The sequence below is a fragment of the Myxocyprinus asiaticus genome, chromosome 46, assembly GCF_019703515.2.
Source record: "Myxocyprinus asiaticus isolate MX2 ecotype Aquarium Trade chromosome 46, UBuf_Myxa_2, whole genome shotgun sequence".
Lineage (NCBI taxonomy): Eukaryota > Metazoa > Chordata > Actinopteri > Cypriniformes > Catostomidae > Myxocyprinus > Myxocyprinus asiaticus.
In genome coordinates, this window is record NC_059389.1 from 2,239,392 (window position 1) to 2,311,480 (window position 72,089).

The 72,089-nt window shown below is 36.5% G+C and overlaps 3 protein-coding genes across 6 annotated transcripts in view; 2 read left to right on the forward strand and 1 right to left on the reverse strand.

Moving 5' to 3' along the window:
• Positions 1-10,784: 10,784 nt before the first annotated feature.
• On the forward strand, positions 10,785-17,359 carry avpr1aa (arginine vasopressin receptor 1Aa). The gene is made up of 2 exons (XM_051690002.1): positions 10,785-12,032; positions 14,007-17,359. Exons 1-2 carry the CDS (start codon positions 11,150-11,152, stop codon positions 14,297-14,299), a joined length of 1,176 nt encoding a protein of 391 aa, XP_051545962.1. The 5' UTR covers positions 10,785-11,149; the 3' UTR covers positions 14,300-17,359.
• A 13,856-nt stretch (positions 17,360-31,215) lies between these two features.
• On the forward strand, positions 31,216-59,539 carry ppm1h (protein phosphatase, Mg2+/Mn2+ dependent, 1H). The gene is made up of 10 exons (XM_051689992.1): positions 31,216-32,240; positions 37,338-37,503; positions 39,196-39,558; positions 39,959-40,071; positions 42,574-42,658; positions 42,779-42,897; positions 43,140-43,203; positions 50,955-51,062; positions 54,120-54,271; positions 55,964-59,539. Exons 1-10 carry the CDS (start codon positions 32,005-32,007, stop codon positions 56,118-56,120), a joined length of 1,563 nt encoding a protein of 520 aa, XP_051545952.1. The 5' UTR covers positions 31,216-32,004; the 3' UTR covers positions 56,121-59,539.
• A 10,329-nt stretch (positions 59,540-69,868) lies between these two features.
• Positions 69,869-72,089, reverse strand: part of LOC127436054 (protein MON2 homolog) — a 44,215-nt gene continuing 41,994 nt past the window's right edge. For all 4 annotated transcript variants that reach the window (XM_051689970.1, XM_051689969.1, XM_051689968.1 and 1 more), the window contains one exon: positions 69,869-70,409. In XM_051689970.1, the coding sequence (XP_051545930.1) occupies positions 70,246-70,409 (164 nt within the window). In that variant the 3' untranslated portion in view covers positions 69,869-70,245. The remainder of the gene's footprint in view (positions 70,410-72,089) is intronic.

Below are 72,089 nucleotides of genomic sequence, written 5' to 3' on the forward strand. Positions count from 1 at the left end.
TGAGTCAATCCACTCACAAGAAAAACACCCAGTGGTTACTCACCCATTGTTTCAATAAAAGACATTGCCTGATTGGGACCTGTACTGTAAATACTTTGCTGCCGTCCTTGGTGTTTATTCTCAGTCTGGCCGGAAACATCAGAGCAAAAGTGATCTTGCATTCCTTAAACCGATCACGTTTCTCTCTTGTCGAGTTCACAAAGTCCGGGAACAAGAAAATATTGTAATTCTTCCAAGAAATCTTTCCTTTGCTCCTCGCCTGGCGCAACACGAGATCTTTATCGAATGATCTCAAAAATTTGGCCAGAATCGATTCCTTCTCCCGCCACACCATCCAAATCGAGTCCCTGGTCCACAGGCCTGTCTGGGCTTTCATCTTGAACCCGTAAGTGTCTTTTAATGTCTCCAGAGCCTGAGGATTTTTACTTCTTTGCCATGTTTACCACAAACAGCAAATGTGCAACTGGGTGTTATAAATTTCACCGGATTATATCATAAAAATAATTGAAAAAATTTGCAAAGTGCGCAGAGCTGTCTCTCACACGTCTGCCCTTCGCATGGCATCACGTCACTTCCCGAAATCAGTATCTTTGACGAGTTGATGCTCTCATGTAAATGGTTAACTTTAGCAACTTATTTCCATCCTGTTCATTTTCTTGCCATTATATAAATAATCAAGTGATATTTAATGAAGTTGAAGTGTCTGACCTTGACCAGAACACATTTCTTATAGTCTGCTATTTTCTTTTTTATAGAAATGCTTCTTTAAGTTACTATAAAAGCACATTTATTTACTTATTTTTTAATATATTGCATAACAGAAATTACCTAACTAGATTTAGAAAAATTGTATAGGGCCAAAACAGTGTATTTTAATTGGCCGATGATATGAGTTCAAGAGGTTTGTTATCGTAATATTTCTCTCCGGTCCAGACGAGGGTTTATATAAGGTCTGTCGCTCTCACAAACACTTATGAACACTCAGTGACCTGAGATAATACTCCAGCCAGTCTTCATGAGGTCATGCCGCTGTATTTATCTCCAATATCAGATGACAGTTAGTGAGGAATGTTTATTTACACTTTTCAAAGTCTGAAATTATAGAGGAACTAGTTTTGTATATTTTCTGAAAAAAATGTGAGGGGTATTTCTCTTTTGCAGAACTCACCATCATGATGTTAGGGTGTTGTAGGTGGTTGTAGTCACTAGGGCACACTGGGTGCTGCATACTGGCCCAAGTCTAAGGCCAATTCACACTGATCCAACACTGACCCGTTGTTGAATTTAGTTGGGTCAGAGTGTACATCCTGTTGGTGTTTGTAGGGGAATTTTGACAATGACAGTGACGTTTCCCAACGTTCTTCTTAATTGTATTATATTCATTCCATTTAAATCTGAAAAATGCAAGTTTACTCACGTAATCAATTTAGTTGGGACTATGTGAATGCTTTTTGTGGCATTAGTGCAAAAGTTTTGCCTGTTACAGCTTGGCTCATGCCATTTAAGAGTAAAATGGACTTAAATTCATAAGTATGAAATGGCAAAATACTGACTAAATTTAAATCGACATTTTCATCAAAAGCAAAAAAAGAAAAAGACTAAAACAGAAAATTGTGTTAAAATAAACACTGGATTTGCTAGTGTGTTGTTTAAAGCAGACAAGCGACCCTGTAGACCTGCAGAGCTGAATAAGAAGTTTGAAGATTTCTAACTCAAGTTCAGAATAAAAAAAACAGCTTCTGAATGGAGCGATACCAGGAGGTCTTGCGAAGCCTTTTCTGGGGGACTCCATGTGATCGTCACGCTCTGATTCCATGCACAGGGGCTTTCTTCCGCTAATTTGTCAGTGGAGTAGAGACCAGATGTTTGTAGTGCTTGACTGGTGTGTGTGTGAGCAAGTGTGCTTCTGTACATTCTAATGGGGGCCTAAATGTAAACAGAACTGGCTTCTATTATGGGTGAGTTGAGTGCTAAAATAGCTTACATCTGTCCTGGTTCACTGCGAGTGTTCAGAAAGAACTCATTACCCAGGAGAGAACAGGGTGACCTAGGGATGGAAAACAAGCCAAAATGTGCATGTGCAAAAGTCACCCTGGGTGCATTGTGCTCTACAAAGTGGACTTAATATACTCACCCTCTTATCGTTCCAAACTCTTATGACCATTAGCTCTTGTTTGGAGGAAACAGGTCTGTGATCTGCACAAAAGGTCAGTTTGATGGAGATATGAGATGTGGAATGGCAAGAAGAGATGCCTACAGTATCCCAGGAGATCTACTCAGACATGACTTTCACACGACACTCCGCATTCAAAAGTCATTTCTCCATTGAATTCAATCATTTTCCCGCCAACTGCCATCCTAGAGCTCGTAGGGGGGTTAAAGATTATTTTACTTGGATCTCGTTCACGGAAAACCTCCTTTTATGTACTTTTACTAAATTTGCTCCCAGAAACCTAGAATGATTTATATGGTCATTAAGTCTCATTGAACATGAAATGCTAGAATGATGATCATTTAAAATGGAATAAACAAAATAAAGCCAAAGTCAACATGAAATTAAAAATATTAAAATATTTAATTTTACTTTCTTAATGCAGATTGCTGGTCTTATTGTGAACAGTGTATGTTATTCCAAGTAAAAAAACAACACTTGGTTTTGCTTCAAAACAAAATAACTTGTTTTGCCTCTAAAACGACTTTCCTTTTTGGATGACATCAGGAGTCCCTCTAACTTTTCAGCCCCTCCCCTCTAACCACCTGTCAAATAGAGACCACATCAGTCCATTCAATTAATTCCTGATGGATAAAATCAAATCCTGGCCATTTAATGCTAGGTTTGTGATCATTTTGCACGTGCTCATTGTATTGTAATTTTAGCTATTTATATAGGCTTACTGCCATATTATTTCCCAATTTGCTGTATTTACTGCATACTCAATTCTCAATGTATTTAGTGTCACCTTTTGAAAGAAAAACTTTGCCATGTACTATAACTAATAGTGACATCATTACAGTATTGGCCACCACCATATTGACAATTTCAGCTTCTTGATTTGGGGTGAACAGGTGATTTTTCCAATATTTGATGGTCTTCTCTCAATTCTGTAGAGGTTGAAAAAGTTGGGTTTCCCATACATAGGAAAGGGACATATTGTGCAAATATAAAATACTGTAAGAAATATCTGAATCCAAAAACGTACCTGTTCTCAGTTCGAAATGTCCTATTATTCTAGCTACAGTATAACCATTTAGATGTGGCAGCACTCTCTATCCAGCTTCCCTAAAGCTCATATCACGGTTGATGACAATATCTTTCACAGTAGCTTTACTGTGTATCTCATCTGATATATTTATGCGTCCATGTCTTCCTCTACCTCCTCATGCTCTTTGTTGTTCCATGTTTTTGATGTTTCAATGAGCAATTGTTTGACATTGATAGATTTGAGACAGTGAAGTATTCAATTTTGGTTGAATGGGTGAGATGTGTTTGCTGCATTATCTCATTGAGTTTAGTTTGTTTGACTCCCTTGGTTTTAGATTTGGAGCAGGTGTATTCGCAGTGACAACTTTGCTTGAGAGTTGTGTGAAGTGTTTTGCAAACAGAATGCATGAGAACAGCTAAATGTGTGGAAGCAAGAATAAAGTGTTAACTGTTTTGCAGAATAGGTATATGTTTCTGGCACATTAACAAGAGAAACTGATGAATTTGTGAATTGTTTCAGTCACAGTGTGTATCCAATTGAAAAAAACAAAAAACTTTAACAACCGTTTCTGCATGATGTCTGTCTCAATAAAACTCAATTGGTATCTTTGGAGTGCAGGGTTTTGGAAGGAGGGTTGAGATTGTATCCTGGCCATTTAATGCTTGTTTTGTGTCGTTTCTGAATGGACGAGATCAAATACGGCCATTTAATGCTCGTTTTGTGTCGATTCTGAATGGACGAGATCAAATACGGCCATTTAATGCTCGTTTTGTGTCGTTTCTGAATGGACAAGATCGAATACGGCCATTTAATGCTCGTTTTGTGGCGTTTCTGAATGGATGAGATCGAATCCTGGCCATTTAATGCTCGTTTGGTGTCGTTTCTGAATGGACAAGATCGAATCCGGCCATTTAATGCTCGTTTTGTGTCGTTTCTGAATGGACGAGATCGAATCCAGCCATTTAATGCTCGTTTTGTGTCGTTTCTGAATGGACGAAATTGAATCCCGGCCATTTAATGCTCGTTTTGTGTCGTTTCTGAATGGACGAGATCGAATCCCGACCATTTAATGATCGTTTTGTGTCGTTTCTGAATGGACGAGATCAAATCCCGGCCATTCAGTGCTCGTTTTGTGGCATTTCTGAATGGACGAAATCATCCCGGCCATTAAATGCTTGTTTGGTGTCGTTTCTGAATGGACGAGATCGAATCCCGGCCATTTAATGCTCGTTTGGTGTCGTTTCTGAATGGACGAGTTCGAATCAGGCCATTTAATGCTCGTTTGGTGTCGTTTCTGAACGGACGAAATCATCCCGGCCATTTAATGATTGTTTGGTGTCGTTTCTGAATGGACGAGATCGAATCCAGGCCATTTAATGCTCGTTTTGTGTCGATTCTGAATGGACGAGATCGAATCCCGGCCATTTAATGCTCGTTTGGTGTCGTTTCTGAATGAACAAGATCGAATCCGGCCATTTAATGCTCGTTTTGTGTCATTTCTGAATGGACGAGATCAAATCCCGGCCATTTAATGCTCGTTTTGTGTCGTTTCTGAATGGACGAGATCGAATCCCGACCATTTAATGATCGTTTTGTGTCGTTTCTGAATGGATGAGCTCAAATCCCGACCATTTAATGATCGTTTTGTGTCATTTCTGAATGGACGAGATCGAATCCCGGCCATTTAATGCTCGTTTGGTGTCATTTCTGAATGGACGAGATCGAATCAGGCCATTTAATGCTCGTTTTGTGTCGATTCTGAATGGACGAGATCGAATCAGGCCATTTAATGCTCGTTTTGTGTCGTTTCTGAATGGACGAGATCAAATCCCGGCCATTTAATGATCGTTTTGTGTCGTTTCTGAATGGACGAGATCAAATCCGGCCATTTAATGCTCATTTGGTGTCGTTTCTGAATGGATGAGATCGAATCCCGGCCATTATGATCGTTTTGTGTCGTTTCTGAATGGATGAGATCGAATCTTGGCCATTTAATGATCGTTTTGTGTCGTTTCTGAATGGATGAGATCGAATCTTGGCCATTTAATGCTCGTTTTGTGTCGTTTCTGAATGGATGAGATCGAATCCCGGCCATTTAATGCTCGTTTTGTGTAGTTTCTGAATGGATGAGATCGAATCCCGGCCATTTAATGATCGTTTTGTGTCGTTTCTGAATGGATGAGATCGAATCTTGGCCATTTAATGCTCGTTTTGTGTCGTTTCTGAATGGATGAGATCGAATCCAGGCCATTTAATGCTCGTTTGGTGTCATTTTTTTAGATCAAATCCTGGTCATCTAATGCTCGTTTTGTGTCGTTTCTGTGGATAAGATCGAGTCCCTTCATTTTAATGCTCGTTTAGGGTCATTTCTGAATGGATAAGTTTGAAACCGGCCATTAAACACAATAAAAGTGTCATTTCTCACATGAAAACCCCAAACCAAATAACGTAGAAATCTGAGTAACGTTTTAGTGGTGTGCCAATAAACATCAGCAGAGTGACGTTTCTGAGCGTGAGTGCATTAGTTCATCAGATGGACTGAGTTTGTTCTTGTTCTACAGTCTTAGCGGAATGCTATGATCCCCCTGTGATTGGTTTGAAAAACAATGGAAGTCCATTAGAGGTTGCTCTGCTCTGAACTTTACAAGAAACACATGCTCTCAAGGAGTTCTGTATGCATCTGATGAGGTTAAAAAACGATGTCATAGTGTGTCAACATCAAAAAAAAAGTTTTTTGTTGGTTATGAGAGTTTTGGGAAGATTTCTGTGTGGAAACCTTCAACATGATGGGATAAAGAAACTATTTTCAGTCCTGGCTGGAATGTATTTTAAATCTAAATGTTCAAACAAATTTTGATTTGAACATAAAGAATTTGGTCAAGAAGTAGATCACAAGTTTACACAGGTGTTCAAGCAGAGTAACCACAAGTTATAGACATGTCTATATGTCTTGATATCAGTTTTTCAGGCATACTGTTATATAATTGTTTGCTACATAGACATATAGTGTATATTATATAAGGTCCATATCCGTTAAAGGCGCAGTAAAATCAGTGTCTGTGTTTGCAATAGGAGCCTATCTGTAACTGAGTCATTTCTAAATAGCAGTTTATGGGTCAGTCTTAATTATAACTTTCTTTATTTATCACACATTATACATTTGCACATATACAGTGAAATTCTTCTTTTTCACATATCCCAGCTAGGCTGGGGTCAGAGTGCAGGGTCAGCCATGATACAGCACCCCTGGAGCAGATAGGGTCAAGGGCCTTGCTCAAGGGCCCAACAGTGGTGCTGGGGCTTGAACCCCTGACCTTCTGATCAGTAACCCAGAGCCTTAACCACTGAGCCACCACTGCCCCAGTCTTTGTGTGTCATGTCTGACCTTGATTGGCAAAGTCTCATAAAATTGGAAACTTGATTTTGATTACATGTTAAATTAGACAGCCTGACCTTGGCCATTTTTATGATACAAGATAATTTACAAAAAGCAGTTTGACTAAAACTTCATACAGAGAACAAATGATTTACATTTTGAACTTAATATTTGATTGGTTATTTCATACCTGGCAAGTTGTATTTAAAAATAATGTTCCTTGCAATATAAACTATATTTGCATTTGCAGAAGGACATTGCAGTGCTTGTAGTGCAGCAAAGTGTTGAAGTTCGGATTAGGTAGTTTAGGTTTTAGTCTTCAGTTTTGTGTAAATAAAAATGCTGCATTAGAGCCGCTCTGCCATTGCCGTGACACTCAAAATGACATGGTTTCTTCATAAATTGTGTTTTTCATCTCACATTTGCTTTTTCTGACACTAACTGGTTAGGTTTAGGTTTAAGGTTTAGGGTAGGGAGGTCAGTTTTTTTTATTTAAAACTCAGTAGGGCATTAACCTCAAAAACCTTGTCTGTTTGTGGGAACATTTAACTTGCTTTTAGCGCCACACAGTGGACATTTCACCACAGAACTGCTGCTATACATGTAAGTAACAATGTATTGTAATATAATTTAGCATATTTGAATGAATAGTTGAATAGGCACATGATTGTATTGCCACAGTGGAAAGTATTGGAGGCAGTTTTAACTGTTCATAAGGTGAATGGCCTGAGGGAAGAAACTGTTCTTGTGCTTAGTGCTCTGTAGTGCCGGCCAGAAGGCAACAGTTCAAAAAGGTAATGGGCTGGGTGAGTGGGAGAGTGATTTTACCAGCCCTCTACCTCACTCTGGATGTGTGCAGTTCTTGGAGGGTGAGCAGGTGAGAACCAATAATCCATTCAGCAGTCCAGACTATCCATTGAAGTCTTCTGATGTCTGACTTGGTAGCTGAGCCAAACCAGACAGTTATTGAAGTGCAGAGAACAGACTCAATGACTGCTGAGTAGAACTGTATCAGCAGCGCCTGTGGCAGGGCGAACTTCCTCAGCTGGCGAAGGAAGTACAATCTCTGCTGGGCCTTTTTCACAATGGAGTCTATGTGTGTCTCCCACTTCAGGTCCTGTTAGATGGTAGTGCCCAGGAACTTTTATGACTCCACTGCTGCCACAGTGCTGTTTAGAATGGTGAGCGGGGTCAGTGTTGGGGTGTTCCTCCTAAAGTCCACTATCATCTCCACTGTTTTGACTGCACCAGAAAGACAGCCGTTCAACCTCCCTTCTGTAAGCAGACTCATCATCATCCTGGATGAGGCCGATGACAGTAGTGTCATCTGCAAACTTCAGGAGCTTGACAGAGGGGTCCTTGGCAGTGCAGTTGTTTTTGTAAAGGGAGAAGAGTAGTGGGGAGAGCACACATCCCTGGGGGGCACCATTGCTGATCGTACAGGTGCTGGAAGTGAATTCCCCCATTCTCACTAACTGCTGCCTATCTGTCAGAAAGCTTGTGATCCACTGACAGATAGAGGTTGAAACAGAGAGCTGGTTTAATTTAGTCTGGAGAATAGCTTAGATGATGGTGTTGAAAGCTGAACTGAAATCCACAAAAAGGATCCTTGCATATGTCCCTGGTCTGTCTAGATATTGCAGTATGTAATGTAGTCCCATATTGACTGCATTATCCACGGGCCTGTTAGCTCAATAGGCAAACTGCAGGGGATCCACAAAGGGTCCAGTGATGTCCTTCATGTTACACAACACCAGTCTCTCATATTACTTCATGACCACAGACGTCAGAGCGATGGGTCTGTAGTCATTAAGTCCTGCAATCTTGGGTTTCTTTGGGACAGGGATGATGGTGGAGCATTTGAAAGAGCAGGGAACTTCACACTGCTCCAGTGATCTGTTGAAGATCTGTGTGAAGATGGGGGCCAGCTGGTTAGCACAGGCTTTTAGACAAGTGAGTGAAACACCATCTTGGGCCCTGTGCTTTCCTTGTCTTCTGTTTCCAGATGACCCAGCACACATCATATTCACAGATCTTAAGTGCAGATTGAGTAGCGGGGGGGGGGGGGGGGGGGTTGCAGGAGTTGTTGGTGTTTGTGTGAAGTGAAGATCAGAGTGGGTGTGGGGTGTGAGACTGGGCTAATAATGGAAACGGTCTCATCATTTGGTTGTCAGAGATAACGAAATCTTTTATTTTTCAAAAAATGCAAACAAAATTCACAATAATCACTTAGCCAGGTGTCAGATAATTCGCACAAAGATTTAGATCTCTGTCTGGATTAAATTGTCCGGACCGGAGTTCGCCTATTGAGTACCCTTGTGCTAGAGTGTTCAGATTTGTTGCTAGGGTGTTCTGAGTGGTTGCTAGGGTGTTCAAAGTGGTTGCTAGGGTGCTCTGTGTGGTTGCTAGGTGGTTGTTTACTGGCTCAAGTCCAAAACATCTTGCACCCTCAAGTCTCTCTGATATTCTGTCATCTAGATGTGACTCTAGTCGCTCCTTCGGTGTAAGTATATGGGAGTTTTTCACCCATTTTATCGAACCCATGTGAAATCCGTAAGTGTGATCTCTTAGTAAAGTAACAGCACTCCTCTACTAAATAAGGCACAACCATTCATGTTTGTAGCACACACACTGCTGGATGAGTTACACACTGAATGTTTAATAAAATCAATAAAATTAAATATGAGTAATAGTGAGAGTGATACTTGCAAATGTATTTGTCCTCAAGTCAAACATAAGGAACTGATATCTTTGTCTATGTCTTGAAAAGGACACACACACACACACACACATACGCACTTCCCATCATCCAGACTCAAACCACAGAATGTTTTCTCTCTGGAAATTGATGGTTTGTTATCCTGAACTGTGTCTAGGTTTTGTGTCTTTGTTCTGATGGGAAGTTTGTTGAAAGATTCTTTAGTGCTTTGATGTGATTTATAGTCCAGAGTTACAGAGATCAGTGTGAGTTCTCAGTACCTCATTAACACATATGTCTCTTAGTTAGACATTATTAAGTCCACCTTATTGTTTGATTTTAATATTTCTCAGAGGGTGAATTTCTAAAAAATATTCATGGCTTCATTTTCTTTCTACAAAATGCTTGATTTGGGGGTGAAATGCAACCTGGACGTGTTTTTTTTTTTCATGAGATTCACCCTGGCACCGTTTCAAGACAAAATAGAAACTGTGAATGACTTTTCTGAGGTTTGCACAAACTAGGACACGGAACCAAAAAGGAACGGATACACTCGCAGGCAAACACTTGACTGTGAAAGGTCAGTATCCGTTTAAACTGTGTTTGTGTGTTTAAGTTCAGAGAGAGAGACTTAGTATCGCACAAAGTGGGTATAATGCACCCAAAATTTAAAGAAATAAACGGACCGATCTGGACAAATATTTGAAGAGAAGCAAACAGGACGGGATGGGTGTTAGCTTTATAACAACCTCTTCTCTGATCCCTCTTTACCTCTGAAAACAAGTGGAGAGGGTGAAGAAGTGACTAATGGATCCACTACAGCCAGTTCATTAAAAATCATTGAGCAAAAATAGCTGAGAATAGTGGTCAATTCTGAGAAAAGCTCCTGCAGCATTTGAGTGGAGATCAGTGACTTAAGTGTCTTAATAAGTGTTTTAATAGAAAGAAAGAAAGATTTTATATTTGATTTATGTCAATCATTCCCAAATGCAATTTATAAACCCAGTCCACTGAGTCTTTTCCATTCATTTACTGACTGCTTTCAAAATGTATCACAAACTCATTTCTTTTACACTCTGATCTTTAACCTCCTGTCAGTGTGTTTGTGTGCAGGATTTTGTCTTGAGCAGATGCAGCGATTTTTCCATTCAAAAGATGAATTAAAGAGCTGGATAGAAAATACATACATATATGACCCGGACAAGTTTCATAAGATTAACCAGCACAATTTATATGACCTTGTTCTACATGGGAACGTGTCAAAGTCTGAATCTGTACTTGCCAGTAACACTATGCAGACTTTGAAGGGGGTGGAGACGCCAGGGCCTTTCTTTCCTCCGTGGGGGCGGAGAGATTGCTTTAATGCAGGCTGGCTTAAGCTTATAGAACTGAATTCAGCTGTTAGCCACTGGTGGGTTTGGCTTTGCGCGCATTACGCACGGCGAGTGAAATCTGACGCGGGTTTAAAAGGCTCACTGATTTTAAGCAAAACCAGAGACACCACAAGTCGAGCGGGGACATTTGGAGATGTGCGCTCTTATAGGTGGCGCATGTTTCTATCCAATCAGACTTTGCCTACTGGTCATTTTGCTGACGTTTTTACAGTCGATTAAATACAGGTTTTACTGGAGTATAACTTGAAGTGTCTCGACCAAGGGCGCAGTGGTGATTATATGGATCATCCCGTGTGGGGTTTAAATCTACAATCTTTTGGTTACCAGCTCATATATATTTAATTACTAGGTCACACCATCCCTCATCGCTCCGGCTCAGGGTGTCTTTTGGAACAGGGAGCGCGCAACAGGACACCGGCGTTTCCATTTACGCACGAAGAACCGCACTTTTTAACGCGTTAGACTGCTATCGTTTTTGATGAATATAACAATGGGGCATTTGAGCAACTCATCTGCATCTATAAATTCCACCGACCCCTTCGGCCGAGACGAAGAAGTCGCCAAAATCGAGATCGCGGTCCTGAGCGTCACGTTCGTCGTGGCCGTGATCGGAAACTGCAGTGTCCTGGTGGCCATCCACAACACGAAGAAAAAGATTTCACGCATGCATCTGTTTATTAAACACCTCAGCCTGGCCGACCTGGTAGTCGCGTTTTTCCAGGTGTTACCACAGTTATGTTGGGAAATAACATTCCGTTTCTACGGACCGGACATTCTGTGCCGGATCGTGAAGCATCTCCAAGTGATGGGCATGTTCGCATCCGCCTATATGATGGTTATGATGACACTAGACCGCTATATTGCCATCTGTCACCCGCTGAAGACCCTCCAACAGTCCACGCGGAGGTCCCGCATCATGATCGGCGGCACTTGGATCAGCAGTCTGGTCCTCAGCACCCCTCAGTACTTCATCTTCTCCCTCAGTGAGATCCAGAACGGATCTAAGGTGTACGACTGCTGGGCGCACTTCATCCAGCCGTGGGGAGTCCAGACGTACATCACCTGGATCACAGTGGGGATATTCCTGTTCCCAGTGATCATATTGATGACCTGTTATGGATTCATATGTCACAGCATCAGGAAGAACATCAGATGTAAAACTAAAAAGATGCTGGCGGATGGCGTGTGTAAGAGCGGGTTGATGGGGAAGAACTCGGTCAGTAGTGTGAGCGTCATATCCAGAGCGAAACTGAGAACCGTCAAAATGACTTTTGTGATCGTTCTGGCTTATATCATCTGCTGGGCGCCGTTTTTCATCGTACAGATGTGGTCGGTGTGGGACAAGAACTTCAGCTGGGTTGGTGAGTCAGTTGCGTAAAAGTGTAAAGTAACGCTTTATAGTACCATTAGCATATAATGCTTAACATACGAGTTAATTTGCATTTAAATGGTTATATGAAATTATCATTAATTTATTTCATACATATTCAGATTTGAAGTATAAAATATATTGAGTTACAGTTTTTAATATATTTTATTAATAACATTAAAGGGATAGTTCATCCAAAAATGAAAATTCTCTCATCATTTACTCACCCTCATGCCATCCCAGATCTTCTGCAGAACACAGATGAAGATTTAAGAAGAATATTTAAGCTCTGTAGGTCCATACAGTGCAAGTGAATGGTGACCAGAACTATGAAGCTCCAAAAAGCACATAAAGGCATCTTAAAAGTAATCCATACGACTCCAGTGGTTTATAGTGATATGATAGATGTGGGTGAGAGACAGATCATTATTTAAGTCAATTTTTGCTAGAAATACTTCTCCCTGCCCAGTAGGGGGCGATATGCATGAATAATATGAAAGTGAAATTTAAAGTGAAGATTGACTGAGCAGGGAGGAGAATTTTATAGTAAAAAAGGACTTAAATATTGATCTGTTTCTCACCCACACCTATCATATCACTTCAGAAGACATGGATTAAACCACTGGAGTCGTATAGATTACTTTTAAGCTGCCTTTATGTGCTTTTTGGAGCTTCATAGTTCTGGTCACCATTCACTTGCATTGTATGGACCTACAGAGATTATATATTCTTCTAAAAATCTTCATTTGTGTTCTGCAGAAGAAAGAAAGTCATGCACATCTGGCATGGCATGAGGGTGAATAAATGATGAGAGAATTTTCATTTTTGGGTGAACTGTCCCTTTAATTGTATTAGATCATATAGTGCTTAACAGATGATCAGTTAATGTGCATTTCAATAGAAATATGAAAGTTTGATTCATGTATTTCATACAGATTCACATTTGAAGTACTGTATTTATATGTTGGGCTACACTTAACTGACATAGAAGCATTATTAAGAAAGAAATATTAGTTAGATATTAGTTAATGTATATTAAGAGAGAAATGTTGTGAAACTTAGATTCATATAATTTGATACATATTCATATTCTAAGTATAAAATTTACTGGATCACACTTTTTAACTTTTATATGATTACATCTAATATAAATAATTAATAAACAATATTGTACAATAATTATATATAACATATGAATGTTAGACATGTCAGTATTATACATAGAAAGCATTAGATGATGCTTGTTAATGCCTAATTAAAGTTATGTAGTGTTACCAATATGTTTGTGTGTGGTTTGCAACACTCGTTGGCCTGTGTCTTTTCAGTACCACTTTTATTTCATATAAATTCTATGGATCTATATATATATTAAAAATACATTCTAATAATGGAACATGAATCTATTGTTATGGGAGTGTAAAGTATTTAGGTCTTCAAAAGCACAACAGCATTACGAGATTTGTACATGCAACAACTAGTGTTAATGGAAAGAAGTGCTAATGTGATAAATATAGTTTGTCTGATATGCTTATAAAGATAATTTCAGAAATGAACTCATGTTTCCAGAATAGCTGCAAGAGGAAGACAGCTGCGGATGATTTTATGATGTGACAATTTAAATGTGTTATTTAAATTACACATATGGTTGTGGGATGTTTATTTCACCCAATTTCACACTCTTTTTCACCTGATAAATTGTAGATAAATTTCTACAAACTACACAAAAATGTAGTGAAATCTGTGTTAAATGTACAGACATTTGAAGGTAACTTTATCGCACTCTTGACTACTGAAGTTTGGTACTGCCACAGTGGCACAAGTGTGCGAGTTATACACTATGGGACTGCGTGCATGCATTGACCAAACATTGACCTTTTGTGGCCTATTGCTTTAGTAAAAAATGCTTTTGTATAATAAAGGATATCTTTCATGTCTCTGTACTCTCTCCCTCTCTGTGTGTCTCTAGATTCAGAGAATACGGCCGTCACTCTGTCGGCGCTCCTCGCCAGTCTGAACAGCTGCTGTAACCCGTGGATTTACATGATCTTTAGTGGGAATCTCCTGCATTATTTCACCCACTGCTTTCCCTGCTGTCACAACTTCCCCCAGAGTTTCAGGAAAGAAGTTTTGGACAGCAGTATACAGAGAAAGTCCCTATTCACTAAAATCACCAACCGTAGCCCGACCTGCAGCTCGGGCAACTGGAAAGAGTTTGACCATTCCCTGAAATCCGACAAGTCAACTTTAGCGGAAACGTGACACAGACGGCCCATCAATATGAGAATTTATTGCTTGCCACTTTGATGAGAATCATCTCACGGTAGCATGATGTGGGATGCGGGTTTAAAGTGTTTTATAAAACGGATCGTTCCAGAACTGGACGCTGATTGGGCATTGATTGGAACTCCTCCTAGAGCTTTGAAGCCACATTCACCAAACTTGGCACAGATCTTCAGATTGTTTTGACTTAGCATGCTGTGACTTTTCTAACTGACCGGATTAATGGTTTTCACACAACGGAGCATCAAAATCTGAAAAATATCTCATTGACTTACATTGACGGAATGTTCAAATCCAAAAAAATCATGCACCAAAAAAGTTTAAAAGTTGACAAGTCTGTTTATTCACCCATCCTAACTGTGCACAATTATATGGTTAGTTATGCTGGCTTGAAAAAGCCAAAAAGCCAACAAACACTTTAGGCTTATACAGGTTTTTCCAAAATCCCTTAACAAAGACCAAAATTATTAAATGGAACTCCTTCCAGAACTTTCAAGCTACACCCACCAAATTAGGTACAAACCTTCAGACTGTTCTAACTTAGCATGCTGTGACTTTTGTAACTGATCTGAGTTATGGTTTTCACACAGCGGATGATCATATATCCAACAAATCTCATTGACTTATATTGACGGAATGTTCGAATGCGAAAAAATCCCATTGATTTGCATTTAAACTTGAAATCCGGCATTCAGATCTGACTTGCATGCAAATCTGAAAAATCCCACTGACCTACATTGACAGAATTGCTCCAAAAAATCCTTAAGAGAAATTAAAATAGAAACATATCAAATTAATGTGAATAGCACGGCTCAGATCGTTTGCTCTAGGGAGAATTTGATGAGAAAGTTCATTTTGAGATCTCTGACTTTAGTATCTTGGCAAATCAGAGAACAGTTTGAGGCATTGTTGATGTCTCTTTTGAAACTCAAGAGGAGACACATGTGAGATTACTGGGGTCTTTTTTCCAGGACGTCATTGTTATTAACTTCATTGCTGTCTAGGCTGGCATACTGTAGAGTGTTTCGCAAAAGAAAGAAAAAGTCATACAGCTTTGGAACGACATGACGTTGAGTAAATGATGAAAGAATTACAATTTTGGAGAGAGTTGTTCTTTTAAGTATAGACAGTCCGTTGGGGAAGCCGAGGGAAAACGCAGTAAATCTCAAAGGCACAATGGTCCATAAGGCATTTCCTCTGATAAGTGTCTACTTAAGCCTGAGGATAGATTTACTTTGTCCCCAATTATGGCCTTCTAGGGCCAAAACAAACCAGACACCTGCTGTCTGGGACAAAGCCCATACCATGCATATATAATTCACACAGGCTCAGTCACTGTAACCAAAATATATCCGTTTCCAAAGAATAAATGAATGTTGCACTAAATAAAACATAGGAAATGGTCTGCTTTTTCATATATTATTGCAATGTTGGTCATTTACAGGCCGCACTGAGCATTCTGGACATTCTTCTCTTTTGTGGCAACATATTTGTCATATTAAGCAGTGGTTCTCAACTGGTTTTGCCCCAGGATGCAGATTTTACGTTGGACATCAGTTGGAGACTTGACAAAGTACCAGAATTGTTTGTTACAAAAGTAAACAAAAATTCATTATAAACAAACAATTTATAAATATGTATTTCATTTCACATAGTTTTGCTCATTTTCAAGTTGACATCAGTTTAATTTGACAAGCTTCTACCAACTGACTGATTAATTATGTAGCGTTTGATTAGATGAACGGCCTTTGACATCAACAATAAAAGATATATAAAGTGATTTTTATTCCATTTTAAAGCTATCCTAACTATGAACATATATGTGGTTAGTTATGTTGGCTTGAAAAAGCCAAAAAAGCCAATGTACTGTTCTACACTTCAGGCTTATTAAGGTTTTTCCAAAATCCCTTAACCAAGACCAAAATTATTAAATGGATCTTATCCTAGAGCTTCCAGCCTACATCCACCAATCTTGGCACAGACCTTCGGATTGTTCTGACTTAGCGTTCATTGAATTTTTTAACTGATCGGAGGTATGGTTTTCACACAGCGGACGATCAAAAAAATAAATAAATAAAAAAATCCCATTGATTTACATTGTTAAAATCCAAAAGAATCATGCACAGAAAAAGTTTAAGTTGATAAGTTTATTTATTTAGCTATTCTAACATTGCACAATTATATGGTTAGTTATGTTGGCTTAAAAAATCCAAAAAGCCAACACACACTTTAGGCTAATTAGGAAGTTTCCAAAATCCCTAAACCAAGACCAAAAATATTAAATGAACCTTATCCTAGAGCTTTCAAGCTACAACCACCAAACTTGGCACAACTCTTCAGATTGTTCTGACTTGGCGTGCTGTGACTTTTTTTAACTGATCGGACTTATGGTATCACACAGCCGACAAGCAAAAATTCAAAAAATCCCATTACCTTACACTGATGGAATCTGTAAGGTCTGTTAAACCTTAAAACCTCAAGCATTCATTTTTATTTATTTTTTTTTACTTTCAGACCAAGCTTTGTCAAGCCAACATCAACGTATGTCCTAACAAACTTCACCTACTGTCGTTACAATACATTATACTGTTTAGCATTGTTTTCCCATGCTGTCCGTGACCATGTCAGAACAGATCTGCAACCTATTTTTGGATTGTGACCCTCCAGTTGAGAACCACTGGAATAAATGAATGTTTTCAATGGACCAAGCATGTATCTACTGGCCTTTTGTCAGGTTTGCATTTTTCCAGGTGTGTTAATGTTATTTTTGTACATATATTGAGATATTATAGCAGAAAAGGGTGTTTTGTTGTACATATTGACATTTGTAAATGCATGCACAACTATAAAAGATGATAATAGTTGTCTTTATAATATCAGAGGGTGTATGTTTGTCTTGTATTTGTTCATTAAAGTAAATATTACTGAGAGTCTAAAATGTTCAGCATTGTTGTGCCAATTTTACTGCCAACCTTAAATATGTTGCACCGCTCACGAATGTCTCCATGTATTCATGTGCCAAATCTAATAAATCAAACTTTCAAGAAATATTAGTTCTGGATCTGTGGTGATACATGTGTGTTTAGCAACAGAGCCGTATCTATGATTCATTATAACCGTTTGTCAAATGCAATGTTTCTATTTTTTATTTTTTTTCTAATATTGTCTTGCCTAACTTTAATTCTTAGGGTTAAGGGTTTGTTCAAATTACTAACCCTAAATATGCACAATAATAATAGTGATTCTTGCCTTGGCAACCTTCAGTAATAACTGATAACCATGATACATTTTAAAGGGAAGTGGACTAATACTAGTATTTCTTCTCTAAGGAGTTTCCTGCCAGTGATTGACTTTACCACAAAACATGCTGATACAAAATTCAAATGCCTGACATATTAATCAAAATATTGTTGCGCTCATGAGTTACACAATACAAACTGCCAACTAGAGTCCTTTCCAAACATCCCATAATAGCTTGAGTTTCCTGTTTATCTGACACACACACACATCCTTTATACTGTACTAACCAACCTTCTCTTTTGTAGTCCGTGACTGCTTTAATACGATGTGTGAACCCAGACAAAAGACGGCTGCAGTCTGTTTACATGTGTGTTTGCAAGTTATAGACTCCATGGTTTCGCACATCAGAGTTACAAATATATTAACATTCTCTATGGCGACCTTTGAGTTTAATGTATTCTAGACGCACATCAGTTTGGTCTGATTTGATGGATTTGAGTGGTTTTGGACACTTGTAAGTCGACACGTGAGCCGAAAGTGTCATAAAAGCACCATAAAATGACGTGGTTGTGTTTTTCATCTCACATTTGCTTTTTCTGACACTATCGGTTAGGATTAGGTTAAAGGTTTAACCTCTTAAACTCTGGTGCATTTTTGGGCTGCCACCAGCAATTCTTCTCAAATTTGAAAGCTCACCATTCATACATACTTTCGACTAATTGCAAATAATCGGTCTCATTTTTCAGTGAACAGCCTAAATAAAAAGTGGCTCAAATTATTCATAAATAATATTGTGTTTATATCTCATGATAAACAGAATTAAAAAAAATAAATAAAAATTATGTAATTCTGGTTCTGTTCATTCTACCTCCCTATGAAAATCTCATTTTATTCCACTAGTTTGCAGAAAGAATTTGTTCTCTGTCACATTCCATCACAATATACAGATCTGGAATCGTCCATAGACATTCAGTCTAATTTTCAGTTCAAGCACCACTCTCGTTGTGTCATTGAATATCTCGGCCTCTGAGTGGATTAGAAGCTCAATCTAGGTATCATTAGAAAGCTGAGATCCTCCCCTTTGATATAAAACATTTTAGCATCAATAGTCAAAAACATATTTTTCTGATGATTTGTTTTGCATGATATTTTGTTCTGGACATCTAAGATACAACATTGGATTATTCACACAAGCAAGCTCACAGACAAGTAAACAATGGCTCATTCTTAGAGAACTTCCTAAGGTAAAAGCAGATACAAGTTTTTAGCTATTTGTGGCTTACAGCAGCAGTTATCGGAGCATAATGAGATGTTTGTATTTGATGACTTACAGAAATCATATTTCACTTTGTGATTCTTTTGAAAATCTTTAACTTATAAAGTCACATTGCTGAGAATGAGAGCTTTCATTTGATATATGACTTGTCCATTTATGTGCTATGTGAAGGGATTTTATTTTTATATAAATATTTCTACCCCGTTACCTGTAGGGGGCGCTAATTTTCAACGCGAATGTTTTCAGGCCTTATTGTGTTATTTTTCGTAACATAAATGCAGAAGAGATTGTTATCTCTGAAAAGTACAAATTCTAAGCTTTCAAATGATACCTCATATGCCCGACTTATGTATATGGAGACTTTTTACGTTTACGTTTTAAGCGTAAACTTTTTCACGATAAAGCGCCCCCCTTTGGACCCGCCGGCGTGTCCCATAGGGAGGTCGCATTTGTTGATTTAAAAGTCCATAGAGCATTAACCTCATCTGTTTGGGAGAACGTTTAACAATAAGCAGGCATCTTGTAAACCGTTTACTCTTTCAGGTTAACTGGCGGAGCAGAAGTTTGAGAATCTTGCTAATCATGTTACTTCAAGTCTGTTTATGTTTATAGCTATTTACCAGGATAATAACAGTAACTCTGTCACACCCTTGAGAACTTATGTTTATTACCGCCACAGTAACTCAAAAACACAGTTGAGTATTTTTCAATGGGACAGTACACTTGCAGTGTTGGCCAAGCATTCCTGTCCACATATTTGAATGTTTTTGAGGCCTAAAACTCTGAAACAAAACTTTACTAGTAGCTCTAGGAGGATTTTTCCTCCCAAAGTTTCTCTAAATTAAATTTGTCAAATTTGTAAAGTTCAAGATCAATTTTCAGACATGAATCATGATAATTTTAAAAAGGTCGAAATATTAACAAGAATTAAAAATTCCCCAAGAATTTGATCAATAGCAAAATCGATATTGGTTTTCGAGAATTTGTCGGTGACAATCATAACTCCACTATCCAGGCTCACCAGAGCAAAAGAAAGCTCTTTAAACGCACATCTGGATTTTAAATACAGAGTTTCTGTCTTGGAGATTAATTATGTGTTTTATTCAGAAGTAAAGACACTTTCCATTTGATCTGTCCAGATGAAATCATCTGATCCAGCTGTTTTGGTACAGTAAGTGGTCTGTAACTCAACTGCTAGAGCACAGTGCTGGCATCACCAAGATCATGAGTTTGAATCTCAGAGAACACGTATGTGTTGGAGAAGGTACTTTAAAACTGTAGCTTCCTAGCTACAAGCTAATAATAACTTAAAGTAGTTAAAACTACAGTCAAGCTACTCTTTTAAAAATGTAGTTAGCTACACTACAAACTACTAACAAAAAGTATCTTACATTGAAGCTATTTAACCCTTGTGCATCAATAAAAAAAGTTACTCAGAGTTCCTTAGAGGATAAAAATGTCAGTGTCAAAAAAACTGCCATAAAAATATTATATATTAATATTATTTTCCACTTTCAATGAGTAAATTTTTTTTAACCAGCATCAGTCCTGATCATAACTACCAAATATTTGTTAATTTTCAAGATTTTAACCCTTTAAATGCCAGTTTGTTTATATAATGCCACTGTTGTTTTCCACACACACACACACTTCTCAATACACACATACAAAACACACTCCGACATCCATACCAACACACACACACAATTTTAGCTGCATCATTTATTCAGTTGTCCTGCAGTGCTCTATAATACAGCAAACAGAAAATAGGGGAAAAGCATGTATTTGCTCCATAGGCTAAACATGGGGAAAATGGCGCCATCTGGTGGAAAATATTAAACATTTAAATTTTGAAGCCAGGGCTCCGGAATGAAAGCATAATATCATAGAATTCATGATTTTATACTTTAATGGCACTGGGATCAAATATTGCAGTTTTAATGGGTTTCAATGAGGACATTTTTGTCCTGAAGGTCCTGAGTGTAACTATTTTGTGTACACAGTGTATTATAGATGTATTATAGGCTATAAATTCCCCCAAAAATACACACCTTTGGCAAAATTTATGCCGTTGGCATTAACACAGCCAAAATGATCGAAAAAACTCAAATAAAAAAGACAAAAATGTCCCGAAGGTTGCACAAGGGTTAAAGAAGTTCTGATTGCAGAATTCAATAATGTCACTTTATAGTTATATATATATATATTAAAGGTGACATTCCCTTAATGAACCTCCTCTAGAACCGCCACTGCTACAGTCATGTGGTTACTACAAAAATAATTAGTTCATTTCAAAAAAGGTTAAACAAATTGTGTGACTGCATTCAATTTAACATAAATGTATACTTAATATACACTAATAAACTAGAAAACACCCCATTTTATATAACTGAATCGCAATATAGTGATAAACAGCAACAATGCACAAAATATAAAATAAAATAAAAGGGCAGCCTTTAAGGCTGCACGGGTCTCAGGTGAATCAGTGAATCATATGCACTAGTTCATTTACATAAACTGTCCGAAAGAACCGATTCACTTCAATGATTTTTATGTTTTTCCAGCGCTACAATAGAAAGAGAAAACGGTTTACCTCGGTGTGTTTGTTTTATCCCTCAGCTCTTTTGCCGCGTGACAAAAGTAGCGTTTTGTGACACTACAGTGCCACTCGTTGGAAATTGTAGCTCGTTACTGGAAACGCTACACTTTTGTGAAAATAGTCACGCTGCTGAAAAATTTTAAGTTAGCCGCGTCGCTACTTTTAGTTAAATACTCCCCAACACTGCAACACACATACCGTTATAATGTATAAGTTAAAAGCACGTCACTTTGGATAAAATTAAGTGCTAAATGCTTTAAAATGTAAAGTGTATAACAGAGTACAGCATCTTTAAAGCAATATTTCATTGTCCTTCAAAGATTTCGACCTGAGGGCTATGATTCACTACAGTAGGGGATTATTTGTTCGTTTCATTCTATAATTGGGGGTAAATGTCATCAACAAAAAAGTACAAAAACAAAGTGCTTTCTCAATAAAACAACTATTGGTTTTAGTTAATTAATTTCTTCAATGTAACTTATCTACTAGTTGCAAAGCTTAAGCATTAAACACCTTTTTGATTTTATAAGGAAAAGGATGTTTTGTTTGTCAACTATGTTACGGACAAACTGTATGTCGTTACAGACACTGATTAAATGCTACACTTCAAGTAACACACATAATTAAGGGCTGTTTTGTCTATTCTGACACATGTGCAGTAATGCAATAAAATAATTTTAAGAATTGTATGTTTTTGCAAATATTCATGTGATATTTTCAGCACGGTCACTAGTGACAGTAACATATATTTTTCTGCCTTAAATGTAATTTTGGTCATTTTAAGAGATGTTATGCAAAGCTCTAACCTTTGTGAATGTAAAATATACCTTGAAGGATATCAGGAGCAGTATTCTTTTTATTTGAAATGTAAAAAATAAAATAAAAAAAACAATCAGCTGTAACATAGTTGACAGTGAAAGTAACATAGTTGAAAAAGCAAACATTTACATATGAAGATCTCTGTTTAAACTTGAAAAAGAACAATATCTATTTAATTTTGTAAAAGCAATTAAATGTCCTTTAATCCCTAATCATCATGATTCACACGCATGCACGCACACACATGCACATGGTCACACTCAGTGTCCTCTGACACATACAGGCTTAAATTATGACATAAAAACTGATCTATGGAAAATAATTCATTATCATCAGCGGACACAGTAGGATCACGTCAAGTATGTTACCTAAGAGTTGGCCCTGGGGTAACTTAGTTGACAGGTAACATAGTTGACCCTATATGGTAACTTAGTTGACATTCCCTCATTTTGCCTCATAATTTCAATATTAGGCCTAGCCTGGCCAACCACACGTCTTTTTCTTGATCAGGTTAACTTCAAATTTGAATATATATTTTAGTTAACATCATAAAAATATTGGAAACCATAACAATGTACCCAACATAGTTGACGGTCAATTAATATACTCCTTGACAATATGCTATTGTAGTTAAAATATTGGAGGGGGAAATTAAAGGATGCACCATTATGTGTTCAAAATGTCCCCCACAGAGGGAAATGACATCACATGATGCTGGTCACATGGTTTTGGGATACGTAATTTTTTAGCTGCAGGGGGGTGTTTGTTTAGTAACATAGTTGACGGGACTTTTGTGGACATGAGTAAAATAAGATATTTTCTTTATTGAAATGTCAAACTCAATCTAAAAAATAAACTTTTTCTGAAGTGTTTAGAATTTAAAAATAAATAAAATATAGATAATGTTGACTTTAACATGTTTTATTCATTATTTTGAACTTAAGACCCACTCGCTTCAAAAAAACAGACAATGCAAAAACTGTCAATTAAGAAACATCATGGCAATTTCAAGCAAAATGAAACATGGGGTGCACAAAATATTAGTGTGATATTATAACATGCTTTCCCTTAATGGATAAAATGGGATATTTCTGAAGGAAATGATTATGAAATGGACATTGAATATAGCCTAAATTATAGAATGAACAACCAAAGGCTTCAATATACTGTTATGAATCTAAATCTGCAGGCGAAGATTTTCTTCAAGATGCTAACTGTATGTGACAAGTAGCGTGAAGTCTCAAAACAAAGTCCAACCAGCATAATTTAATAACAATCCCACTAACTGACCCAAACACAGGTCACTAAATTCTCATAATATGACCTCATAGTGTAATTATAGATCAACCATGCACTAGACAAGATGAATTTCATTATCTTTATAGCGTGCGAACACAAACAAACATGTACAATGTGTTGCGAAAGACCGCTTACGCAACAATCGAAGCTTTCAAAACAATCAACAACATTTGGTGCCAGTTGTTTTGGAAAATAGCTCTATACCTCTTAAAGTGGTTTTAAGATGAGCTCAAAAGTGCATTTGGGACACTGACCTTTTGATTTTACCTTGAGTATAACACACATTTAAAAATCGCTAAGTATTTAACGTTGGCACGCAACTCAAAATCTATTTTTTGTCTTGTTTTTCAGGACAAATATCTAAACATGCATTTACTTGAGAAGCAAAATGACAAGATATTAAGTCTTGTTTTCAGAGCAATCTTAACACAATGAGGTTCATTTTTAAAACAAGAAAAAAACGGGAAACGAAAAAGGAGTTTTGCACAGTAGAGCTGTGTTTGTTGTGCAATAGAAATGTATGTTTTGTCCAAAACCAGCAGATTGTTTGCGTTTTATCACCAGGAGGTCAATTGTGTTCTGTACGTTTTTCGCCTAAACAATCACAAACCTTTAGAAAAGCTGCTCTCAGATCAGTTCAGAAGATGGGAAGGGTTCCTTTGTTGTCAAACAGAAGCTGAACCTCGTTTGAATCATGATGTAAGTGTTTCCTAAAGTTCCTTCCTGTTTGACGTTCAATATGAACTCCCATTCCATACCATCAGCCCTCCTCTGGAATTGTTATTCTTCTCCTGCTGTGTCCTCGGCGATATGATTTGTCATTGTAAACCTTCATTAACCCGTCTCGTTTGGAACGATAAGTTGAGAAGGTCGTTACAGTCCAAGAGTGATTGACTGAGTGTTGAGTTTCATGGCTGGGCCGTTCTCACAACATCTATTCTTTCTATACGTTGAACGGATGTCTAGAGCGGGTCATGGTCGATAAAGGAGCGTTAACAAGAAGTCTGTGTCGACCACAATTCCTTATAGTCTTATAGTGTGGGACACAAACATGTTGGCCTTGTATATATTTACATATTACAACATGTACAATGTAGTCATACAGTTCTATAAAATCCACTCCAGTACAGAAAGGCAGATAAGAATGAGTTCTGACTGGCCTTTATGCTAGTATTAATACCACATATTTGGTTCAGGTCCCTACTTTAATGTAAATCTGTGTTGTTTTGGCCTTTTTATCGTCTGCCAGACAGTTAAGAAAGAGTCAGTACACGGAGTGTTTGCTGTAATACTGTTATGACCGTTGAGAGGTCTGTGATTTATGTTTTTGTTATGCCATTGTTTAATTCACAGGCTTTGGTTTATACCAGCTCTCTAAAGATTAAACTTGGTGTTGTCAGACATTTGGCAGCTATTGAAAGTAAAACCTTTACTTTCCTTTTACTAGTAAAAAGTTTAATCGTCATAAAAGCTTTTGCAGCATGGATAGAAAAATTGACATAAAAGTTTCTCTCAAGTATGCGAGTGGATTGGAGCGAAAACCTTTTCCTCTCCTCACTTTGCCATTCAGATTCACTGAAGGTTTTTCGTTTACGTTCCTTGATTACTTTCTGCTCACTGGTGAAATTTGTATTTTTTTTTTTTTTTTTTTATATATATATATATATATATATATATATATATATATATATATATATATATATATACACTATATTGCCAAAAGTATTCGCTCATCTGCCTTTAGACGCATATGAACTTAAATGACATCCCATTCTTAATCCATAGGGTTTAATATGACGTTGGCCCACCCTTTGCAGCTATAACAGCTTCAACTCTTCTGGGAAAGCTTTCCACAAGGTTTAGGAGTGTGTTTATGGGAATTTTTGACCATTCTTCCAGAAGTGCATTTGTGAGGTCAGACACTGATGTTGGATGAGAAGTCCTGGCTCACAGTCTTCGCTCTAATTCAACCCAAAGGTGCTCTATCGGGTTGAGGTCAGGACTCTGTGCAGGCCAGTCAAGTTCTTCCACACCAAACTCGCTCATCCATGTCTTTATGGACCTTGCTTTGTGCACTGGTGCGCAGTCATGTTGGAACAGCTCTGCGCACTATGCGCCTCAGCATCCGCTGACCCCGCTCTGTCATTTTACGTGGCCTACCACTTCGTGGCTGAGTTGCTGTCATTCCCAATCGCTTCCACTTTGTTATAATACCACTGACAGTTGACTGTGGAATATTTAGTAGTGAGGAAATTTCACGACTGGACTTGTTGCACAGGTGGCATCCTATCACAGTACCACACTGGAATTCACTGAGCTCCTGAGAGCGGCCCATTCTTTCACAAATGTTTGTAGAAGCAGTCTGCATGCCTAGGTGCTTCATTTTATACACCTGTGGCCATGGAAGTGATTGGAACACCTGAATTCAATTATTTGGATGTGTGAGCGAATACTTTTGGCAATATAGTGTATATATATATATATATATATATATATAGATAAGGCTCTTTATTTAAGGCTGTGTTAATTCAGTGCCATTAATTATATAAAAAATAATGCATTATGTTTTTTTTTAACAAAATTGCTCATGCCCCCTGACCGTGCATAAATACCATAATAAGGCATTTTCCTACATATACCATACCATATATATTAAATAGATTTTTTATTAACTTATAAATATATTTTAATTGCATACTGAATATTTTTGTTTGTAGGGTTTCTCAGCAAATATTGATAATGATTCAATGATTAAGTGTGATTAAATCAGCACATCATGTAGTTAATTCGATTAAACATTGCAATAGATTTTCAGCCCTAAAAATTGTATAGCGTGTATTTAACATGATTAATTAGATAAAAATTATGCCATAAAAAATTAAGAAAATAATCAAGCCCGCTGACCGTGCATAAATTCCATAATTTTCCATTTTTTTATATATTATATATTCAATATATTTTAAGTGTATAGTAAATATTTTTATTTGAGTGTTTTCTCAGCAAATATTGATATATGCAATTAAGTATGATTAATTAGATGAATTAATCAGCACATCATGTAGTTAATCCGATTAGAAATTTTAATTGATTTGCAGCCCTAAAAAAGTTAATCATGCCCCCTGACTGTGCATAAATTCCATAATAAGGAATTTTCTAACCATCAGAGCAATTTCTTAAATATATTGAATATTAAATATATAATTTGTTGATAATAAATATATTTTAATTGTGTACTGAATATCATTATTTAAGGGGTTTCTTAGCAAATGTTGATATATGTGATGAATAGCGATTCATTTTATGAATTCATTGGCATATCATTAAAAAATGTATTGATTGGCAGCCCTAAAAAATGTATAGCAATAATTCAGTGCGATTAATTATATCAAAATAATGCATTAAAAAAATTATGAAATTAATCTTACCCCCTGACAGTGCATAAATTCCATAATAAGGAATTTTCTAACCATCAGAGCAATTTCTTAAATATACTGCATATTAAATATGTTTTTTATTAATTATAAATATATTTTAATTTCATATTAAATATCTTTATTTAAGGGGTTTCTTGGCAAATGTTGATATATGTGACAAATTGTGATTAATTTGATGAATTATCAGCACATCATGTAGTTAATTAGATAAAACATTTGAATCAGTTAGGGTTAGGGGCCACAAACATTTTAGAGCATTAATTTAGTGTGATTATACCGATCATATATTGATATATGTGATAAATTGTGATTAAATCAGTGAATTAATCGGCATATCATGTAATTAGCTTCATTAAAAAAATTATTGATTGGCAGCACTAAAAGATTTAGAGCAGTAATTCAATGTGATTATTAAATATAAAAATATAAATATATTATATATTAAATATTTTTTATTACATATATTATATCATATTTATAATTTGATTATAAATATATTTTAATTCTATATTGAATATCTTTTGGGTCTGGTGGGATCTATGCGATTAAATGTGATTCGATAAATTTATTGGCACATCATGTAATTAAATAAATATTTTTATTTTTTATTTTTTATTGCATGTTTGAACAATTTTCAATTTGAGCAATTTGAGTGCCCAAAAAAAGAAAATTCTGTCATTGTTTTCTCAGCATCATGTTGTTCCAAACCTGAACACAAAACAAGATAGGCAGAGTGTTCAGTCTCAAAAACTATTGACTTTTAATGTATTGAAATAAGATGCAATGAAAGTGAATGTTGACTGAGACTCACTTTTTTTGTTTCACAGAAGAAAGTGTGACAAACAGGTTTGAAACAACATGAGAGTGAGAAAAGTATGACACAACTCATTTTAGGTGAACTATCAAGGAAATGGTACACTCAAAAAAGCATTTCAATTCAATTTGATGGAATTTTGTTGTAAAATTGAAATGTGTAAATCTAATGAATAGTCTCAAATATTAATGTGAGGTGCTTGTTTCTCACAAACAAAACCGTGGGATGCACGTGGGTTGTCTTCAGATTTTGGAATGTTCCGGATGAGCAATAAATATACTAAATCACGCCATCTTTTATATGACATCACCATCAACTGGCTGTTCACATGGTAAAAACCCTTTAATTCTTCCCAGATGGAGTGCAGAAGACCTCAATTTATCCCATAGACATAGAGACCAGCCTACCGAAGCCAAATCCACATCCAAACCACTGTACCGTAAAAAAATGATTTAAGATCAGAAAATGAAATTCCATCAGTGAGAACTAATCACTGGCCTTGGGTCATACTGCAGAAAGCACTGAGAATCAAAGGATGACATTTCTCCAACATAATTGGTTTGGAAATGTCAGGTGGGGGCGTGTGTTTTGGCAACCTGCTTGTTGTTGGGAGATGTTTTAATGTCATTCCCACTGTACTCAAGGATGCTGTCTACACTGGATGTGACCGCAATGTTCGCTATAGTGCAGCGTTGAGAATGCAATGCATACTTATGTTAAGGTATGAATTGCGGTCTGATGCATTTTGGAATGTTGCGCATATAATCAATATAATTCACGTACTTGTGAAGAGCATAATCTAAAATTGTTTCTTTAGACAATGTAGTTTTATATATGTTCTGGAATCAATATCTCACAATTGAGCTGAATATCCACTCAAATAGACCATTTTTGGATTAACAGAGGCCAAAAATACACAATACACACACTATACCAGCAGCAGCTGATCCCGAGACAGTCGAAACACTACTCATGCAATCCAAGCAGCAGTGAATGCACACTGTCCAAAACATCTCACCGGTGTCTCAGTGGGAGAACACACTTTTCCAGATGAAAGAGTGAGCCAGAAAGCAATAAAAGTTACAAATGACCCAAGCCAAACCCCAAATCCTGCTTGCAGTCTATCCGTAAAGTCATTATCGAGGGGTCACAGATGCATTTGGCTCTGCTGAGTTCATCATCAGCACCTGAACGGCAAAACAGCCCCTGCATTAAGCTACTGGGAAAATGAAGCAATGTTTTGATTCAGTAACCAACGTTTACCAATGGCATTTGTAGTAAAACGACAGTAAGCACAAAACAAAAAAAGCAAAGTTCACCAAGACCAACTCTGAATGTTGAATACTGTAAGATCAGGCGGACAGCGATATCTGGTGGCCCCTATGAAATATAACAACGCTTTAATTCTATGAACTGCTTTGACTGTTGACATGGATTAAAGGATGATCTGTGATCAACCATGACTGTCTGTAAAAACAGATAACATCAATAACAGTTTCTACACTGATTCTGCACATGCAACTCTTGTAATCCTTGAGATTATTTAAACAGTTGTACAGAATATAAAACCAAATCTATTAAAAATGAGGTCTAAAGTTTGTTATGAGCAACTGCCAACAGCTAAGGCTTGATGCACACCTGTCACTTGAAGTGACAAAAATGTCTGGGATATTCAAAACATCAAGGTGTTTTTTACTTAAAGGGACAGTACACCCAAAAATGAAAACTCTCTCATTATTTACTCACCTTCATGCCATCCCAGATGTGAATGACTTTCTTTCTTCAGCAGAACACAAATGAAGATTTTTAGAACAATGTTTCAGCTCTGTAGGTCCTCACGGTGGCCAGAACTTTGAAGCTCCAAAAAGCACACGAAGGCAGCATAAAAGTACTCCATACTAGTGATGGGTGCTTTCGAAATGCGCTTCACGAAGCTTCGAAAACTTTACGAATCCTTTGTTTCGAACCAATGCTTCGGAGCGTGTATCAAACTGGCCACGCCATGTGATTTCAGCAATCAAGGCTTCATTACGTCATAAAATAAGACTGATTCAAATAAGAATTTCTGGTTTGAATTTAGTCATTTTTATTTCCCTGTATTTTATTACAATCTTTCAAAGCAAAAATATTTGTAATAACATTTTATACAAAACAAAGTGTTTTTTTTTTGTTTTTTTTTGAGTATATAAAATAAAATAAAAATATTGTATTTAAATTCATTTTAAAACAGAAATCATAAAAGTCCAACTTATATATGAAGGTGTACATATTCTCCAAATATTCAGATCTGTTTATTCAGTACATAATTTCCCATTGTAGCTGCTTTTGACTCGATTCTTCTCACTGCATTTGCACGCATGTGACCAGCAGATGTCCTCAGCATTTCAAGCGCTTCGAAACATTGAATCATTTTCCGAAGCAATTGGTTCAATTGACTCGAACAATCTGAAAGCTTCGTTTCAGTCACTAGTAATCCATATGACTCAAGTGGTTTAATCCATGTCTTCTGAAGCAATATGATATGTGTGGGTTAGAAACAGATCAATATTTAAGTCCTTTTTTACTATAAATCTCCACTTTCACTTTCACATTCTTCTTCTTTCTCACATTTTTCATGCATATCGACAAACTACTGGGCAAGGAGGCATAAAAGTAATCAACTCAACTCCAATCAATCAATGAATGTCTTTTCTTGTATAGGTTTATGTAAGAAACAAGTCGATAATTAGAACATTACTAACTTTTAAAAAGCGCTTCCTGCCAGCAGCTGACGCGAAGCGTGACATAAGCACGTCGGCGAGTTCACGCGAGAATTCGGAAGCGGCGCTTATTTACAGCAGAAGAACGAACTTCACGCGAGAGTTCGGCCATTTCAGACCGCATCAGAGCCCTGGATGGAAGCGCCAATTTAAAGTTAAAAACGTTTTAATTACCGAATTGTTTCTTATATAAACCTATCGATTCACTTCAGAAGACATTCATTGATCGACTGGATTACTTTTATGCGGCCTAAATGTGACTTTTGGAACGTCAAAGTGCTGGCACCCGTTCACTTGCATTATAAGGACCTGACAGAGCTCTATCTTCTTCTAAAAATCTTCATTTGTGTTCTGTTGAAGAAAAACAGTCATACACATCTGAGACTGCATCAGGGTAAGTGAAAAATGAGAGAATTTTCCTTTTTGGGTGAACTGTTCCTTTAAGTCCATTTTTACTATAAATTCTCCCCCCTGGCAGTAGGTGGCGATATGCATGAAGAATGTGACTCGCTAAAAACACAAGAAGAAGAAGAAGAATGTGAAAGCGGGAGTGGAGATTTATAGTAAAAAAGGACTTAAATATTGACCTGTTTCTCACCCACATCTATCATATCATTTCTGAAGACATGGATTAAACCACTGGAGTCGTATGGATTACTTTTAAGATGCCTTTATGTGCTTTTTAGAGCTTCAAAGTTCTGGTCACCATTCACTTGCATTGAATAAACCTACAGAGCTGAAATATTCTGCTATGTGTTCTGCACAAGAAAGAAAGTCATACACATCTGGGATGGCATGAGGGTGAGTAAATGATGACAGAATTTACATTTTTGGGTGAACTGTCCCTTTAACATTAAGTATATTTCATTTTATATTCTATATATAATTGTATACATTTTCTGTAGCAGTGGTTGTGGAGGTTACCCTATTAAATTAGAAAACTGTTTGTGAATTTTATCCTCCAAACTAAAAATGTCAAATTCGTAATATTTGTGTAATAGCAGTTGAATAAACAGTTGAATTCAAGTGTGACAACTTGCCCCGGTCTCTCTTACATATATGGTACTGAATGATTAACATATTCCTTTGCTGTGGTATTTAAATGGTACTCCATGAAAGGTTATACTTCAAAGAATATTGGTTATTTGAAAGGTTAGTTTTGATATTATAACGAGGAAGTAAAATCAATGAAAACGCATCATGAGGGTTCAAGTCACCAAGTGTCCCGCATTGACCCGCAGGAGTCACATGACAGCATCCAGTGGGACTTTAGTTCCGTGTTCTCCCGGTGTGTGGTGCGTGTGTCCGTGAACTGATTGAAGGGTGCGTTAGAAACGGACTGTGTTGCGTTTTAACGCTTGCGTTCCCTGCGCGTCTCCGCGCAGCCTGGAAAAGCGCGTTTACAGAGACACACACATACACACACCCCACCACCATCATCATCATGATCACACGCGTGCGATCCGCCGTCTCCAGCTTCATCGGCGGCATCATGGCCTCGGGTCCCAACGGGGAGCAGAATCACCCTGACCGACCGGATCCACCGCTCCGGTTCTCGTACAGCAGGCCGGATTTCCTCGCGCTGTCCACGGATGAGGTGGAGTGCTCGGCGGATCACATCTCCAGACCCATCCTCATCCTCAAGGAGATGAAGCTGCCCTGGAGCACCGGATACGCCGAGTGAGTACCGAAGGGTTCGGTTCGTGAACGCGCACTGATTTGAGCTGCGCGTCACAGACGCGGACGCTGCAGATATGTTTACTGTAGGTTTCTTATAATAAACACATGCATGTTGTCATGAGGAACAGAGATTATAAATAGATCTGTGCGCTGGAATGAAACGTCCTTGTTTGCATTTTAACGAAGCGTCAATATTTTTGCGCATTATATTGTGATTCATGTGACACCGAATCATTTGAAGGATTTTTTCGGGTTCAGTAAAGTAATAAAAGACACTCAAAACGTAGAATGTATTGGACATTTATCAGCATTTTACCAGGGGTTGTTAAATTCCTCATTTTATTTATTTATTTATTTATTTATTTATTGAGTCGATTCCAGGTTTTCGGAATCGATTCGGAGTCGATTCTTCACACAAAATGAGTCATAGTGAGATTGTATGGTAAGCAGTGCACTATAAAGTAAATTTATTAACACTTTAATGATTGACAGATGAATAACAACCACGTACATAACTAGTGTTGGGTGTAATGAATTACTAAGTAATGAATTACTCTAATTAAATTACTTTTTCCATTGGAAAAGTAAAGTAAGGGATTACTCAGTAATTTAATTACAGTTACTTCTGATGTAACTGCGTTAAATACTGTATAGACTCTATATAAAACAATAGTGAATTTAAAATCGAAATTTAACGTCTACCGTTAAAATGTACGTTTTCTAATTTAACGCCGCCCCTTTAAATTCTTTGAATAATTTGAACGATTTTGGCATTTGAAAGTATTTAAGGTCAGTTCTGTTTTTGCTTGATAACACATGCACTGTACATCTCCCAGACGTCTATTTAATGTGTCTGTTTACATCTGGAAGAGGTATTTTTTACGTTTGTTTGCTCATCTGAAAATTTCGGATGTCAATGAGACATTCAACGGACTGACGCCTCCGGCACAGACAGTAGCGTTGATTAGTTAAGACCAAGGGCGTAGCATTACTTTTGGGTGGGCCTCAGTAAAAATGGATGGGCCAAGTTTTCACCCAACTTTTATTTTTTACCACACTTTCCTTAACAACAGAGAAGAGACACATTCAAACAGTTCTTCACACTTTCAGAAATCAGAATGTATGTATTTTTTTTACTATTCCATAAATATATATTTGAAGTCAAAATATATCTCTGATATTCTGGGTGGGCCTGGGTGTAATTTGGATGGGCCCAGGCCCACCTCGGCCCACCCTTGGTTACACCACTGCTCAAGATGAGTATTTATAATCATTTAGTTGCCATCATTTAAAATCTGTATTTCAAATAAGTGCAGTTAAGGCTTTCTAGATGTATAGTAGTTTGGTAATCGAAGAAATGTACACAGTCGGACATGTCGGTCACGCAACTGAACTTTTGGAGGCGACTCTCGATTCCCTGGGCTACTGTACATCTGTTTTGTAATACAGATTGTGCTATATCTTTGGCATGCTGTCGATGATCACAGAAACTAATTTTGACTTGTCATTAATTTTGTAAAAACAAACAAAATTTTTACGGCGTGTTCCGGATGGTTTAACGCAGAAAAGTGTGTAGATTTAAAGGGACAGTTCACCCCAAAATAACTCCACCTCAATATTTACTCACCCTCATGCTATCCCAGATGTGAATGACTTTCTCTCTTCTGCAGAACACATAGGACGATTTTAAGAAGAAGATCTCAGCTCTGTAGGTCCATACAATGCAAGTGAATGTGGTCTAAAACTTTGAAGCTCCAAAAAGCACATAAAGGCAGCATAAAAGTAATCTGAATGACTCCAGTGGTTTAATCCATGCCTTCTGAAACATTCCAGTCAGTTTTGGGTGTGAACAAACCGAAATATAACTCCTTTTTCACTGTAAAGGTCAAGCACTAGGAAGTGTAATCGAGCTTGAAATCATGATCATGCATATAGAGTGCAATAGCAAGATTTAAGTAAATATCAGTAAAAAAACGGTGATATTTTGGTCTGTTCTCACCCAAAACCGATTAGAATTCTTCAGAAGACATGGATTAAACCACTGGAGTCGTATGGGTTACTTCTATGCTGCCTTTATGTGCTTTTTTGAGCTTCAAAGTTCCTTATTTCCGAACGTACCAACTTGTGTAGCATAATACAATTCTAAATCAAAATTTAAACCTTGAAGCCCAAAACATGTATCTGCCAGGATATATGGATACCGGACATTGTTTTCATTTTGTTCTAATGCCTAAGAATTAGCACAAGATGGAGAATAAACAATAAACATCAGCTGCGATCAATATGGCAGTGAGATTTCTCCATTAGCTGATCAATACACTGGTTGACCTAAATGTTTAATAGCCACTAACACATCAATAAGAACTCTTCTACGTTTAATACATACAATGGATTCCATATAAATCTATAAATCATATGGATGTGAACTTTATTTCTAACACAAGTTGCAATAGTGCAATCAAACACTCCCTAAATCTAAAGCTTTAAAGGGATATAGTTCACCCAAAAATGAAAAATCTGTCATCATTACATTTACTTAGATTTGAGAGCTGCGGTGGAGAGGAAGATTTTCAGTGAATAAAAGTTAAAATTTTGGTCTGGCTTGGAATATAGTGCATGGGTCATATTGGTGTAAATCACAATTCACTTTCATTGCATGGAAAGCAGAAGTTTTTGCCAACACACTAGGGTTGAGTAAATAATGACGGCATTTTTATTTTTGGATGAACTATTCCTTTAATGGTTTGATTCTCTGATATGAGGATGTAAGAGTGTGGCTCACACACTTTCCCTTCCTGGTCATGTTCTGGAGAACTGAGATTTGTGTGGAGAGTGCTCTCAGCTCAGTAACATGACCAATCTCAGCTCTGATAATAGGATCGTTCATGAGAACATTAGATCTCAGCAGTTCTTGATGTCCTCCGGGTCCTGTCTGCATGTTTAATGTCCAGTATTGTAGGGATGGTGAGATTTAAAGACGAGACGAGGAGACGAGGTCATTGTGGAACTTGAGTGACGTGAGGTCACACTACTTTCAGTGTTGCATTAACCAGACTGCACTAAACCGAAAAGGTGGAGCTTTCACAACACATTATAGCGCTCTGAATGCTTGGTTGATCTGTGAATTGACCTAGATAGATATTACAGCAGTGAGCACCATGTGAATAGGTCAAAGTTTGTTTGTGTTGTGGTGAAAATAATTTAAAGGAATCTTCTGTGTTCAATACGACAGCATTTGTGGCGTAATGTTGATTACCACAAAACACAACTCATTTTTAAATACTTCAAAGCATAAATCTGTGTTCCAGTGAGACATTTACAATGGAAGTCAATGGGGTCGATCTGTAAACGTTATAATACTCACTGTTTCAAATGTATAGACACAAGACGTACACATTATATGTGTTAACATGAGTTTAGTGTGATAAAACCACTTACTAACCATCTCAGTGTAAAGTTATAATCATGTTTACACGCATATCGCTATACTTTTGAATTACTGTGTATTTTGATGGCCCCATTGACTTCCATTGTAAGTGACTTACTGAAACTGTGATAATCAACATGATGCGTCAAAAACTGTCGACTGAGCTTAACTTGTTCTGTGGAACACAAAAGGATCAATTTTAAAGAATATTCTAGCCTTTCTTTTCCATATACTGGGGCTGTCAAGCTACGAAATGACAAAAAGCACACCGTAAAAATTAAATTAAAATATCTCCGTTTGACTTGTGCAGTAAACAGGGATTAGAAACTAAATGTTTTTCATTTTGGTTGAATCTATGTACTGATTATCATTGTCACATGTCAGTTAAACATGTTGAGTGATCCAAACATCATCTGCAGCCTGAAACTGAACTTTTGATCAGATTTTAGGAGTGAATGCACTTAACTGCATAGAGAGCTATAGGATGCTCCCTTGCTCCCTATTTAGTGAATGACTTAACCTCCAGTGTGCTGTCTGTCTGCACTGGTCTCAGAACAGTTTGAAATGCACCTTATTTTAATCCTAACTCCATATAAATCTCTGAAAGCAAAATTTTCAGCTTTCGGATGCATCCATTAATTCTCAATGTGATAATGCACAGTGAATATTTTAAGTAAAATGAGTCTATAGTCCACAAATGTGGTCATTGTGTTTAACAGCGTGCCGTTTCGCGATAAATCGCTCAAATTTTTAAAATGGCATATCTGATGAAACTAGAGACTCTAATCTTTTGACTCAAACAGGTTTCAATGTAAAAACTTAATTAGGTTTCTTACCAGATGTAGTTTTGTTGGCATTTCTCCCAAAGACAAACTCCGCTGTGATCAGCGCCATGTTGTTTGGTCACATGACTCCGTGCGTCGAAAGTTTAACCCTTTACTGACAGCACAGAGTCTCCTGAACTGAGATCAGTCAGTTTAAATGAAATTAAATTATGCGTTGTGTATAGCGAAGCCAAAATACAACATCCACGCATGTGGATGTGGGGTCTCAGGGGGTTTAATTCGAGTATAACCTGTTTCTGACAAACAACTGTTTCTAATCCTTACTGCTATATTCCAAGTCTTTTACACTCAAAAATATAATATCAAGATTTACGCATTTCAATTTAATAACAAATTTCCTTTTCGGTACTTCACCAAACCATCTCCATTTGTGTTCCACTGAAGAAAGAAAGTCATATGGGTTTGGAATGACACGAGGGTGAGTAAATGATGACAGTATTTTAATTGTTGGGCGAACTATCCCTTTAAAACAATAAAACAAACATTTCCAGCAACCCTGTTGACTGTCAAGTGAGGACAATATGCTGTTCAACATTTCACCCTCATTAATTTATGAGACTAGAGAAATTGGCTGCCTTGGGAACCCCTGATGGAGGCAATTATCTGGGATCATCAGCATGAGCATCATGCTTTCTTCTGCTCTTTAGACTCATGTTATGACTCATCCTGCTGGTTATGGATCGTCAAGAAGCATTTAAGAACTCAAATTGCCTTGAAGCTTCTAAGATGCCTCAGGAAACTTGGTATTACGTATCCAGACCTTTGAATTTTGGCATAAGGTCTGGTCTGCATTGCAGCTTATTATCTTCTATGTCCTTTCTACAGAGTGATCAATGCCGGTAAAAGTGCCCTAAACGAGGACCAGGCGTGCTGTGAGGTGGTGGAGCTCAGGAAGAGACCCGCAGACCCGTCTAGCCCCAATTACACTCCCACCAGCAGGAGGCGCTCCTCACTGCCCAATGGAGAGATTCTGGAAACCATCGAGAGCACCGTGTGTTCCCTTCATTTTGTGCTACTGTTTGTCTTTTTCCTCTTACTCATTTAAAGAGGAACTGTAAATGTAAAGTACAATGTTGTAAAGTCTTGTGCTGTTTGTGTGTGTGTGTAGCACCTGCCGCTCTGCAGATCATTCTGAAGAATCACAATGTTAGATAAAAGCAGCTGAAGTTTATTTTTAAAAAGATCCCTGATCATTTCAGTCGCACCATACCAGAAGAAAAAACACATTTTAATTCTGTATTATAATGCCTTTCCATTTGAAATAATGTAGGATGGGAGTTGATTTTATTATTGGCTCTTTAAAAGTGGGCTGTGATATTATTGGTTCATATTTTTTTGGCTAATTTCAGATGCTCCATATCAGACCTTTTGCACCACATTTAACTTCTGTAATAGTATGATGTATTTCTGAGTGGAGCTAAATTTATATGAGAAATTATATCAAATGAAAAAGTAGAAAAGTTATTTTACCGATGAAATATTATGAAAACAAATATTTTTTTCTTTTTTATTGAAAAGTAGAAAAAGTTAAAAAGTTGTTTGACATGAAATATAAAACATTTTATTATTTATAAAAAAAAATAGAAAAGTTGTTTCCCAGATGAAATATATTTTTTTTTATTAAAATGTATAAAAGTTGTTTCACAGATGAAATATTATGAAAACAAATATTTTTATTATTTATTAAAAAGTAGAAAAAGTTGAAAAGTTGTTTGACATGAAATATAAAACATATTTTTATTATTTATAAAAAATAGAAAAAGTTGAAAAGTTGTTTTACAAATGAAATATTACAAAACAAATATTTTTATTTGTATTAAAATGTAGAAAAGTTGTTTTACAGATGAAATATTATGAAAACAAATATTTTTTTCTTTTTTATAAAAAAGTAGAAAAAGTTAAAAAGTTGTTTCACAGATGAAATATTTAGATAAAAATGTATTTTTTATTAAAATGTTTAAAATTAGAAAAGTTGTTTTACAAATGAAATATTATAAAACAAATATTTTTATTTTTATTAAAAAGTAGAAAAAGTAGAAAAGTTGTTTGACATGAAATATAAAACATATTTTATTATTTATAAAAAAAAATAGAAAAGTTGTTTCACAGATTAAATATTATGAAAACAAATATTTTAATTATTTATTAAAAAGTTGAAAAAGTTGTTTGACATGAAATATAAAACATATTTTATTATTTATAAAAAAATAGAAAAAGTTGAAGTTGTTTTACAAATGAAATATTACAAAACAAATATTTGTATTTTTTATTAAAATGTAGAAAAGTTGTTCCACAGATGAAATATTATGAAAACAAATATTTTTTTATTTTTTTAATAAATTGCATGAATCCAGTTTATTTAAAACATTAATTTATTTTAAAAAGTTAATAGTCCATTTTGATTTTGTTTTGTCTTTAAAACACTTTTTTTTCTTTTTTTTTTTTCTTTTTTACACTTTAAATAAGGTTATATTTGTTAACATTAGTAAATGTGTTCGAAATCATGAAGTAACAATAATTATGTACAGAATTTATCTTAGTTAATGTTAATAATAATTAAAAAAAATGTCATGGTTAGTTTGTTAATATATACAACTTTATGTTGAAATTAAAATGAACCAAGTTCAACCAAGTGTTAGTTCAACTAATGCATGTTGATATTAATGTCGATCTGTTTCTGTAGGAGGTAAAGGAGCTGGACTTCCACTACTGGGGACTGTTTGACGGTCACGGTGGTTCCGGCGCTGCCATCTTTGCGTCCAAGTTTCTCCACCTCCATATCGAGGAGCAGCTCCAGGAAGTGTTGGAGATCCTCCAGAATCCATCCCTGCAGCCGCCCACTTGTCTGGGGGAGGAGAACATTGTGCACCACCTCTACCCGTCTGCCGGCTGCTCCCAGCGAGGGCTGTCCCGGGCCGCGTCTCTCCGCGGCGCTGCAGGGGCCCCAGGGTCGCCCAATACCATGGCCCCTCGATTCTTCATGGAGAAGAAAATCAAACAAGAGAGTTTGGTGGTGGGAGCCATTGAAAACTCCTTCAAGGAAATGGTGAGTCTTACAGGTGGAAGTGTAAATATTTTAACGTTTTAAAGAGTTTAAAGGTGATTTTCGGAGTTTGAATACTTTCTTGTATCCTAGTCCATAAAGTCAAAGTAATAAAATCATACAGGTTTGGAACAATATAAGAGAGTAAATGATAACAGTATTTGTTTTGGGTGAACAACTCCTTTAATGTTTTCCATCAGGGTCGAAGTCTGTACTGTAATTTACTCTTAAGGCCACTAGCTGTCAGGCAAAGATCTTAAATGGGTGATTGCAGTCATTTTAAACCACATTTGCATTGTGTTTGTTCACCAGTGTTTATTAATAGCCTCATTTGCTGTCAAGGTTTTATAAAGTGCTTTAATTTGAGTGAATTTCGGTGTTCTGTTTGTGTGTGTAACTTCAGGATGCTTATATAGCCAGAGAGAGATCGGTGTATTGTATCTCAGGTGGATGTACAGCTCTAGTGGTGATGTATTTACTCGGTAAACTATACGTGGCCAACGCTGGTGACAGCAGGTGAGAACCCGCAACTGACATTACACCCATCCACAGGTTCAAATCTAGTCTGATTCCCAAGTGAATGACTCTTATGAGTCGATTATTTTGAATCTGCATTGCTAAATATATAGCGTGACCAGTGTAGTCTGATTCTTGAACAAATGACTCTTATGAGTCGATTCATTTGAATCTACAGCACGAAACATGTGCCGTGACCAGTGTAGTCTGATTCTTGAACAAATGACTCTTATGAGTCGGTTCTTTTGAATCTACAGTGTGAAACATGCGGCGTGACCAGTGTAGTCCGATTCTTGATCAAATGACTCTTATGAGTCGGTTCTTTTGAATCTGCATTGCTAAACATGCAGCGTGACCAGTGTAGTCCGATTCTTGAACAAATGACTCTTATGAGTCGATTCATTTGAATCTACAGCACGAAACATGTGCCGTGACCAGTGTAGTCTGATTCTTGAACAAATGACTCTTATGAGTCGATTCATTTGAATCTACAGCACGAAACATGTGCCGTGACCAGTGTAGTCTGATTCTTGAACAAATGACTCTTATGAGTCGGTTGTTTTGAATCTACAGTGTGAAACATGCGGCGTGACCAGTGTAGTCTGATTCTTGAACAAATGACTCTTATGAGTCGGTTCATTTGAATCTACAGCACGAAACATGTGCCGTGACCAGTGTAGTCCGATTCTTGATCAAATGACTCTTATGAGTCGGTTGTTTTGAATCTACAATGTGATACATACAGCGCGACCAGTGCAGTCCAATTCTTGAACAAATGACTCTTATGAGTCGATTCTTTTGAATCTGCATTGCTAAACATGCGGCGTGACCAGTGTAGTCCGATTCTTGAACAAATGACTCTTATGAGTCGGTTTATTTGAATCTACAGCACGAAACATGTGCCGTGACCAGTGTAGTCTGATTCTTGAACAAATGACTCTTATGAGTCGGTTCATTTGAATCTACAGCACGAAACATGTGCCGTGACCAGTGTAGTCCGATTCTTGATCAAATGACTCTTATGAGTCGGTTCTTTTGAATCTACAGTGTAAACATGCAGCGTGACCAGTGTAGTCCGATTCTTGAACAAATGACTCTTATGAGTCGATTCATTTGAATCTACAGCACGAAACATGTGCCGTGACCAGTGTAGTCTGATTCTTGAACAAATGACTCTTATGAGTCGATTCATTTGAATCTACAGCACGAAACATGTGCCGTGACCAGTGTAGTCTGATTCTTGAACAAATGACTCTTATGAGTCGGTTCTTTTGAATCTACAGTGTGAAACATACAGCGTGACCAGTGTAGTCCGATTCTTGAACAAATGACTCTCATGAGTCGGTTTATTTGAATCTACAGCACGAAACATGTACCGTGACCAGTGTAGTCTGATTCTTGAACAAATGACTCTTATGAGTCGGTTCATTTGAATCTACAGCACGAAACATGTGCCGTGACCAGTGTAGTCCGATTCTTGATCAAATGACTCTTATGAGTCGGTTCTTTTGAATCTACAGCACGAAACATGTGCCGTGACCAGTGTAGTCTGATTCTTGAACAAATGACTCTTATGAGTCGGTTCTTTTGAATCTACAGTGTAAACATACAGCGTGACCAGTGTAGTCCGATTCTTGATCAAATGACTCTTATGAGTCGGTTGTTTTGAATCAACAATGTGATACATACAGTGCGACCAGTGCAGTCCAATTCTTGAACAAATGACTCTTATGAGTCGATTCTTTTGAATCTGCATTGCTAAACATGCAGCGTGACCAGTGTAGTCCGATTCTTGAACAAATGACTCTTATGAGTCGATTCATTTGAATCTACAGCACGAAACATGTGCCGTGACCAGTGTAGTCTGATTCTTGAACAAATGACTCTTATGAGTCGATTCATTTGAATCTACAGCACGAAACATGTGCCGTGACCAGTGTAGTCCGATTCTTGATCAAATGACTCTTATGAGTCGGTTGTTTTGAATCAACAATGTGATACATACAGTGCGACCAGTGCAGTCCAATTCTTGAACAAATGACTCTTATGAGTCGATTCTTTTGAATCTGCATTGCTAAACATGCAGCGTGACCAGTGTAGTCTGATTCTTGAACAAATGACTCTTATGAGTCGGTTCTTTTGAATCTACAGTGTGAAACATACAGCGTGACCAGTGTAGTCCGATTCTTGAACAAATGACTCTTATGAGTTGTTTCTTTTGAGTCTACAGCACGAAACATACAGCAGGATTAGTATAGTCCGATTGTCGAGCGACTGACACTGATTAGTCGGTTCTTTTGAATCTACACGGCAAATCATCTATTTTGTTATAATTAGTTTTAATCTATTCTTTTAACTCTGTTCTATTCTAATTTGTTCTGTTGTACTCTATTCTATTCTGTTATTATTAGGTGAAGACTTCTGTTGTGTGTGTCACTGATTCTATATGATATTCTGAAACATTCATTCCAATGAGAGTCACATAAGATTTGTTTCTCTCAGGGCCATCATCATCCGAGCGGGAGAGATCATTCCCATGTCCAGCTCGTTCACTCCAGAATCAGAGCGTCAGAGACTTCAGTTCCTGGTGAGAGAAATGAACACCAGTGGAACTCTGAAGCAGTTTATCACAACAAACTGAAAATACTAGAACATCTGCTGGTTTTAGACGGCAAGACTGCATAATTTTCCCTAAATTCTCTTGCAGGCTCACCTGCAGCCTTCCCTGTTAGGAAATGAGTTCACGCACTTGGAGTTTCCTAGAAGAGTCACAAAGAAAGAGGTCGGGAAGAGAATGCTGTACCGGGACTTTACTATGAGTGGATGGTGAGTTTCTGTCACGTCATTATGTTTTTGATTTGTTGCATTGTATCTGATTATTCTATTATAGATTGACTTTTGAGTATTGACAAAGTTTGACCCACAGATTATTCTGGTTATAGTTTTTTTAATCTAAGTTCAGTCAGTTCACTATTTTTCAGCTCAAACGTGCTGCAGAATTGTCTGCATTGAGATTTGCATTTGAACTGTTTCAGTTGCTGTTTGATGTTTGTTGTTGTTTTGCACAGGGCTTATAAAACCATTCAGGAGGAAGATCTGAAGTTTCCCCTCATATATGGAGAAGGGAAAAGGGTAAGACAGCATTCAGACGTATACCCTGTTTACAACCTGAAAGACACGGTCGAGATTGGGCTGTATTAAAGTACAAACCATAGAGTGGAACTTTATAGGAAACAACATCTACTGATTGTTGACAACATGAAATAAAAATGTTCTTAATTTACTTTCTTCATAAATATTGTTTTTATTGTGTATGATTCATCAGTGCACATTATTGTAATATTTATTTTTATTTAATTTGATTTTTTTCCCTTTTTCTCCCAATGTGGAATGCCCAATTCCCAATGCACTCTAAGTCCTCGTGGTTGCGTAGTGATTAGCCAGAGGACGGATCCCAGTTGCCTCCGCGTCTGAGACCGTCAACCCATGCATCTTATCACGTGGCTTGTTGAGCACGTTGCCACGGAGACATAGCGCGTGTGGAGGCTTCACGGCACCCACCGCGGCATCCACGCACAACTCACCATGCGCCCCACCGAGAGCGAACCACATTATAGCAACTACGAGGAGTTTACCCCATGTGACTCTACCCTCCTTAGCAACCGGGCCAATTCGGTTGCTTAGGAGACCTGTCTGGAACTAGCGAGCTAGTGAACTCCAGGGGTGGTAGCCAGTGTATTTTACCACTGAGCCACCCAGGCCCCCCACATTATTGTAATATTAATCTGGTCAAACTTGGCATAAAAATGTAACTTCATCACTGAAACAACTTTTCTTTCCTGATGACACCACCAAGGCCTAAGGGGTGGAGATAAATAATATTAACCGATGATGTCATAGCCCACTCCTCACGATCCAGTTGAATCCTGATTGTTAAAATCAAGTCCCACCCACATTATTTCTCACTCTAAATATTTTATTTCACTTGGAAATGGGTCATCTGACGCCCATAAAAATGTAATTAAAAGCTGAATTTTTTGAAAAATTAAAGGTTGCCATAAGTTGTTTGGAATACTTTTTTATTATTTCATTAGATAAGAAAAGGTTAGAAACAAACATAGATCAAGTCCAGCAAAAATTCTGTCTGATGTTAAGAATTAATTGTGCTTTGAGATTTAGCATGTCTATGTTCTCACGTTAGATTGCGTAGGCCGTTTAGTCTGATCAGTTTAGAGCTCACTGCGGTAATGGGTCGTTAATTAGTGCCATTTTATTTAACACACTAAAAACCACAGAGAACACCTGCACAGGTAAAACACCACTCATATTTAGTCAGAGAAAATTGGGGAAAAAAATCATCTGTAAAAATCTTGTTCCACAGCTCTTTCTCTCCACTGTGTCAGCACAACTCTAGAGGTGTTAATGAGTGTTGGCTGTTTAACACTGTTCTGAGATCAGTTTGCTGTGCCGTCCTTTAATTGGTAAATCCAGGAAACTGGAATCCAATCAGCTCAGCTTCACAAGACATCTGTTGAGTGTGCCTCCTCGCCTCGTCTCTGGTTTGAAAACGTTCAGATGAACTTGCTGTTTTTATCCACACAGTTATTATAGTTTTACATTTGAACTTTTATATTTTATTTTTTAAAAATGTATTTAATGTTTTCAGTTTTATATCTATTTTATTTTCAATTTGTCCTTTCAGTTGTTTTGTTTTTTTGTTAGTTTTATCTTTATGACTTAGGGTTAGGCATTTATATCAAGTAATTCTGACTATTTCTCACAACTGCAAGTTTTTATAACGTCATTTTGACTCTCACAAATGCAAATTTATATCACTTAATTGCAACTATTTCTCACAATTGCGAATTTATATCACGTAATTGCGACTATTTCTCACAACTGCGAGTTTATATCACGTAATTGCGACTGTTTCTCACAACTGCGAGTTTATATCACGTAATTGCGACTGTTTCTCACAATTGCGAATTTATATCACGTAATTGCGACTATTTCTCACAATTGCGAGTTTATGTCACGTAATTGCGACTATTTCTCACAATTGCGAGTTTATATCACGTAATTGCGACTATTTCTCACAATTGCGAGTTTATATCACGTAATTGGGACTATTTCTCACAATTGCGAGTTTATATCACGTAATTGTGACTGTCTCACAATTGCGAGTTTATATCACGTAATTGCGACTATTTCTCACAATTGCGAGTTTATATCACGTAATTGCGACTATTTCTCACAATTGCGAATTTATATCACGTAATTGCGACTATTTCTCACAACTGCGAGTTTATATCACGTAATTGCGACTATTTCTCACAACTGCGAGTTTATATCACGTAATTGCGACTATTTCTCACAATTGCGAGTTTATATCACGTAATTGCGACTATTTCTCACAATTGCGAGTTTATATCACGTAATTGCGACTATTTCTCACAATTGCGAGTTTATATCACGTAATTGCGACTATTTCTCTCAGTTGCGAGTTTATATTACAAAATTGTGACTATCTCACAATTGCGAGTTTATATCACATAATTGCGACTATTTCTCATAATTGCAAGTTTATATCACGTATTTGCGACTATTTCTCACAATTGCGAGTTTATATTACAAAATTGCGACTTTCTCACAATTGCAAGTTTATATCACGAAATTGTGACTTTCTCACAATTACGAGTTAATATCACGTAATTGCCACTATTTCTCACAACTGCATGTTTATATCACATATTTGCGACTATTTCTCACAATTGCGAGTTTATATCATGTAATTGCGGCTATTTCTCACAATTGCGAGTTTTATACTACGTAATTATGATTAATTCTCACAATTGCGAGTTTGTCATGTAATTTCAACTTTAATTCTCACAATTGCGAGTTTATATCACATAATTGCAACTGTTTCTCACAATCGCAAGTTTATATCACGTAATTGCACTTTAATTCTCACAATTGCGAGTTTATATCACGTAATTGCGACTATTTCTCACAACTGCGAGTTTATATCACGTAATTGCGAATATTTCTCACAACTGCGAGTTTATATCACGTAATTGCGACTATTTCTCACAATTGCGAGTTTATATCACGTAATTGCGACTATTTCTCACAATTGCGAATTTATATCACGTAATTGCGACTATTTCTCACAATTGCGAGTTTATATCACGTAATTGCGACTATTTCTCTCAGTTGCAAGTTTATATTACAAAATTGTGACTATCTCACAATTGCGAGTTTATATCACATAATTGCGACTATTTCTCATAATTGCAAGTTTATATCACGTATTTGCGACTATTTCTCACAATTGCGAGTTTATATTACAAAATTGCGACTTTCTCACAATTGCAAGTTTATATCACGAAATTGTGACTTTCTCACAATTACGAGTTAATATCACGTAATTGCCACTATTTCTCACAACTGCATGTTTATATCACATATTTGCGACTATTTCTCACAATTGCGAGTTTATATCATGTAATTGCGGCTATTTCTCACAATTGCGAGTTTTATACTACGTAATTATGATTAATTCTCACAATTGCGAGTTTGTCATGTAATTTCAACTTTAATTCTCACAATTGCGAGTTTATATCACATAATTGCAACTGTTTCTCACAATCGCAAGTTTATATCACGTAATTGCACTTTAATTCTCACAATTGCGAGTTTATATCACGTAATTGCGACTATTTCTCACAACTGCGAGTTTATATCACGTAATTGCGACTATTTCTCACAACTGCGAGTTTATATCACGTAATTGCGACTATTTCTCACAATTGCGAGTTTATATCACGTAATTGCGACTATTTCTCACAATTGCGAATTTATATCACGTAATTGCGACTATTTCTCACAATTGCGAGTTTATATCACGTAATTGCGACTATTTCTCTCAGTTGCGAGTTTATATTACAAAATTGTGACTATCTCACAATTGCGAGTTTATATCACATAATTGCGACTATTTCTCATAATTGCAAGTTTATATCACGTATTTGCGACTATTTCTCACAATTGCGAGTTTATATTACAAAATTGCGACTTTCTCACAATTGCAAGTTTATATCACGAAATTGTGACTTTCTCACAATTACGAGTTAATATCACGTAATTGCCACTATTTCTCACAACTGCATGTTTATATCACATATTTGCGACTATTTCTCACAATTGCGAGTTTATATCATGTAATTGCGGCTATTTCTCACAATTGCGAGTTTATGTCACGTAATTGCGACTATTTCTCACAATTGCGAGTTTATATCACGTAATTGCGACTATTTCTCACAATTGCGAGTTTATATCACGTAATTGGGACTATTTCTCACAATTGCGAGTTTATATCACGTAATTGTGACTGTCTCACAATTGCGAGTTTATATCACGTAATTGCGACTATTTCTCACAATTGCGAGTTTATATCACGTAATTGCGACTATTTCTCACAATTGCGAATTTATATCACGTAATTGCGACTATTTCTCACAACTGCGAGTTTATATCACGTAATTGCGACTATTTCTCACAACTGCGAGTTTATATCACGTAATTGCGACTATTTCTCACAATTGCGAGTTTATATCACGTAATTGCGACTATTTCTCACAATTGCGAGTTTATATCACGTAATTGCGACTATTTCTCACAATTGCGAGTTTATATCACGTAATTGCGACTATTTCTCTCAGTTGCGAGTTTATATTACAAAATTGTGACTATCTCACAATTGCGAGTTTATATCACATAATTGCGACTATTTCTCATAATTGCAAGTTTATATCACGTATTTGCGACTATTTCTCACAATTGCGAGTTTATATTACAAAATTGCGACTTTCTCACAATTGCAAGTTTATATCACGAAATTGTGACTTTCTCACAATTACGAGTTAATATCACGTAATTGCCACTATTTCTCACAACTGCATGTTTATATCACATATTTGCGACTATTTCTCACAATTGCGAGTTTATATCATGTAATTGCGGCTATTTCTCACAATTGCGAGTTTTATACTACGTAATTATGATTAATTCTCACAATTGCGAGTTTGTCATGTAATTTCAACTTTAATTCTCACAATTGCGAGTTTATATCACATAATTGCAACTGTTTCTCACAATCGCAAGTTTATATCACGTAATTGCACTTTAATTCTCACAATTGCGAGTTTATATCACGTAATTGCGACTATTTCTCACAACTGCGAGTTTATATCACGTAATTGCGAATATTTCTCACAACTGCGAGTTTATATCACGTAATTGCGACTATTTCTCACAATTGCGAGTTTATATCACGTAATTGCGACTATTTCTCACAATTGCGAATTTATATCACGTAATTGCGACTATTTCTCACAATTGCGAGTTTATATCACGTAATTGCGACTATTTCTCTCAGTTGCAAGTTTATATTACAAAATTGTGACTATCTCACAATTGCGAGTTTATATCACATAATTGCGACTATTTCTCATAATTGCAAGTTTATATCACGTATTTGCGACTATTTCTCACAATTGCGAGTTTATATTACAAAATTGCGACTTTCTCACAATTGCAAGTTTATATCACGAAATTGTGACTTTCTCACAATTACGAGTTAATATCACGTAATTGCCACTATTTCTCACAACTGCATGTTTATATCACATATTTGCGACTATTTCTCACAATTGCGAGTTTATATCATGTAATTGCGGCTATTTCTCACAATTGCGAGTTTTATACTACGTAATTATGATTAATTCTCACAATTGCGAGTTTGTCATGTAATTTCAACTTTAATTCTCACAATTGCGAGTTTATATCACATAATTGCAACTGTTTCTCACAATCGCAAGTTTATATCACGTAATTGCACTTTAATTCTCACAATTGCGAGTTTATATCACGTAATTGCGACTATTTCTCACAACTGCGAGTTTATATCACGTAATTGCGACTATTTCTCACAACTGCGAGTTTATATCACGTAATTGCGACTATTTCTCACAATTGCGAGTTTATATCACGTAATTGCGACTATTTCTCACAATTGCGAATTTATATCACGTAATTGCGACTATTTCTCACAATTGCGAGTTTATATCACGTAATTGCGACTATTTCTCTCAGTTGCGAGTTTATATTACAAAATTGTGACTATCTCACAATTGCGAGTTTATATCACATAATTGCGACTATTTCTCATAATTGCAAGTTTATATCACGTATTTGCGACTATTTCTCACAATTGCGAGTTTATATTACAAAATTGCGACTTTCTCACAATTGCAAGTTTATATCACGAAATTGTGACTTTCTCACAATTACGAGTTAATATCACGTAATTGCCACTATTTCTCACAACTGCATGTTTATATCACATATTTGCGACTATTTCTCACAATTGCGAGTTTATATCATGTAATTGCGGCTATTTCTCACAATTGCGAGTTTTATACTACGTAATTATGATTAATTCTCACAATTGCGAGTTTGTCATGTAATTTCAACTTTAATTCTCACAATTGCGAGTTTATATCACATAATTGCAACTGTTTCTCACAATCGCAAGTTTATATCACGTAATTGCACTTTAATTCTCACAATTGCGAGTTTATATCACCTAGTTGCGACTATTTCTCACAGTTGTGAGTTTATATCACATAATTGCGACTATTTCTCACAATTGCGAGTTTATATCACATAATTGAGACTATCTCACAATTGCGAGTTTATATCACGTAATTGCGACTGTTTCTCACAGTTATATCACGTAATTATGAATTATGACTTTAATTCTCACATTTGCGAGTTTATATTTGTAATTGCGACTATTTCTCACAACTGCGAGTTTATTGAATGTAATTACGACTTTAATTGTCACAATTGCAAGTTTATATCATGTAATTGTGACACAACTTAGGGTTTATATTACTTAATTGTGACATTATATCTCACATTTACAAGCTTATATCATGTAATTAAGAATTTATTCCTTAAATTTAGTTACATTTCTCATGGTCATCTAGTGTTATCGATAATTAGTGGTATTTTCGTGTTTAATGTTTGTAAAGTTTTCAAATAATTGATCATGCACTGTGTATCAAAAACTGAAATTCTTTTATAGTCATTTTAATTGGATTAATGTAGTTAGAGTCATAAAAATCTATTTTCATTGTAAAACTTTAATTATATTTCAAATAGTTTAGTTTGTTTTTCCAATGTTTATGTTGGTTTGATTTTTATTTCAATTAACAAAAAAGTTTTCATTTAGTTTTTGCTTTATATTCATTAACTGTATTAGCACTGCTTCGGCAGGGCTCATTCCACACACACAAGAGCAAATATGAAAAACGCCTCTGCGGCGAGTTAAGAGTGCTGTTGACACGAGGGAGTTGTAGACAGCAGGCGGCTGAGGTCTTGTGTATTATTAACCAGCAAGGGCTGTTCTGACCAGTAACACTGAACACTATTATTTTGAGGAAGATCAAACTGTTCACGACTCGCTTTTATATGCCTGAATTCACAGTGTACTAGATTGGAATTTTAAAGAGGAATCCTGCTTTTACTATATATGACATGACTCATGTATACTTGTCATGACTTGAATTGAACGTGAAATCTAAATTGACTCTATTTACTTTTTTAAATACAGGTCCCTTATTGTATTGTGAACGATTCATTAGCGCATGTAATTCCAATTAAATAAATAAAAAATGTAGTTTGTAATCTTTCATTAAATAAACCTCTGAAATGACCTTGCTTTAAGATTCTGACATTTGTGTTGTTTTATTATATTTGTGCAATACTGTCTATTTAGTAAGATAAGTGATGTTAAATTGTGTGTTTGTTTTATGCAGGCACGTGTGCTGGCAACCATCGGTATTACGCGTGGACTCGGCGATCATGACCTGAAGGTTCACGACTCTGAGATCTCCATCAAACCGTTCCTCTCCTGTTCTCCAGAGGTCAAACACCTTCAGTTAATTTGCACACAAACAGCCCATTCACTATAGATTGATTTTACTTACAAAAAAAAGTACCATGAAGTACTGTGGTGTTACCATGTTCTTTCGGTTTTTTGGACATGTTACCATAGTTTTACCATATTTTTTTAGTCGTACCATGGTAAAACAATGTTATAATAATAAATAACTCCGTACATTTATATAGTGCTTTTCTAGGCACTCAAAGCGCTTTACATAGTATAGGGGGAATCTCCTCAACCATCACCAGTGTGCAGCATCCACCTGGATGATGCGACGGTAGCCATAGTGCGCCAGAACACTCACCATACACCAGTTATTGGTGGAGAGGAGAGAGTAGAGTGATACAGCCAATTCAGGGATGGGGATTATTAAGAGGCCATGATTGAGAAGTTACACCCCTACTCTTTACAAGAAGTGTCCTGGGATTTTTAATGATCACAGAGAGTCAGGACCTTGGTTTAACGTCTCATCCGAAAGATGGTGCTTTTTTTTACCATATAGTGTCCCCATCACTATACTGGGGCATTAGGACCCACACAGACCGCAGGGTGAACACCCCCTGCTGGCCACACTAATACCTCTTCCAGCAGCAACCTTAGTTTTCCCAGGAGGTCTCCCATCCAGGTACTGACCAGGCTCAACCCTGCTTAGCTTTAGTGGGCAACCAATGTTACAGTGCTTATATTATGTTTTTGGACATGTACCATGTTAGCATGGTCGTACCACATGTAATGTACATGTTGCCATGGTAATGCCATGTTTTTTTGTCATGATAATTTCATGTTTTGGACATGTTACCATGGTTATAACATATTTTTTACCATGGTAATACCACATTAATACCATGTATATAAACATGTTACCATGGATATACCATGTTGTTTAGGACATGTACCATGTTAGCATGGTCGTACCACATGTAATGGACATGTTGCCATGGTAATGCCATGTTTTTTATTATGGTAATACCATGTTTTGGACATGTTACCATGGTTACAACATATTTTTTAACATGGTATTATCATATTGTTTTCCATGGGAATACCGCGTTTTATAACCATGTAAATACCATGTGTTTAAACATCTTACAATGGTAATATCATGTTTTTTACCTTGGTATTATCATATTTTCTTCCATGGTAATACCACGTTTTATAACTATGGTAATACCATGTTTTTGTATGATTGTAATTCTATGCTACCATGGTTATAACATGTTTTTAGGGCAGGTTATCATGGTTATACTGTGTTATATGGACATGTAACCATGGAAATACCACATGTAATGGACCTGTTGCCATGGTAATTCCATGTTTGTTACTATGGTAAAACCATGTTTTTGGATATGTTATTACAGTTATACCATGTTTTTGGACATATTACCATGGTAATACCACGTTTTTTGTACTACATTAATAGCATGTCTTTGAACATGTTATGATAGTGTTACCATGGTAATAACACTTGTAATGGACATGTTGCCATGGTAATATCATGTTTTTTTACCTTAGTAATACCGTGTTTGGACATGCTGCCATGGTTATAACATATTTTTTACCATGGTATTATCATATTTTTTTCCATGGTAATACCATGTTTTATAACCACGTTAATACCATGTGTTAAAACATCTTACCATGGTAATACCATATTTTTGTACGATGGTAATGCCATGTTACCATGGTAATAACATGTTTTTTAGGACATGTTACCATGATAATACCACGTGTAATGGACCTGTTGCCATGTTAATGCCATATTTTGTTTTTTATATAGTAATGCCATATGGTAATACCATCTTTTTGACACGTTACCATGGTGATACCATGTTTTTCACCATGATAATACCATGTTTTGGACTTTACCTTGGTAATATCATATTTTTTTGCCATAGTAATTCCTCATTTTATGGACACGTTATCTTGTATACTCTCTATATTTGTTTTATTTGAAATATCTTGGGAGTATCATGTAAATACCATGGTAAATGATTAAAATGGTAATCATTCAGTCACTTACAAAATAATACCCTCACAGTTCCAAAAAATTCCATGTTACATGTCCAAAAGACTGTGGCACTACCATGGTATTTTTATACTTTAAGGGAACTTTTTTTGTGAGGTACACAATAGAATATAGCAAAGTATTGTGCTGTTACCATCTGATACATCACTGTACCGCGGTACTACAGTAATTTTTGTAAAGTTTTCTGGGTCAGAAATCAGGTCAGTTCCACCCAATGAACTACAGAACAATCTGTAAGTTCTATAACGTCCTATAACTTTAACTTTTATAAAGACTTAAACATTTCTTTATATTTGTCTTCCTGTACTTGTTTACAGTTCTTCTCACCCTCTCACTGTCTCTCAGACAGTTTTATCCCTCAGAATAAAGTTCTTGTCTTAAAGCAGTACAGATTCCTCCAGTGACACGATCTGCTCTCTACCTCTCGGCTGCACGCTTGATTCTTCTGAAGTGCACTTGATCTTTAATTCACATATCATGTAGAGTTCAGCCACGGTTCAGCTCAGTTTTCTTTTTTTGTGTGGTTTTCGCTCCTCTTTGATGTTTTTTCTTAGCCTTCCTCCTCGATGCACTTTTCCCCCGTTATGCGCTTGTGTAATGTGTATAAGTATGTAAAGTATGCATGCGGTCTGGAATCTGTGGCGGGATCGAGTTACTTATTTCCTGCTGGTTGCGCAGACACTAGTGATGGGATGAAAGGTCGAGACCTGGTCACTAAGGGGGACCAGACGTTTGCATTAAATTAACTCTCCCACATTTGACATGTTTATTTATTTGATTGTATACAATGCATAGTTCCTGCTCTAAAATCGGATTGGATGAGCCATGTTTGAAGTTTTAAAAATGGCCGATATATTCCCACTTCTCTGTGGAACCCCAGTCACCATTCAATGTCATTGTGTTTTTTTTCCATACAGTTAAAGTGAATGGTGACTGAGGCTTTTATTCTTTACAAATTAAGTTCCACAAATGAATATGTATCCCATGATGAACTATGTTATCATCCAACAGGTGAAGATTTATGACCTCTCTCAGTACGAACACGGTGCTGATGATGTCATGATTTTGGCTACAGATGGACTGTGGGACGTGCTGTCCAATCAGGAAGTGGCAGAGGCAGTCTCTGGTTTCCTTGGAAACTGTGATCCTGATGACCAACACAGGCAAGTTGTTGAGCATTGACAGCACTGCATCGATGGTGGTTCAGTATAATCAAGAGTTTGATTTTGTGCACAATTAATGACATTTTTTTTATTTTGTTAATACTTTTTCTAAGGAAAGATAAACATAAATGATGATAGCCAAAATAATAATGCCATGAATCAATATTTACTGAGTAATTATATTGTAGAGGGGGGTCAAATGACAATTTTCGCCTATTTTGGAGCAAATGTACAGGTGAAAAAAATAACCTTAGACAGGTGTCAGTGTCATTATTTTATTTTTACACAGAGATAGGTAGGTCTATTATTAAACTCAGTTGATTTCAGCACCTCTTGTTGCATTATATGCCAATGGTGTGAATCCAAAAATGGGAAACAAACAGTTTTGTGTTGTTTTTTCAAAGTTTGAGTGCCTATAACTCCAGAAGTATTCAAGATATCTGAATATCCTTTTATGTTCTGGTTCAGAACAAAATTTTGTTTTTGTATCTTCATTTTTAAAGTCCTACATGGTTGAATCCCAGAGATATGGGGCTCTCAATGTGGCTCCAGGCATCAATTGTTCAATGTTACCCATTTTTAATGGTCGAAAACCAAAAGTGGGCCACAAGGTATAAAGCTAGTTTTTCTTGTCCAACAAAACAAAGGTGTGAAGTTCAAATAATGTTGAAATTAGAAATGTTTCTGTATTTATTCACATAAAAACAATAGTCAAAAGCTACATTTTCAAGAGTTCAAAAATACACAATTATTCAGAATAAGCAACACCTGTGGCTCTTTAGTTAGTGCAATACTTATATCCAGTTTTTAGATTTCAGAAATCTGCAAAGCTCTGGAATGCATCATTAGGGGTCCAAACATCAAAGATGCTGAAATTCGACTTTATTTATACTGATTTTCTTATTTTTCTTTTTCTGCCTTAAAAATGTTTGGGCATCAGAGACCGTAAATTGTAGAGATCCCAAACTTGGTGCGATGGTCCCAAATTCTCCCCACTACTGAGGCGTTCTGACATTAGGTGGTGCTATAATTAGCACAGTTACATTTTCACTAATATAGCATACCAGTGGGGAGCCTAGGTAGCTCAGCGATTATTGATGCTGACTACCACCCCTGGAGTCGCGAGTTCGAATCCAGAGTGTGCTGAGTGACTCCAGCCAGGTCTCCTAAGCAACCAAATTGGCCCGGTTGCTAGGCAGGGTAGAGTCACATGGGGTAACCTCCTCGTGGTCGCTATAATGTGGTTCTCACTCTCGGTGGGGCACGTGGTGAGTTGTGCGTGGATGCCGCGGAGAATAGCGTGAAGCCTCCACGTGCGCTATGTCTCCGCGGTAACGTGCTCAACAAGCCACGTGATAAGATGCGCGGATTGACGGTCTCAGACGCGGAGGCAACTGAGAGTCACTATGCCACCACGAGGACGTAGAGCGCATTGGGAATTGGGCATTCCAAATTGGGGAGAATAAAATAAAATAAAATAATAAAGCTGTATGGACTACTTTTTGTCAAACAGAATAGTGAAAATCATACAGGTTTTGAACAACAATGTGAGTAGATGACAGATTTTGCAGTTTTGGGTGAACTATCCCTTTAACCGACTTGGTCGCTTTAGACAAAATGCTCAACTAAATGACTAATTAACACATTTTCTGCAATAAAAAAACTCTGTCTTCCATTCTCTGTCATTTTTAGGTACACTATGGCGGCCCAAGACCTGGTCATGAAGGCCAGAGGTGTCCTGAGAGATAGAGGTTGGAGAATCGCTGGAGACAAGCTCGGCTCTGGAGACGACATTTCAGTCTTCATAATTCCTCTAATGCACGGCAGTAAGCAACCCCTACCAAGCTGACCAATCAGGAGGTGGGATGCCAAACGAACATGGCCAAATTAGTTTATTACCCAATCCTTAGATGGTCATACTTTGGCCTGCTGGATTTGAAGGACGCTGCTGTGTGTTTGACCTCATTTAGAGTAAATTTCTGACTGCTTGCTTTCAAGACTCACTTAAAAGTCGAAGACTACTTTGAAGACCCATGCCAACGTTCCCGACCTCTTTGGACTCATGGATAGTATGCAAGTTATAACTTTGCACAGTGACTAAAAGGAGAGTCATTTGGTTCTTTGAAGTTCTCAGTGGACAGATTAAACCCTCCACAGTTTGTTTATCTGCAGAAAAACCGTCTGGCTGCTCGATGGAACTGATCACATGTTGTTTTTCTTTCAGGATATTCATTTATCCTCGGAATGTTTAGTTTGCGGTTTTTGTTTTTCCCTCCAAAATCAAAGCGATTCTGGCTGTAATTTGTATATCCTGTTTCCTCAAATGATTCTTAATTACTGTATATGGAAAAACATACTTAAGAAATTGCTGAATGCGTACCAGGATTATTCAAGTTTTGAAAATGTCACTATTTTTTTAAACTTTGTTTTGTAAGTTGATTTTATATTTCAATTTGTTTTAATGATCGTTGTCAGTTTTAATGCATTTTATAGCTAGTTTTCATTCTTTGCGAACCACCATTTTTTGGTTTGTTTAATTAATATTTAGTATCAATATTTGTTCACTGCTTGTTTTACGCCTTCGTAGTTTAGCGACAACTTTGTTTCACATGTCTAAGGCCACGTCCACATTAATACGTTTTCACCTGAAACGTTTACATTAGAACGCTGTTTTCCTCCACCGAAACCATGAGAGTTTTAAAAACGCTTTCCATTACCACATACTTTTCTGTTTCCTAACGTCATCGTTTTCCTGAAGTATGCGGTTACAGAGAGCATTTTTTAAATGCTTCATTTTCGGTGGAGCCAAACGGCGTTCTCATGTGGATGAGAGCCGTAAACGGAGCGAAATTAATTCGTTTTTAGACTAAAACGTGTAAGTGTGGATGTAGCCTTAGGACGTCCTGAAACCTTACTTATGCCAAGTTCCACTATGGATGAGAGGCGTAAACATAGCAAAATCACTGCGTTTTCAAACACAAACGTATCAGGCGGCGTCCAAAGTAATACGTTATTTGTAACTGAATTAATGATATGGTATGTGGATTAATCAAATCAATCGCAATTAATCGCATATATAAATATTTGCTGAAAAAGACCCTCAAATAGCAATAATTCAATATATAATGATTAAATAATTATAAATAAAATATATAATAAAAAATAATAATTCAGATAATTAAAATGAATTACACTGTTGTGGCACACGAGTAAAGCATTAAAAAAGACAGTAACACTTTACAATAAGTTAATGCATGGGGTATCATGAACAAACAATATATTGTTTACAGCATTTATTAATCTTTGTTAAAATTAGTAGATAAAAATACATTTGTTCATTGTTAGTTAATTGTTAGTTCATTGTTAGTTCATAGTGCATTCATTAATATTAACATATACAACTTTTGATTTAAAAACACTTTACAATAAGGTTTCATTTGTTAACATGAACTAACAATGAACAATACTTATTAAGCATTTATTAATCTTGGTTAATGTTAATTTCAACATATACTAATACATTTTTAAAATCAAAAGTTGTATTAATTAACATTAGTTAATGCACTATGAACTAACAAAGATTAATAAATGCTGTAACAAATATATTGTTAATTGTTTATTCATGATAATTAATGCATTAACTAATATTAACGAATAGAACCTTGTTGTAAAGTGTTACTAAAAACTGTATTAGTATATGTTGAAATTAACATTAACCAAGATTAATAAATGCTGTAAGTATTTTTCATTAATAGTTCATGTTAACTAATGTTGTTAAATAATTTTAACAAATGGAACCTTACTGTACAGTGTGACCATCTTTTTCAATACAAAAAGTTAATACAAAAAGTGGCTTTAAAATCCATTATATTGTTTATTTCCATATTATTGAACATAAGACTATCATTGGCCGACAGTTCACAGCAATCCATTATGCAATTGAATTCGTCAATCTATCCGAAATAGATTTATTATGAGGGCTTCTCTAAGGACACATCAATGTACACCTGCATCAGATGGACACATTTGGAGCGTCTCTGTTGCGTCATGTCATAAGCCGTGTTTATGTCGCTGTGTCAAGTTTAACGTAGTTTAATACTTAGAAAAACATCTTGAGATCCGTGTGTTTAAACGCAAGAACGCGTCGTCATGTTGTGCTGTCTGTGAGTGTGGTTTGTTCTCTGTAAAAGCTGCACGTTGCCTATACAGCTGGAGTTCCGCTTACTGCCCCCTGGAGAAAACAGGTGGTACTTCAAGCTTGAATTACGGTCCAGGGACGATTAATTGCATACATTTTTTTAACACATTATTTTTTTAATATAATTAATCACACTGAATTAATGCATTAAATCGACAGCCCTGCTTAAAATGCATTAATTTTGCATTAGTTTTCATTTCAAAAACGCTCTCCATTATTGCATACTTTGAAAAGCAATGACGGTAGAAAATGTTTTCAATCGATTACGGATTAAGTGTGGATTTTACCTCTCTTTAGACCACGTCCACACTAAAATGTTTTCGTTTGAGAATGTATTAATTTCACCACGTTTATGCCTCTCATCCAGACTAAGATGCCGTTTAACTCAACCAAGCGTTTCAAAAATGCACATACTGCATAGTTTGGAAAATTATGATGAAAACGGATTAGTGTGGATATGGCCTTAAGATTTTTAGGATAATTTGAGGATGCTACATTTTTTAAGAATAGTAAATTATCTCATTTGTCAGCTGAATAAGTCACATGCGCAGCGGCAATCTTTTACGCTCCGTTGTGAATTAACACCTGCCTGCAATCTGTTCTCCTGAGCTCCTGTGTGGAAGTTCGGCGAGGTCTGACTTACATACATCATGTTCACAGTGGCACCTTCCTCTTCGACAGCACAAACCCGCTGTGATCATTTGGGGAGGCTTTCGTCTTCACACACATACACGACATACACACACTTCCTCCCCGAGAGAGTGGCCATCTGGTCAGCACAACCCGAGTGTGACCAAAACAAGACTAATTTGGCCACAAATTCAGCTGTGTGTGTGTTGTGGGCTCTTACACACTTTAGCGCAGTAATTTGTGTGGGTGGACAGCACTGCAAGGGCATCACATGCTTACTAAAGGAGAGCTTTCTGGGAAGTGCACAAACATGGACTGCGAAAAAGATCCATATACTGCTTGTGTAGCTCAGTTAATGTTTGTTGAAATGCCCCATGAATTTTACTAATAAAAACTCATTAACAATGTTTCATATTGATTATAAACCTTGTTTCTCAACAGATGTAGTTATGCATTTTATTTCCGGAGCATTAAGCAATGTTGTCATCATCACATCATGTTACATATAAACAATCAACAGTTAACGTATAATTAACTGCACATGTCAGAACTAATGGCTTGAACGTCAAACCTTGTTCAATGTGTCTTGACGCATTTTAACATATCTGAATAAATGTAAATGCAAATTAGATTTGAGCATTTCAACTGAGGAGATTATCAGTGAATAATGTTATTGACATACTTGAACAAAACTGTTGCATGGCTTCAGAAGACTTGGAATATAGCGCACAAGTTGTATAAACTACAAGCTACTAAAGTAGTTAAACTACAGTCGAGCTACTCTTTAAAAAAAAGTAGTTAGCTACATTACAAGCTACTTTTTAGCTAACTACGTTGAAAATATTTAAAGAAGAAAATATTTTTAGATATATAAAAATCTAAATTCCATAATTAGAAGTTCTGACTGCAGAATTCAATATGACCTGATAGTTATACACTTAATTAGGATGACAAAATTTGCCATGGTTATGCTACAGTAACCATAGTTCAACCTTAGTAACCACAAAATTACCATTGTTACTACAGTCATGGCTGCTGTAGTTGTATGATTCACTTCTGTAAGTGTTAAACAAATAGGGTGACAACATTAAATTGAACATACATTTACACTTATTTATAGTACACACTAATAAAACTAGACAAGATATTTGAAATAATAGGAAATCGAAATAAAGTGATAAACAGTAGCAATTAACTAAATATTTCTATGGAAGTATTTTAATGACAAATGTCTTTGCACACTCTGAATTGCACTAATTGAAAAATAAAGGCATTGCATTAACAGTGCTTGCATTTTTTGGGGATGCACTTCCATATGGTTGTATATTTAAGCTGTGAATATTTCAATTAAAAACATTTCGCACAAAATCTCATCATTAAATACATATTCACCATCCAAAATTCTGTTCCAAAAAATAAAGTTTTTAAAGTTTTCTTTAAAAAAAAGAAATAGTATTCAACAGGTAATACTTGGTCCATTATACATTTCCAAAAAAAAATTTTTTTTTTTTTTCTTTTTTAAGATTTCATCTTCATTATACAACAGGTAATATTCGGTCCATTATATTTCGCTTTGCAGATTTGCCTCTAAAATTTCAGTGGTTAAAATTTGGTTGGAAATTCATCCAGTGAATATGTATTATTGAATTTTTAATGATGAGATTTCGTGGTGTCCTGGGTAGCTCAGTGAGTACTGACGCTGACTACCACACCTGGAGTCGCGAGTTTGAATCCAGGTGTGCTGAGTGACTCCAGTCAGGTCTCCTAAGCAACCAAATTGGCCTGGTTGCTAGGGAGGGTAGAGTCACATGGGATAACCTCCTCGCTCTTGGTGGGACGTGTGGTGAGTTGTGCGTGGATGAAGTGGAGAATAGCGTGAAGCCTCCACATGGCTACGTCTCCGCAGTAACGTGCGCAACAAGTCATGTGATAAGATGCGCAGATTGATGGTCTCAGACGTGGAGGCAACTGAGATTCGTCCTCCGCCACCCGGATTGAGGCGAGTCACTATGCCACCACAAGGACTTAGAGCGCATTGGGAATTGGGCATTCTAAATTGGAATATATATATACAGTATATATCTTTGGTTTAAGTTTGTCCTGTTTCAATACATTAATTGAATTTTTAAAGCAACATCAATAAAGGAAGAATTCACCGATCCCTCTGCGGAGGTTTGACGATGTAATTGGAAATCACGATATTTTTTGCGCATACTTCGCATTCAGAGTTTATGCAGTCAGAAAAATCGTTCTGTACGCGTTCAGTGCTCGAGCTCTCTGCTAATGACGAAATTTGCAACCCTAGCACCTAGCGTTCATTGGGCATTCCAAATTGAGGAGAAAAAGGGGAGAAAATTAGACTTTGTGCGAAATGTTTTTAATTGAAATGTTCACAGCTTAAATATACAACCATATGCAATTGCAAGCACTGTTAATGCAATGCCTTTATTTTTCAATTAGTGCAATTCAGAGTGCTTTTTTGTTCCAAAGCCATTTTCCATATTATATTTCCATATATCCAAGTCACTTTAACGCTGCGCAGGGCTCATTAGTGAATCATTTACATGAATCGTTCGAATGAACCGACTCAGTAAAACGAATCCCAGTGCTAAAAATAAGGAAAACATTCATTTTAACCAGTTCATTTAGGCCACATTAACTGTCCGAAACAACCGATTCACTTAAATTATTATTTGTTTGTCCCAACGCTAAATGAGAGAGAGAGGACATTTTAGGTGAGTGTTTGTTTAATCACTTGGCTCCATTGTTGTGTTCGTGATATTATGACAAAAGTAGTTTTTTAACGTTACAGCGCTACTCGTTGGAAAACGTAGCTCGTTACTGGAATAGCTACCCAAATAGCACATTTGTCTCTGAGATGTCTGTTTCATTTTAGTTCACCCAAAAATGAAAATTCTCATTATTTACTCACCCTCATGCCATCCCAGATGTGTGACTTTCTTTCTTCTGCTGAACACAAATGAAGATTTTTAGAAGAATATTTCAGCTTTGTAGGACCATACAATGCAAGTGAAAAGGACTTAAATATTGATCTGTTTCTCACCCACACTTATCATATCACTTCTGAAGACATGGATTAAACCACTGGAGTTGTATGGATTACTTTAATGCTGATACTTTATTTTTTGTGCTTAAAAGTTCTGGCCACTGTTCACTTGCATTGTATGGATCTACAGAGCTTAAATATTCTTCAGCGGATGAAAGAAAGCCATACACATCTGGGATAGCATCAGAGTGACTAAATGATGAGAGAATTTTCATTTTTGGGTGAACTGCCCCTTTAAGTCCCGTTATCTTGTGGTGAGTGTATGTTCAAATATCTGACAAATGGATTGTTTTAACACCAGGGGCGAGCCGAACAGCTGTGAAAATATTTCCCAGATAAACTTCTGATATATCTGAGCAATTTAATCATCTGCGGTTGATCTGACCTTTACAGCTGGAATATGATTGTCTATAGAACATGTCACTTTTAGGCTTCATCTCTAAGACATGAACCCAGAAATACTGAGCAATTCTCAGATTTACATGAGAGGCTTTTAGCTTATGTACTTCATTATGAACAGACGAGATGAAATAGTGCTGGATATCCAAAGATGAGAAGAAGGAATGAGGTCAGCACATCATCTGTACTAATCATGACCACCTACACAGCATATACATCAGCTAAAAGCCAGATAGACAAATTAATAGATGGCATTATCAACAACATGCACAATTTATACAATTAACACTGTACACATTAGAATAAATAAATGGTTATATATATATTTATATATATATATATATTAACATTATTTTCTCAAATTGACCAACCTTTTAATGACATCAGACCTACGTCATTCAAATTCTCATTTTACACATGTACTTTCCCCAAGGTATAATTTTTAGTTCCTAGAACGTTCGAGGAACGTTAGTTTATGGTTACAAAAATTAAAATGTTATTAAATTGTTACATGGATATTAACATGAACAGAGAAATGTTTAATTCACTGTCTACAATAAACATGTTTCCAAGTTTGCATGGTTAAATTATGCAATAAATAAATAAATAAATAAATAATAAAAATGCCAGAGATTAGAATAATAATAATAATAATAATAATAATAATAATAATAAAAAAGAGAGTAAAAATACATTATTATTATAATAATAGGCTGAACGTCAAACCCATCCCAGGTAACGTCGTTTGATGTCTCGTGACGTCACGAACGATGATTCTACCGTAGTGGGGCAGAAATAGCCACGTCACACCTCTCTTCATAGCAACAGTAGTGTGACCTACATGTACTACACATCCCAAGGGCAAAATCAAGTCTCTATTAAAATTAATTACCCCACCCGTCGTGTTCCCGAGGGAAATATCTGCTTTTCTGCTGCGCTCCACAGAAAAACAAGAGTACTTTTTGCAGTTGTATACAAAAAAAAAAAAAAAAGTATACATAAATCAGACACATAATACAGCAAGCAATGTACTTTTATTCAATGTAAAGCAGGCTTACCATGGAGTACACATTTACACACCTCTACAACTCTCACATTCAAAACTATGACTATATCTACACATAAACACACATATGCATGTAAAACAAAAATAAAAAAATAAAAAAATAAAATAAAATCATAAAATCATCAATATTTTCCGGAAGATTTGGATTCCAAAGAAAATGGGAAGAGAGTAACCAGCACTGGCAAGGGAGTAGCTTGCGCAGTCATCACCATAACGGGCAATATCACATCCCAACCAACAGCACAAACTACTACCTCAGCCAGTACACGGCAAAACCGCTTTGAGTCCCGGAAAACGCGTCCGAAGTCGAATCCGACTGAAAAGAACTCCAGGAATCCTCGTTATGGACCGACGCGCGCGGAGAGTCGGAGGTGAATGATCGTAGTACTCGTGAGCGCGCTACACTCCCTTTAGCTGCGCCGCTATTGGCTGAGGGACACCGCCCACGTCACACACACCCACTTTGAGGCCACGCCCCCCAGTGCTGTCCTCCGTTCACAGAGTGCACTTCGAAGGGAATAGGGCATAGGGATGATCACTTCTGAAAGGACGCACCCTTGAAGGGAGCCTGTGATTTTGAATGAGCTGATTTTTATGATTCATTGGTACTGGAGAAACCTGTGATCTTAAATAAGAAATCAAGTTGGCATATTACATATTTAATCAAGTTTTTTTATAATAATAAGAACGCGTGAGGCGTCAGTTCGAAGTTTATGCATATCGTACAGAATTTAACGATTCCGGTTTCTTAACGAGCCCATTAACAACTCTTTTTAGCACTTTTGAGGCAGAAATATTTGAAAAGAAATGCCGTTTTGATTGGATTCAGCTGCAAATTAATAATAATAATAAAAAAATCACTCATACATTTAGATACTCTAATTACCACAATACAACACGTAATGTGTATCAGAGCAAATAACCATCTAGTAAATACTCTTAAGTCGTATAAGCTTTAGTATGCAAAATCTGACGCAAAAATAAATAAATAAATAAATAAATAAATAAAAATCAGATTAATTCAATAACCACTCTGACTGATATATTAGTGTTTCTGATTCATTAAATGAAAACGGCTAATTCGGGCCCTGATAGCACACATACGTCTCCGAAATGTCCGTTTAAGATCATCTGGAAAGCATCGCGTTCTTATGGAAGCCCATTTCCGCCACAAAAACAACTGTGCTTTGGTAAATCAAGATTATGAGATACAAAGGTCATAATTAGGAGATAATTTAGTCAATTATCATTATAAGTCATAATCATAAAATACGAAATCATCATAATGAAATACTAAATCATGATTATTAAATGACTTTTAATCTCATAATTATTAATTTTATCTCATAATTTTGACTTTATTTCAACATAATGAATTTATCTCATTATTATGACTGAGCATCTCTTGAATGATTTCTCATAATTATGACTTTTTATCAGAATCAGAATGAGCTTTATTGCTTTATTGCTTACACATACAAGGAATTTGTCTTGGTGACAGGAGCTTCCAGTGTACAACAATAAAAAAACAGCAGGAAGACATAGATAATAATAAAAAAAATAAAATAAAACTAATTATACACATACGTACAGACACACACATACATACATACATACACACATACACATGTATTGTTTTTATTTTTATTTTCTTTCAGATGAATGAAATGGCAGAAGAGGTTGGATGTGTTAGATAAATATCAAAAAGACTAAACTGTGTATTGCACATTAATTATTGCTCAATGGGGCAGTTTTAACTGTTCATGAGATGGATAGCCTGAGGGAAAAAACTGTTCCTGTGCCTGACGGTTCTGGTGCTCAGAGCTCTGTAGTGTCGTCCAGAAGGCATCAGTTCAAAGAGGTAGTGGGCAGGGTGAGTGGGGTCCAGAGTGATTTTTCCAGCCTTTTTCCTCACTCTGGAGGGGGGGGGGGCAACCAATAATCCTCTCCGAACTGTCCTTTGTAGTCTTCTGATGTCCAATCTTGTAACTGAACCAAACCAGACAGTTATTGAAGTGCAGAGGACAGACTCAATGACCACTGAGTAGAACTGTATCAGCAGCACCTGTGGCAGGTTGAACTTCCTCAACTGGTGAAGGAAGTACAACCTCTGCTGGGCCTTTTTTACAATGGAGTCAATGTGTGTCTCCCACGTCAGGTCCTGTGAGATGGTAGTGCCCAGGAACCTGAATGACTCCACTGTTGCCACAGTGCTGTTTAGAATGGTGAGGGGGGTCAGTGTTGGGGTGTTCCTCCTAAAGTCCACTATCATCTCCACCGTTTTGAGCATGTTCAGTTCAAGGTTGTTTTGAGTGCACCAGACAGCCAGCTGTTCAACCTCCCTTCTGTATGCAGACTCATCGTCATCTCGGATGAGGCCGATGACAGTGGTGTCATCTGCAAACTTCAGGAGCTTGACAGAGGGCTCCTTGGCAGTGCAGTTGTTTTTGTAAAGGGAGAAGAGTAGTGGGGAGAGCACACATCCCTGTGGAGACACCAGTGCTGATTGTACAGGTGCTAGAAGTGAGTTTCCCCTGTCTCACAAGCTGCTGCCTGTCCGTCAGAAAGCTGGTAATCCACTGACAGATAGACATGGGAACAGAGAGTTGGTGTAATTTAGTCTGGAGTATAGCTGGGATGATGGTGTTGAAAGCCGAACTGAAGTCCACAAAAAAGGATCCTTGCATATGTCTGTCCAGATGTTGCAGGATATGATGCAATCCCATGTTGACTGCATCATCCACAGACCTGTTTGCTCGATAAGCACATTGAAGGAGATCTAGAAAGGGTCCAGTGATGTTCTTCAGGTGGGCCAACCCCAGTCTCTCAAATGATTTCATGACCACAGACGTCAGGGCGACAGGTCTGTAGTCATTAAGTCCTGTGATTTTTGGTTTCTGTGGGACAGGAATAATGATTGAGCATTTGAAGCAGTATGGGACTTCACACTGCTCCAGTGATCTATTGAAGATCTGTGTGAAGATGGGGGCCAACTGGTTAGTACAAGATCAAAGACACGCTGGTGAGACACCATACTGGGCCTGAAGCTTTCCTCATCTTTTGTTTCTGAAAGACCCAGCTCACATCATCTTCACAGATCTTAAGTTCAGGTTGAGTAGCAGGAGGGGGGAGGAGGTGGGTTGCAGGAGGTGTTGGTGTTTGTGTGAAGTGAAGGTCAGAGTGGGTGTGGGGTGTGAGATTGGGCCTTTCAAATCTGCAGTAGAACACATTCAGGTCGTCAGCCAGTTGTTGGTCCATCACAGGGTTGGGGGTAGGAGTCCTGTAATTTGTGAGCTGTTTCATGCCACTCCACACTGATGCAGGGTCATTAGCTGAAAACTTGTTTTTCAGCTTCTCAGAGTATCTTCTTTTAGCCATTCTGATTTCCCTGTTCAGTGTGTTCCTGGCCTGATTGTACAAGACTTTATCCCTAACTCTGTAAGCATTCTCTTTGGCCAACGAAGATGCCTGAGCTCTGCTGTAAACCATGGTTTGACATTGTTGAACTTTAAATAAGTCCTAGTAGGAATGCACATATCCTCACAGAAATATGATATATGATTTAACAGTATCTGTGAGCTCATCCAGATTGGTGTCTGCAGCCTCAAAAACACTTCAATCAGTGCAGTCAAAGCAGGCTTGTAGTTCCCGCTCTGCTTCATTGGTCCATCTCTTCAGTCCTTACTACTGGCTTGGTTGATTTTAATTTCTGCCTGTAGGTTGGAAGAAGATGAACCAGACAGTGATCAGAGAGTCCCAAAGCTGCTCTAGGGACAGAGCGATATGCATCCTTTATTGTTGTGTAGCAATGATCCAGTATATTTCTGTCTCTGGTGGGGCATGTAATGTGCTGTTTGTATTTGGGCAGTTCACGTGTGAGATTTGCTTTGTTAAAATCCCCAAGAATAATAATAACTGAGTCCAGGTATTGTTGTTCTGTGTCTGTGATTTGATCAGTCAGCTGTTGCAGCGCTGCGCTCACACACGCGTTTGGCGCGATATACACACTCACCAGAATAAACGAGGAAAACTCCTGCGGCGAGTAGAACTGCTTACAGTTAATAAAGAGTGCTTGCAAATTAGAACAGCACATCTTCTTTAATGTTGTTACATCTGTACACCAACTTTCATTGATGTAAAAACATGCTCCACCGCCTCTTGTTTTCCCCGTTAACTCCGCGATGCGATCCGCTCTGAACAGCTGGAAGCCCGGCAGATGTAACGTGGTTTCTGTGAAGCACAAGGCAGCAGAGGTTGAAAAGTCCTTGTTTGTACGGGTGAGGAGATGTACGTAGTTCATCCGTTTTGTTAGGAAGAAAGAGGAGATTCGTTAAGTGAATACTCGGTGAACAAAAACAACAAAAGAACTGAGGAGCTCCACACCGAGGCAGCCATCATGATGTAAAAAAAATCTCATCATTTTTAATTTATCTCATAATTTAGACTTTATTTCAACATAATTAATTTATCTCATTATTGTGACATAGCATCTCATGAATGATTTGTCTCATAATTATTCATTTTATCTCATAATTTAGACTTTTTTATCTCATAATTAATTTTATCTCATAATTTTGACTTTTTATCTCATAATTAATTTTATCTTATTATTTTTATCTCATAATTTTTACTTTTTATCCTATATTTTGACTATTTCAACAATTAATTTTATCTCATTATTATGATTTAGCATCTCATGAATGATTTCTCACAATTATTAATTTTATCTCATAATTTAGACTTTTTTATTTCATAATTATGACGTTTTATCTCATAATTAATTTTATCTCATAATTATTAATTTTTATCTAATAATTTTGACTTTTTATCCTATATTTTTGACTGTTTCAACATAATGAATTTTATCTCATTATTATGATTTAGCATCTCATGAATGATTTATCTCATAATTAATTTTCTCATAATAATTTTTATCTCATGATTTTGACTTTTTATCTCATAATTAATTTTATCTCATAATTTTTATCTAATAATTTTGACTTTTTATCCTATATTTTGACTATTTCAACGTAATTAATTTTATCTCATTATTATGACTTAGCATCTCATGAATGATTTCTCATAATTATAAATTTTATCTCATAATTTAGACTTTATCTAATAAATCTTATAATTATGACTTTTTATCTCATAATTATTAATTTATCTCATAATTTTGACAGATAAATTAATGTTTGCGATATGCAAAAAAAATTCTCATAATTTTGACTATTTCAACATAATGACTAATGTCATAAATTACTTTTTATCTCATTATTTTTGACTAACCAAAGCACAATTATTATTTTTTTCTGTGGCAGAAATGGGCTTCCATACATTTTAATTAAAATTTGAAAAAGATCAGATTTACAAACATTCTAAATAAGAAATGTCTCAGACATCTGATGAATGTCTTATTGACATCAGATAGGAAACGTCTTATAGACGTATCGCACATGAGCAAACAACCTAAAAAATAAATCTACCAGATGTAAACACGTGTGATGTACATGTGCTATCAGGAATTGTCTCGGTTTTCTGTAGAGGAAAGTGATTTCCAGTGTGGATGAGAGCTGTAAACATAGTGAAATCAATGCGTTTTCAAACTAAAACTGATTAGTGTAAATGTGCCACTAGTTTATAATTTAAATTGTATTGAAAAACAAAACAAAACAAAAAAAAAACAAAAACAAATTATGGAACCAGTTCACAACCTTATTTTAGATTAGCTGCCTTTTGCTTACCTTTTGAAATCTTGATACCATACTGATTTCTGTAATTTTATCAAACAGTACATCATTTTTTGAGCAAGAAAAAAAACAACAAAAACCACAAAACATAACAGATTTCATCAAAGCCATTGCTAATACTTACTGATGTTTGTGCTGTTGTTTCCCCACCCAAAATGAAGTCACTTCCTGGAGCATGATTTAGAATAATAATGCTTCATGTACACTCAATAAGTCTAAAATGTAATGAAACTTGGATATATATTCATATTTGAATGTACATGTAATACTGACCTGCACTGGAGCTAGATATTTAATTAATTAACCAGAGAAGCGATGCGTTTGATGTTTATAGAACTGTACCATTTATTATTGTACACACACTGGTACAACCCTTCTCAATGCGACTAAAGATGACATGGAATGTTACAGTAAGATCTTGCATAAAATTCATTGCTGTTGAGAAAATCCCACAAAAAAAAAAAAAAAAAAGACCATCCTTCATGAATTTATTATGATTTTTTTTTTTTTTTTGTCGTTCTCTCTTTAAATCATTTTTGGATTTGAACCCATTTTCAATCCAAATACGTAATTCTTAATTACATCTTTAACACTATCACCAAACACTGTACATGAACTTCAGAGGGGGAAAAAAATAAAGAAAAACAAAAACAAAAAACACTGCAAATTTAATGTAGCAGTTAATATGTTGTTAAAGTCAGCCAATCAGAGTCTAACATCAGCTCGAATTAGAGGAAGCTTAGAACGATGGGATTTGGAGCCGTCAGTCAACGGTTACCAAGACGATGGGGGTGAATCGGGAGTCCTCGCGTGTGGTGCATGAAACAGTCACAGTCATGTTCGTGGTGGAATAAAAACATTCAGTCACGATTCGCCGTTCTGCACTTTGGAGACGGGCGGCTGCATGAAGTCTTTGAAGGGACCCAGGGCGTCTTTGAGGGCAGAACTTACTTCAGGAGATGAGCAGGTGATGCATTCCACCAACGTCGGGTAAAGTGCGATTACCTGTGCCCATACATTACCGTCCACTAAGGACCAGAGAGAGAAACACAGCGAAAATGAGCAAAAACAATGCAAGCAACAATTGGCCTAGTGTGCTTCCTACCTAGACAGCATCATAGGCACTCAACTTTTATTCCGCTGTTTAAACGCACCTATGATGCCCAAAAATCTAGGCAGTTTGCTAGACAGAAGACACAGCTGGTGACTACAACAGAGAAGACAGAAGTCTTAACCCTCCTACGGTATTCGGTCAATTTTGGCCGAAGCAAATTTTCCTAATTTAATACAAATTGTTTTCTTTATCTGAGCAGTACAAGACTTTGTGACTTTTTCTACATTTGCCATCTGAACATACAAAAAAAAAAAAAAAAAAAAAAAAAAAATTGGGCTTAAATAAAAAAATAAAACAAATAATAAATAAAAAAAGCGACACCTTTGGTATTCGTGGTCAAAATTAACCGACCATTGAATATGAATGGGAAAGTAAAAAAGAAAACAGAGCAATTTTTTTTTAATCCGTCAAATAAAATCAATAAATCAGCCACAATGCAGAAAAAAAAACAGACATCAAGTACAGAGTGAGACTCTAAAACATCCTCAGTTCAAAATATACACACACACAAATGAACTGGTCAGTAACACAGAAATGTTTTTTTTTTTTTACAAAAAAACATTTGTCACAATGCTCAACACACCCACACACACAGAAATTAAGTGGTGAGACTATAATACACTCACAATGCAGAACACACACACAGAACAAGGGCATCAATAAGTGGAGCTCTATGGCCACTTTTTTCCATTGTTGGATTACAAGTAATCTGTTGTTTTCCAGCTGACAGCAATCTGACACACACACACACACCCGCACACCCACCCACCCACACACCCACACACCCACTCACCCACATACCCACCCACACACATTTGCAAAATACATTTTTACTATAGAAAGTTTGAAATTGCAAAATGTTTACTCTGATTCTTCTGTTTTATACTCTAATGTAATTTTCACAAAGTTCATTTCTGTTTCCTGATGTTCATTTTCTTGACATTATTATGCATTTATTTTGAGTTATTACATTTTTATGTTTGAAATAAAATATTGATAGAAAAATGCTTATTCTGTGTCTTCTCTTTGTAACACCATGGTCAGGTTTGACTGCAAGCATAATGACTTAAACCGCAAAAAAATGAAACTTCAAATCAATTTTTAAATGATAAATTTGGACAAATATTATTTTAATAATGTCTAAATATACATCCAAATGCATATCTTGTGATTAAATATAAAATTAGGTAACAAGGAGCTGCAGCATCTACTGGCTGATACTGGCATGACATGGTTTTCAAGTCATGTTATTTATATTTTGTTCACCAGATGGCAGATTTGCTTATTTATAGATGCAAATTAATGGTACAATTTATAAATTTACATGTAAATAAGATCAAAATAGCATAAAATCCCAAAATAAATGTATAATTTTATTGTTCTTACTTCAGGGCAGAAAAAAAAATAAATAAATAATAAATAAATAAATAAAAATCTGACCCTTCCGGTCAAAAATGACCGCGAATACCAAAGAGAGGTGCCATTTTTCAATATCATAGGAGGATTAAAGTTGCAAACATAAATGTTTTACATTTCTGTTATGTACAGTAAATTCAGAACGTCATGCTTATTTTCACACAGCTTCATATATAAT

What these genes read in the sequence shown, in the direction of transcription:
- ppm1h (XM_051689992.1), top strand. Translation starts at nt 32,005, where the DNA reads ATGATCACACGCGTGCGATCCGCCGTCTCCAGCTTCATCGGCGGCATC. An exon ending in TGGAGCACCGGATACGCCGA is followed by an intron (nt 32,241 to 37,337) that starts GTGAGTACCGAA and finishes TCCTTTCTACAG; the next exon opens with AGTGATCAATGCCGGTAAAA. An exon ending in AAAACTCCTTCAAGGAAATG is followed by an intron (nt 39,559 to 39,958) that starts GTGAGTCTTACA and finishes GTGTAACTTCAG; the next exon opens with GATGCTTATATAGCCAGAGA.
- avpr1aa (XM_051690002.1), top strand. Translation starts at nt 11,150, where the DNA reads ATGAATATAACAATGGGGCATTTGAGCAACTCATCTGCATCTATAAAT. An exon ending in CAAGAACTTCAGCTGGGTTG is followed by an intron (nt 12,033 to 14,006) that starts GTGAGTCAGTTG and finishes GTGTGTCTCTAG; the next exon opens with ATTCAGAGAATACGGCCGTC.